The 60,948-nt window shown below is 39.9% G+C and overlaps 6 protein-coding genes across 6 annotated transcripts; 5 read left to right on the top strand and 1 right to left on the bottom strand.

The window, feature by feature from the left end:
- Nucleotides 1-3,868: 3,868 nt before the first annotated feature.
- LOC307110100 (olfactory receptor 52E8-like) lies at nucleotides 3,869-4,810 on the bottom strand (the record flags this gene model as incomplete). The annotated part of the gene is made up of 1 exon (XM_079789147.1): nucleotides 3,869-4,810. One exon carries the CDS (start codon nucleotides 4,808-4,810, stop codon nucleotides 3,869-3,871), a length of 942 nt encoding a protein of 313 aa, XP_079645273.1.
- Nucleotides 4,811-22,271: 17,461 nt separating this feature from the next.
- On the top strand, nucleotides 22,272-23,208 carry LOC307109613 (olfactory receptor 52E4-like; the record flags this gene model as incomplete). The annotated part of the gene is given in 2 exon segments (XM_079788430.1): nucleotides 22,272-23,027; nucleotides 23,029-23,208. Coding segments are annotated over 2 exon segments (936 nt in total).
- Nucleotides 23,209-29,390: 6,182 nt separating this feature from the next.
- Nucleotides 29,391-30,332, top strand: LOC307109596 (olfactory receptor 52E5; the record flags this gene model as incomplete). The annotated part of the gene is made up of 1 exon (XM_079788409.1): nucleotides 29,391-30,332. The coding sequence occupies one exon, from the start codon at nucleotides 29,391-29,393 to the stop codon at nucleotides 30,330-30,332; it is 942 nt and encodes a 313-aa protein (XP_079644535.1).
- A 6,822-nt stretch (nucleotides 30,333-37,154) lies between these two features.
- LOC307109598 (olfactory receptor 56A4-like) lies at nucleotides 37,155-38,096 on the top strand (the record flags this gene model as incomplete). The annotated part of the gene is made up of 1 exon (XM_079788411.1): nucleotides 37,155-38,096. The coding sequence occupies one exon, from the start codon at nucleotides 37,155-37,157 to the stop codon at nucleotides 38,094-38,096; it is 942 nt and encodes a 313-aa protein (XP_079644537.1).
- A 6,916-nt stretch (nucleotides 38,097-45,012) lies between these two features.
- Nucleotides 45,013-45,960, top strand: LOC307109633 (olfactory receptor 56A4-like; the record flags this gene model as incomplete). Its single annotated transcript, XM_079788452.1, has 1 exon — nucleotides 45,013-45,960. The coding sequence occupies exon 1, from the start codon at nucleotides 45,019-45,021 to the stop codon at nucleotides 45,958-45,960; it is 942 nt and encodes a 313-aa protein (XP_079644578.1). The 5' UTR covers nucleotides 45,013-45,018.
- Nucleotides 45,961-50,402: 4,442 nt separating this feature from the next.
- On the top strand, nucleotides 50,403-52,352 carry LOC307110099 (olfactory receptor 56A4-like; the record flags this gene model as incomplete). Its single annotated transcript, XM_079789146.1, has 2 exons — nucleotides 50,403-50,651; nucleotides 51,657-52,352. 2 exons carry the CDS (start codon nucleotides 50,403-50,405, stop codon nucleotides 52,350-52,352), a joined length of 945 nt encoding a protein of 314 aa, XP_079645272.1.
- Between the last annotated feature and the right edge of the window lie 8,596 nt (nucleotides 52,353-60,948).

The following is a 60,948-nucleotide window of genomic DNA, read 5'->3' as shown; positions in this document are numbered from 1 at the left end:
GGGAAAACCATTCAGTCTTTTATCTCATTGAATAGAATGTGATCTGTGGGTTTTTCATAAATGTCCTTTGTCGAGAAGTTCTTTCCAATTCCTAATTTTCTGAGAATTTTATTATAAAACAGTGGCCTTTGTTATTTAAAACAAAGTGGCCCGATGCACGGATTTGTGAACAATGAAAGGGAATCTGGTGAGGGTGAATCAGATTCGGGGCCGACATGGCCCCAGCATTAACCTAATCTACCAGTTGGAGCATCTTCCCCCTAGTGGTCATTGTGCATCATAGCTACTGGTTGAATGGTTGAACCGACGAATGGTCGCTTAGGCTTTAATATATACATATAGACTAGAAGCCCCTGAGGGGGTTCTCGGCCTGGCCTGCAGCCTCTCACAATCCGGGACCTCTCAGGGGATGTCAGATGACTGGTTTTGGCATGATCCCTGCAGGCCCGATCCAGACAGGAGGGAGCCCAATCTGGTGCACTGAGCGTCTGTCCCCTGGTGGTCAGTGCCCGTCATAGCAACCAGTCAACAGGTCTTTCAGTTTTTCGGTCACTTAGGCTTTTATATATATAGATTATTGACACTCTACTCATCAATAAATGTGAGTCTGATTCCTCTCTCTTTGAATTTGGAGTGGCATATGACCACTGGAATCAATAGAGTATGCTGAAGGCAGTGCTATATAACTTCACATAATTGATTTTAATAGACAATGTAGCTTCAATCTTATACTGATGGGAAGACCACTTCTTGGGACCTTTGTAAGAGGTTCATTCTAAGACCACCCTACTAGAAAAGTTACATGTAAGTTCCTTGCATAAGAATCCTAGGTGATTTCTGACCCGGGCCCGGGTGAGGCCGCATGCCCCCGGGTCAGGGTGAGGCTGCACACCCCTGGGTCCGGGTGAGGCCACGCGCCCCTGGGTCCGGATGAAGCTGGATCCCGGGTCCGGGTGAGGCCGTGCGCCCCTGGGTCTGGGTGAGGCTGGGTCCCGGGCCCGGGTGAGGCCGCGCGCCCCTGGGTCCGGGAGAGGCCACACGCCCCTGCGTCCGGGTGAGGCCGCACCCCTGGGTCTGGATGAGGCCGCGTGCCCCTGAGTCCGGGTGAGGCCGCGCCCCTGGGTCTAGGCGAGACCAAACCAGAGGGAGTCAGACCTGCATTACTACCATTTGTCCACCATCCAGAGCTGAAAAGTCAGTGCCGACATGTACACGTAAGGAACTGGTGGACATTGAAATTGGGTCTCAAAAGAACTGTTGGTCCAGAAAGAAACTCACTACAGACTGATTCATTTGCCTGTCAGCATAACTATTATTTCTTGTCTCACATTCGGTTCTTATATTTCTAGTAACACATGATCTCACTCATCTAGGGGAAATGATAAACAACATAGACTGATGAACAAGAACAGACCCAGAAACAAGGAGGCATCAATCGGACTATCGGGCCTCAGAGGGAGGGGAGGGGAGGGTGGGGGTAGAGGGGAGAGATCAACCAAAGGACTTGTGTGCATGCATACGAGCCTAACCAATGGTTAAGGACAACAGGGGGGTGGGGGCATCCGTGGGGAGGGGTATGGGATGGGAATGAGGGGATGAGGACAAATATGTGACACCTTAATCAATAAAGAAATTAAAAAAAAATTATATGTACACATATAATACCTTAATAAAAAAAATTGGAAAATAAATAAATAAATAAATAAAATAAAATAAAAAAATAAAAATTCAGGGCAAAAAAAAAAAAAGAATCCTAGGTGAGCCTGTATTTCTACTATTCTAGCCTAGAAGCAAGACATGACAGAAAGAAACCATCCTGGAAATGAATTGTACAATCCACTCCTAGCCACCAGTCATTTGGATCACTCTCAGCAATTTGAGTGATTATATCTGAGGTCCTAAACATTATGTAGCAGAGAAGAGCAATCCCTTTTTACCTTCTTTAAATTTCTAGTCAATAAAATCTATGAAATGAATTAACTGATTATCTTTTAAGACTCTAAACAGGAAATTTATTAAACAATGATAAATAACCAAACCACTTAAGTTTAATTGGAATCACATGAGGCAAGGAAAGTGAAATTCACATAGAAGCAATATTTGACAAGATATCAGCCATATTTTTATAAAAGTAATGAAATACATATAACTTTATTCTTAAAAAGCTACAGATTTCAATAATAATGATATTTTTAAAAAATAAATAGCACATTAAGTAAACTTGTTAAAAATCGAAGACAAAAGTAATTAAAAGCTTCAAGCTAGATAAGACACATTAGCTTTGGAAAATCTCATAACAAAACCATAAAGGATGACACAAAAATGTTGAAAATACACCATAAAGAAAAGAATACCATCTTCACCATGGTTCCCTAGAAAGGCTCTGAGATGGAAATGTTATATAGATTTATCCAAAAGTATTCTAGAGATGTAAACTTTTAAAGAAGTTATAATTGCACAGACAGAGAGCTGATGTTTGTTCCACCCTGTGATTTTAATATGCACATGTTTAGTGATGAATTATAAAGAGCATCTTTATGTACTTATTGACTAATTGTTTATATGTTTTTTAAAAGGCATATTTTGTCTATTTTGTATTTTCTTTATTGATTAAGGTATTACATATGTGTCCTTATCCCCCCATTGCCTCTCCATCCCCTCTCCCCCGCTCATGCCCTCACCCCCCCTAGTGTCTGTGTCCATTGGTTATTGGTTATGCTTATATGCATGCATACAAGTCCTTTGGTTGATCTCTTCCCCTTCCCTCCACCTCCCCTGCCTTCCCTCTGATCAATGTTTCTCTGTCTCTGGATCTGTTTTTGTTCATCAGTATATGTTGTTCATTATATTCCACAAATGAGTGAGATCATGTGATATTTATCTTTCTCCAACTGACTTATTGTCTATTTTTAATTGGGTAATTTGGCTGTTTATAATTAAATTATGAGTTCTTTATATATTTTAATACAAATCATTTATCATACACATAATATAAAAATATTTTCTCACAGACTGTGGCTTGCTTTTTTATTTTATTTTTAGTATCTTTGAAAGAAAATATACTTTAATTTTAGTGAAGTACAATTAATCATTTAATAATATTTTTGCCATTGTCTTATCTATATAATCTTGTACCAAGGCTCTTGTCTTTAGTTCTCTGATCTATTATAGGTTAATTTTCTCTATGGTGGAAAGTAAGGGTCTAAATTCATCTTTTTGCGTAAAGATACTAAATTGTTCCAAATCAATATTATCATTAATGTACATATTATTAACATAAAACATAAAACCTATAATTCAAAGATAATGTTATTGGTCTCAATATTTTTCTTTGTCTCCCTTTTTTCTACTTGGTTAGATATAAGAAAATCTAATTTTGCTGGTGGTCTTAATCCAGCATCTAGAAGGGTTCAGGAACCTGGAGAAGGTGCTGTGCGTAAATTAAATAAGAATCCAGAGACAAAACATAATTTTGAAAGGCATTTAGGGAGTCAGAGGAGCTTAGCTAAAGGAAGTACGTTCTCTTTGTCTCAGGATCCCTTGCTTTTTATTAACACAAATTGCCCTAAGGCGAGGTAGATATACACTTCAAAGGCCAGGGTTTAGTACACAAATCCTTTGTCAGATTGGGAAATTACCTCTGGCTGTTCAGGTGTTTGGCCACCAGGAGGCAATAATATGTAGATTAAGATGCCCTTAGCTGTCTGGCAGCAAGCAATCATTTTATGCATCCTTTCAGATTTGGGGAAATGCCCTCAGCCATTCCCAGATGATTTAGCCCTGCTGACATGCTGGAATTGGCTTCCTGCATAATTTCACAGTGCACGAAACATGAATTCTATTTAAATTTTTCAAGATCTCTGACTGTTTATTTATCTGTCTTGAATAAAATTCTCAGCACTCGCTCCCTAATCTGTTTGGTCCGGACCCCATAGATTACAGGATTGAGAGCTGGTGGAACAACTACGTACAGATTGGCTAAGAGAATATGGACATATTGGGGAATATTGTGGCCAAAGCGGTGTGCCAAGAAAGAGAAAAAGGCAGGTGTGAAAAAGGCTAAGATAACACCAATATGGGATCCACAAGTGTTGAGGGCTTTGAGTCGAGCCTCCCAGGAAGGCAGGCAAAAGACTGCATAGAGGATCCTGGCATAGGAGAGAATAATTAGGAGCACATCTAATAATAAAATAGAAATGTCACCAAGGCCAAACATTATATTCAGTTTGATGCTGGCACAGGCCAGACGGGCAATGCCCATGTGCTCACAGTAGGTATGAGGGATGATATGATGCCCACAGAAGGGCAGCCTCAGGAGGAGAAACACCAGCGGGGCCACCATGCACAGGCTCCGCAGAATGGAAATACCTGCAATAATGCTGATGACTTTGCTGGTGAGGATCATGGTATATCGAAGGGGTTTACAAATGGCAATGTAGCGGTCAAAGACCATGGCCACCAACACAATGCTCTCCATGGCAGTGAAGAAGTGGATGAAGAACATCTGGGAAAGGCAGCTTTCAAAAGATATGTTCCTGAGGTTGAACCAGAAAATTCCCAGCATTTTGGGGATGGTGGCTGTGGACAGGCCCAGGTCGATGGTGTCCAACATGGCCAGGAAGTAGTACATGGGCTCATGGAGACTATGCTCAGTCTGGATCACGATCAGGACAGCAGCATTCCCCATGAGGGCAACAAGATACACAAAGAGAAAGGGGAATCCAATCCAGACATGCATGTCCTCTAGCCCTGGGATGCCCATCAAAAGGAATGAGGAAGGATGGAACTGGGTTTCATTAGGCACAGACATCCTTCCTGCCACTGTTAGCTGCTGTGCATATCAGAGACAATTATGGACTTCCCATTAGTGATTCCTGCTCCTCATCCATATGCCCAGATTCCTGAAAACACACACACACAAAAGAACAGTTTAATCTCTTTTTGTTCCTATTCAAAAATTATGTTAAATAAAGATTTTCATCAATGACACTGTTATATACTTCAAAATTGATGAGGGTCGAACTCTTATATGTTCTGATCACACGAAAACGAAATGACAATTATGTGATGTGATAGAAATAATCACTAAAACTATGGTAGCAATCATATTATAATATAGTAATTTATCAAATCAATATGTTCTACAACTGGAACTTACATACTGTTATGTGTCAGTTATACCTCTATTCTTTTAAAAAGGGAAGGAGCCCTGGTTGGGTGGCTAAGTTTGTTGGAGTATTATTCATGCACCAGAAAGGTTGTAGGTTCAATTCCAGGTCAGGACACATACCTAGGTTGAAGATTCAATCCCTGGGGCATGTATAGGAGGCAATAGATCAATGTTTGTCTCTCACATCACATCTCTCTCTCTCTCTCTCTCTCCCCCTCTCCCTTCCTCCCTCCCTCTCTTCCTTCCTTCCTTTCTCTCTAAAATCAATAAACATATCCTCAGGTGAGGATTTTTAGAAGTTTTTTAAAAGGATTGGATTACATAGACTCCTCATGTTCTGCTAGCTTCTCCTGAGCATCATATGGTATCAGGAATAAAGCCAGCCTGCTCTGCTACCACTTTTCCTAATTTAAGAAGAAGTCTGCTATAAAGAAGACCGAAGAATATCCTCTACATAATGGAAATGTTAACTCTGAAGGATAGCCAGAAAAAAGAAAGGAAAGATTAATTTCACAGTCTATGTATCTGAGAGTATCCCACATATTTTTGCTTAATGTGCATGAAGATTAAGTAATGTGCATGAAGACTGGTATCAGTAATCTGAACTATTTCCCTATTAGAGAACCTAAAACCCCCAAAATGTGGAATGCATATTACTATGTGCATGTGTGTATGTTTTATGCATTTTATGTGTGTTGTAAATACTGGATGGTCTGGTTCTTAGATAGTAATAAACTACTTATCTTTGGTTATTCATATGCATGAGAAAAAGTTCTGCCACATAAAAGTTCTCAATTTTAAAAGTTCAAAAATAGATGAATTGATAAAGAAAAGATGTGACAGCAGCAATTTCAATGTCATATTTTATAAAATAAAGTACTTAGCTCATGTCATAATTTGTTTCTGAAAAACAAATCACCGATCAGATTTAGAAAATGGATAATAACAAGAGGAGATACTTGACAAAGAATATTTTGCAGTCATGATGAAACATGAATTGAGAGATTAATTTAATCTAGACGAGCCTATAATTTAGATGGAGTATAACTAATCACATCCTGTAAGTCAGCTGGGGGAGGGAAGACTCAATATTCTGGGCTAGGCAACATCCAAATATATCTCTACCTTTTCTTCATGGGAGAAGGCAAAAGCACTTAGGATATTCCAAAATTTAGTTCCCATGTCTGTATGGATGTCTTCCTCATGGTAACATAGAAGGAGGAATTATCAAGTGATTTTGTGTTATAGTACTCATCCATAATATGTGGACATTCTGAGTTTACTTATAGAAAATTGAACATTTGAAGCAAACAGGGAGAAGTTCATTGCTATATAATTTATTTGATAAAAGCTAGTCATAAAAGAAGATGTGGAAGTGATTGAATGTGATGTGTGCAATTGGGCAGAAAGCTTTGATTCAAATTTGATAATACTTGGATGTTGGGGGAAGTCAGAGTTCAGAGCCTCCCATCAGAGATAAATGCATCTGAAAGTAAGTGCATCCTACTTTAAACTCATGCCAAGGCAAATGCCTTTCTAACTGTGCCTATTGGAAACCTATGAAGAGTAGCAAAAATGAGAGATAATTTTACAGTTTTGGAAAATTCTCAGGAAATACATATTATGTATATGCCTGTGTGTGTGTGTGTGTGTGTGTGTGTGTGTGTGTGTGTGTGTGTGTGTGTAAGTTTGGACTGCTAGGGTTGGAGAGGAGACAGCTTAAGTTCTTAATTTTGTAATGTAAAAATGTCGAAGATAGTATCCTGCCTTTCAGTAGAGGAGAATATATAAGTTAAGTGGAGAGGTGATCCCTCTATATACCAGCATTGGTTTGGCAATTTGAATATAATTTTGAATAAACTTGTCACATATCCTCAAGGATATGACTGAGCAGTAAGAAAGATAAAATTCTAAAGATTAAATTTGAAAATTGTATTGCAAGTGCTATGTAGAGGTATGTGCAGAATGTTGTAGATGAGGAGGTGAGTTAAGAAAAATTCCAGGGAAGAGGTTAGGATAATGCTAAGACTCATAGAATAATTGTTTATCCAAAGAAGGAAGAAAATTTTATTCTAGATGGAGTGAAGAACAAGAACAAAGTGAAAATAAAAGCACAGTGACAAGTCAAGACATCAAAAGGGAATCTGTCATCCTCTTGATAACCTCATTCAGAAATTCAATAGATTGATGAGCAGGCTCTTGTCTGGTGTCTTGGTCACTCTTAGTGCTTCATACAGCAGAAACATTAAAAAAAAGAAAACACATATGGCTACATCCCAAGAAAAGCAACTCATTCCATTTATTTCTATGGATTTCCTAGGAGGGCTTGAAAATTGGTGCTTCCTTCCTCTCTGAGAGAAAATAATTTCCAGTCAGCAAACATTTATAAAACAACCATCACTAATCATTCTATAATGCATACTGATCTATTTTTCCAATATATATTCATGCATCGCCCATTCTCTGCTGAATTAAAAAATAAGATTGGATCCCAACACCTCATTTGACCTCCTAACTCTTAAGTGCTACATGGGATTATATCCAGCTATCCAGCAGTCATTTCCTCAATGTGGCATCTTCTTACTCTGCCCTATTCCACCAACCTCCACCAAATACCCATATTTCCATTTCTTGCAACTGATGATCATAAGGAGAAGACATAATATTCACTTTCTTTCTCACCAGGTTAGCCTGTAGTCTCCTGTCCATCTTGCCATCCCTTGCTCAGATGTTTCATCATTATAACCCTAAGTTTTATTTTTTGTTTGTTTTTTATTGTTGTTGATTTTAAAGACAAGAAGGGAGGGGGAAGAGAGAGAAACATTAACATAAGAGAGAAGCATTGATTGGCTCCCCACTCATCCATCCTCCCACCCCCACAGGCATCCCATCAGGTTTGAACCACAACTTTAGTATGTGTCCTGAACAGGAATCGAACCCACCACCTTTTGGTATATGGGATGATTCTCCAACCAACTGAGACAATCCACCAGGGCTAGGTCTTATTTTCAAAAAAGTCTATCCTTCAGAGTCATGCTTCATGATTCACTTATTCATGAATTGGTTACTCAAAGCATTTATTGATTCCCTTTACTATACCTAACACAGTTATGGAGAATAGAGAAAACCAGTCCTTGCCCTCTTGTTATTCACATCTGTGCACCTGCATACAGGGTCAGAAACAATCCCTACATTGATAAAGGATATATTGGTGCATCTCCTTCCATATCAGCTTTCACCCTTTCGTTTTGTGTGTGAGATTATATAAGCTCATAGATATAAGTACACGTAGGTAAAAGTGTAGCTTCAGAGCTTATGAGTGCGCATCCTCTCTTCACCTTGTTTTCCTTTTTTTCACTTTTTCTCCATACTATTTTGGTATAAGCATACACTCTTTTGCTATTTTTACAATCTCACCATAATGTTACTTACCTTGATCTTTAAATATCTAAGAAAACTTCCTTGCATTTTCTTGGGGCCTGTCATTTATTATGCTGAATAGAAAGTATTTATATATTTATATATATTTTACAACTCCATTCCCCCTGGGATGGGAATTAAAAGTATCTTAAAGATACAGTCCTAGATGACTGTCATTATTTAACCTTTCTGGAAGCTCTCAGGAAATTCCCTCTCACAGGATTGTTAACATAAAAACAGTCAAACTTGTAAAGAATTTTTGTGAGTTTATTTGAGCCAAACTATCGACAATTGCCAGGAAGCACAATCTCAACATATTGGGATAATGCTCTGGAGAATATCAGTTCTTCACCTTGTTTTATACATTACAATCAAAGAAGGAGACATAAGTGGGTTACATGAAATCCATTGGTGATAGATTAGGGAGGAAGGAGAAAGCAAAGCAGGGAAACCTCTGGGATTGGATAAAAAGTGAAATGATGGACACATGCTTCTTTTACTTAAGTGGGTGCAGGATTGTTAATAGTCAACAATTAACAAGATTATAATAACAATGAAGGAATTTATGGTCCCTGTCCTGGAGCCCAGGTGTATATGGCTGTGCCCTGAGGAGTCTGGAAAAAAATGAAGTTACAAGTTACCCAGACATTTCACAAGGATGTTATCTTAGATGCAAAAAGACAATAGGCTCACTTAAGGTAAACATTGACCTTTACCAGGAAATATACTGGTCTAGGACATAACTACCCACTATAAACTGCTTTTAGTTAAAGTTTTAACTTCAGACCATCCTTTGTGATTACTTTAGGTCTTTGAGTTTGCAAAACCACCATGCAGACCTTCCCTGAGCTAGTCAGGTTAGCATATGGCCTTTCTTTTGTCCACAGGGTGCATCTTTATTTGACCTGACTCAAACTCACTCACTGTGAAGGACCTTTTCCCTGGGCTATTAGTCAAAACAATCAATAGAAATTGTTTAACATTGTAGCTTCTTGAAGCTAACAAGAGACTGACCAAAAAACTTAAAAGGTGAAATTGAGGAATGAATTGACCACACAGAGTTTTCCAAGCTCTAAAATATTACTAAACTAGAAAGCTACACACATGAAAATGACTATGCATGGTCCCAGTGAAGATCTGAGAAATTCCTAATATGTCACCTCTGACTAACCTGAGGTAATAATATTAAAATACAGAATGTGGCTCATTCTGCCAGAAAATATATGGCCAATTCAAAAAGTAATTTCACATGTACAGTGGGGTTTGTTGATATGTTGCAGATAGTACATTTTTAAATTTATTTTTTATTGTTTGACAGCATTACAGATGCCCCTCATTTCCCTCCCTTTGCTCCCTCCACCCTGCCCCCACCCCACCCCAGGCTTTCACCACACTGTTGTCTGTGTCCATAGGATATGCATATCTACACTAATAAAAAAGAAAGATGCAAATCGATCATACCTTCGTGACGCCCACCAGCCAATCAGGAGTGAGTATACAAATTAACCCAACAAAGATGGCAGGTTAATTTGCATACACAGGTGCCAAGTGGCTACTCAGGGCCTCTGGGCAGTGTGGGAAGGTAGAAAGGTGGCTCTGGGCCAGAGCAATGGCGGTGCCAGCAGCCAGGGGAAGGAAGGCCCATTCTTGCATGAATCTTCATGCATCGGGCCTCTAGTATGCATATTAGTTCTTTTACCATATTTTAGTAAGAAAACTATAGGGAAAAAATCTCTATGAATATAAATAAAAAATTATCAACAAAATACCAGCAAACCAAATCCAACAATATATTACGAAAGATTATGCAACATGACCAACTGTGATTAAGCCCAGGAACACAAGGATTGTTCGAGATAAGAGAATCAATGGATGCATTATACAATGTTAATAAAACGAAGAAAAAAACACATGATCCTCTCAATAGGTGCAAAAAATTTTTGACAAAATCTTGAGCTAGCCGGTTCCTCAGTGGTTAGAGTACCTGCCCAAGGATTGAAGGGTCTCAGGTTCGATTCTGGTCAAAAGCACATACCTCAGTTGCAGCCTTAATCTGAGCCCCAGGTCAGGGCGCCTGCAGGAGGCAATAATCAATGTGTCTCTCTTGTTGTGGTGAATGACCCTGGAGAAGCAACAGCCAGCACTTAGAGGAATCAGGGAAGTAAAACCTATTATTACGCAGTGCTGCTAGTTCAGGGGACTTTGATCCAAAGCCTAAACTGACAATGTGGGGAGGTTTTGATATATATCTCTTCTTGTGGCAGGCCCCTCAGGGTGAGCTTTGCAGCTCTGCCCAAATCAGTTAGAATGGGGAAGTAAGATTACTGTTTAACTAGATACTGATCTAGGCTATAAGCCCCCAAAGCTACCCCCTATTTTCTTTCTCACTCTCACATCAATGTTTCTCTCCCTCCCTTCCACTCTCTCTAAAAATCAATGGGAAAAAAATATCCTCAGGTGAGGATTAAAAAACTTTGACAAAATGTAGCATCATTTTATGATAAAAATACTCAACGAATTAGGAATATTAACATTGTAAGGGGCATTTATGGGTAAAAATACAGCTCATATCAAATTTAATATGACTAAACACTTTCTTCCTAATATCACAGACAGGAAAAGAATGTCTGCTTTCACCTCTGCTATTTACCATTGTGCTGAAAGTGCTAGCCAGGCAAGAGAAAGTCATTCAAATTAGTAAGAAAGAAGTAAACTATCTCTATTTGTGGGTGCACAATCTTATATATAGAAAATTATAAAGAATACACAAAAAGCTATTAGAGCTAATAAACAAATTCAACAAAATTACACAATACAGGATCAACATACAGAAATTAGTTGTATTTCTATATACCAGCAATAATCAATCTGAAAAGGAAATTGAGAAAACAATTTTATTTACAACAGCATCAAAAATAATAAAATATTTGGGAATAAAGGTAACCAAGGAATTACAAGATTTGTACACTAAAAGCTAAAAAACAATGCTGAAGGAAATTTTAAAAGGCCTAAAGAAATAGAAAGTTATCCTCTTTTCATGGATTAGAAGATTCATTGCTGGTGACAACTCTTCCCAAAGTGATCTATATACTCAATGCAATCCTTATCAAAATTCCAATGTCCTTTTCTGCAGAAAAGTAAAAGCTGATTCTAAAATTCATATGGAATATCAAGGGGCTCTGGATAACCAAAACAACCTTGAAAATGAAAAATAAAGTTGGAGCACCAGCACTTCCTTATTTCAAAGCTTATTACAAAGCTACAGCATTCAAAAAAAGTATATTGACAAAGCAATAGGCTTTCAGTGAGTGGAATAAGATTGTGACTTGAGAAATAAATTCATATGCTTATGGTCAATTGATTTTTGACAAGGGTACTATGACCTCTCAATGGGGAAAGGAATAGTAACCTCAAAATGGTGCTAGGGCACCTGTATATCCACATAACAAAAATAATGTTGGCCCTAGCCAGTTTATCTCAGTGGATAGAGCATCGGCCTGCAGACCAAAGGGTCCCAGGTTTGATTCTGCTCAAGGGCATGTACCTTGGTTGCAGGCTCCTTTCCATCCCAGACTCTGATTGGTGGCATGTGCAGGAGGCAACTAATCGGTATGTCTCACATTGATGTTTCTCTCTGTCTTTCCCTCTCTCTTCCACTCTACCTAAAAATTAATGGGTGAGGATTAATAACAACAACAAAAAGAATAATGTTGGACCCTTAACTCATATCATTTACAAAAAGTAACTCAAAATGGATCAAAGACCTAAATATAATAACTAAAAAAATAAAACTCTTAGAATAAAACATAGGGGTAAGTCTTCATGAGCTCAAATTTGGAAATGATTTCTTATATTGGACAACAAAAGCAAAGCAATAAAAGAAACATACATAAATTGAACTTCATCAGAATTAAAGACTTTTGTGAATCAAATGACACTATCAAGAGAGTGTTAAGACAAAGATTGGGAGATAATTTGAAAACTGTCTATCTGATAATAGTCAACAGAATAAAGAAATCTTATAGTTTAACGAAGTAAAGACAAACAACTCAATCAACAAAAATGGGCAAAGAATTGAATAGACTGGTCTTTAAAGATGTTCAAAAAGTCATCGTGCCCATGAAAAAAATGCTTAACATCACTAGTTATTAGAGAAGTATAAATTAAAAACTCAATTAGAAACCATTTGGCACCTACTAAGATGGCCTTAAAAACCAGTGTTGGAGAAGATGTGGGAAAATGGGGGCCCTCATATATTGCTGATGGAAATGTAAATTGATACAGTCACTGTGGAAAACACTTCTTCAAAAATATTAAGCATAGAATTACCACATGATCCAAAAATTCCACTTCTTGGTATATATACCTAAAAGAATTGAAAATAGATGTTCAAACAAATCTTTTATAAGAATGTTCACAGCAGCACTATTGACAATAGCCAAAGTATGGAAACAACCCAAATGTCCACCAACTGACATAAAACAAAAATGATTTATCCTTACGATAGAATACTGATTGGCCATAAAAAGACAATGAAGTACTGACATATGCTACAACAAAGATACAACTTAAAAACATTCTGCTAAGTGAAAGAAGCTAAGCACAAAAGGCCACATGTATGTGATTCCATTTATACGAAATATCCAGAATAAAATCATTGGCTGAAATCATATTAGGGTCTCCGGGGCCTGGAGAGAGAAAAGAATGAGAAGTGACTGCTTATGGGTTTAGGATTTTCGTTTGGAGTGATGAAAATATTATGAAACTAGATAGTGGTGATAATTGCACAATATTGTGAATGTACTAAATGTCGCTGAATTGTAATTTTTTTTTATTGTAAATTTTAAAATGGTAAGTTCTATGTTATGTCTATTTTATCACAATAAAAAGAAGTTGCTGGTTGTATAAATGACCAACAGAACCCAAAGGGTTAGTCCAAGCAATTCATGGACTAAAAGAAAGATAAGGAAGAAGAAAGGCGAGAAAAAGATAAAATGTAACCTGTCATAACATTATGTGAAATGACTAGAAATTGACTAAGTAGCAGGCAGCAAGATTCACTGAGATTTCCCTAGAGCCCTTCAGCAGGTGCAATGACCAAAGGGAATTTCTATTCATTTCATTTTAATTTCAATGCTTGAGACTCTAGCACCTGGAGACTTCATTACAAATTCTCCCTCAATATATACACACAAAGACATTTTTTAAACACCTCCTAGGGTGTGTTAAGGTCTAAAACATATATATGTAAGATGTTCAAGAACTGAATTTACAGCTGCTAGATGACTCCCTAAGATAGAAACAAGAAACTTGGTAAGTACTTGTGATCAGTGAGTTTATGTGATGTGTGCTTAAGATTGGAATTTGGATTCACAGAAATTTGGTTAAGACCTAGCCTGTTTTGCTCAGTGGATAGAGTGTCGCACTGCAGACCAAAGGATCCCAGGTTCAATTCCGGTCAAGGGCACATACTTTGGTTATGGGCTCTTCCCCAGCCTGGGCCCTGGTCGGGGCTCATGCAGTAGGCAAACATCCAATGTGTTTCTCTCACATGTATGTTTCTCTCTCTCTCACTCTCCCTTTAAAAAAATCAATGGAAAAATATCTCTCGGTGAGGATTAACAAAAAAATTAAAATAAAAAAATTAACAAACAAAAAAGACCTAGAGTATCAAGTGGCACAGATCAGTAGTCTGGAGGGCAGCAGCAGGAAGACTAAGATGGGAAGTTGGAGAAAAAATTACCTGCTGGGCACCTACAGTATTTCACATGTATAATCTCATTTATCCCACCTATAATAATATGACATAAGACAGTACTATGCTTATTTCTAAATAAAACTGAAACACAGAACATGATGTAACTTACCTAAAATGTCACAAGAACAGTAAGAACAGAGTCAAGACTCCATTGCATGCTACAATGCCAGTAATATTAAATACTATATGCTTTTGATTCTTTTTCCTATACATGCTACTGCCTTGATAGTGAGTGAGACACAAATTTGGATTAAAAAGCCATAGTAGGCAAATAAGGATAGAATAATGAGTCTTTACTCCTTTATACTTAAACTGACTGCACATATAAGGGAGTAATAATGAATCTTTATTCCCTTGTACTTAGACTGACTGCACATATAAATGAGTCTGTATTCCCTTATACTTAGACTGACTGCACATACAATATAGTGATCAGATATTGGTTTCTCTCTATGATTCATATTTCAAAGGGATTAATCTGAATTCAAAAACTTTATTATTAGGAGACCTGGTCTGCAGTGCGACACTCTATCCACTGAGCAATCTTATTAACCCATGATCAGGTCCTGATCAGTGTCATAAAGCCTAGTTTCAAACTAATTTCAAATTTTGTGAGGGGGGTATTATTTTATTTTTTATTAAATGTATTGGGGTGACATGGATTAATAATTCTGCTGCTTTATTTGTTTTGTAAGCAATGGGGAATCAATTAACATCAAAATATTTCTTTTCCATATGCCAGATACCAAGAAGGTCCTGAATAAAGCGTCAAAGACTAAAAACTGAACGAGTTGGGGCAGGGGGGTACCTGTTCTTTCAAATGCACATACCAACTCAAAGCTACATGGATCATAAAGAATCAGACAAACATGACACCAACAAAGGTAACTAATAAAGTTCCAATGACTGATCCTAAACAAGGGGAAATCCATAAACTATTTGACACAGAATTCAAAATAATCATCTTAAAGAAACTTAATACACTACAAGAAAAAACAGACAATGAAATGCAATCAGAAAAATAGCATATGAACAAAATGAGAGGTCTAACAAAGGAATGGATATAAAAATAAGCCAAATAGAAATCCTGGAGCTTAAAAATATGATGACTAAACAGAAAAATGCAATAAATATAAAGAAAATGTGGTCTATATATGCAATGAAATATTATTCAGCCTTTAGAAAGAAAATCATGCTATTGCAACATGTGGACATAAGCCTTAGGACATTATGCTAAGTGAAATGTCAGTTACATAAAGACTAATACTGCGTAATCTCTCCCACAGAAACCAAACTGATGGTTGCCAGAGGAGAGGAGGCTTGGGGCTGAGTGAAAAAAGGTGAAGGGCTTAAGAAGCACAAATTAGCAGTCATGAAATAGTAATGGAGATGTAAAGTACAGCATAGGGCATATAGTCAATAAAATTATAATAACTTTGTAGGTGCTAGGTGAGTACTACACTTACTAGGGTATTACTTTATAAATTATATAAATGTCTAACCACTATGCTATACACTGAGTGGCCAGATTATTATGATCTCTGAATGCATAATAATCTGGCCACTCAAAAATATATATATATGAATTCATGCACTGGGTCTGTAATATATATATATATATATATATATATATATATATATATATATATATATATATTTATATGTATATATAAATATATATATAAATATATATATATATATATATATATATATATATATATATTACAGACCCAGTGCATGAATTCATGCATGGGTGGGGTCTGGCCAGCTTGGTCAGGGGAAGGGGAAATGGGTGGTTGGCGGGCCTGCCTGCTGGTCGAACTCCTGGTCAAGGGAACAATTTGCATATTAGCCTTTTATTATATAGGATATACACTGAGTGGCCAGATTATTATGCGTTCAGAGATCATAATAATCTGTCCACTCAGTGTATATTCAATACAAATATTACTAAACTGAAAAGTAGTTTTATAGTTGTTCATGTGGAAAATAATACAATAATCCTACCTAATAAAACAGTAATATGCAAATTGACTGCACCTTCACTACACCCAAGCCACGCCCACCATCCAATCAGAGCGAGTATGCAAATAAACCCGACCAAGATGGTGGTTAATTTGCATACATAGGCTCCCTGAGCTGACCCCCTTCGACGGATTTCAGGGAGCTGGGGTCCGCTCTGGCACCAGACTGAAAGCCTCCACCGGAGGCTTTTGGCCTGGAGCCAGAGTGGACACCCGGCTTTCGATGGATGGTGGGCATGGCAGACACCCAACTCCTTGCTCCCCCTGCCATCAAAAGCGGGGCCAGCTCCCCTGCCATCAAAAGCAGGGAGCTGGGTGTCCGCTCCGGCTCCAGGCCAAAAGCCTCCGCCGGGGGCTTTTGGCCGGGTGCACAAGCGGACACCCAGCTCCCCTGCCATCGATTGCAGGGAGCTGGGGGTTTCTTCGGCCTGGTACACCAGCGGACCCCCTGCGATTGATCACCTGGGCAGGGAGCTGGGGGTCTGCTTTCGGCCTGGGCAGGAGCAGACCTCCTGCGATTGATTGTAGGGAGCTGGGGGTCTGCTCCTGCCCAAGAGGCTTTCAGTCTGGGCAGGCCTAGGCAGGGGCTGAGCCGGTGATCAGAGGGAGCTGGAGAGGCCTGCCCAGGCCTAAAGCTTCAGCCAGAGGCTTTAGGCCTGGGCAGGGCCCAGCCCTCCATTGGTGTGAACTATAGAGGAAACACCTTTTCTGACTGCACATTGGCTAAGCTTCCTGTATGCCACTGGTAATATTCTTAGTAACATGGGTAATAAAAATCCAAAAAGGAGATCTAGGGTTTTTCCACCACACTTCTGGAGAAAAAAATGAAGATCCGCTGCTGGAAGGCTAAGAAATGTCATACCCTGCCCTAGCCGGTTTGACTCAGTGGATAATGCCTCAGCCTGCAGACAGCAGGGTCTGGGTTTGATTCTGATCAAAGGCATGTACCTAGGTTGCAGGCTCCTCCCTGGCCGGGGCCCAGATCAGGGCTCATGCAGGAGGCAACCAATCAAAGTGTTTCTCTCTGTCTTTCCCTTTCTCTTCCACATTCTCTAAAAGTCAATGGAAACATACCCTCAGGTGAGGATAAAATATAAATAAAGAAATCCATATCCTATGAAAGACACATCTTGAAAATGCCTGAAGAAAGTTGTCATTTTTTCTTGGTGAAGGGACTGGAGTCCGTGTTGATGAAAACACCTTGGTGGCTGTGGTGACTGACAGTGGCTGCAGCAGTGGGGTGATGGGGCTGGTGCCTTCCTCTGACCAGCCCGATTGCCTCCCACAAAGGGAGGCCAGACTGCGGCTTAGGTACACTCCCTGTGGGGCATGGGCCTAAGCAGTCAGTAGGACATCCCCTGAGGGCTCCCAGTATGTGAGAGGGGGCAGGCTGGGCTGAGGGACCCCTCACCCCCAGTGCATGAATTTCATGCACCGGGCCCCTAGTTAATAAAATAATAATACAAAAATAAATTTTTGTGTACTCACAACTGTAAACCTACTTTTGCCAACCCTGTATAACATCAAAAATCAAATTTAAATTTTTTTAATTTAAAAAGTCATATTGCATAATCAAGGTTTTATATGGAATCTTAAAAAAAAAAAAGGCTAAACACACAGTAACAGAGCGTAGAATGGTGGTTACCAAAGGCTATGGAATGGAGGGAAAGGAAGATAAATAAAAAATAAAAAGTAGAATGGCAGTTGCCTGGGACTATGGGGAGGAGGTCATGGGGAGTTTAATGGGTATAGAGTTTTAGTTTTTACAAAATAAAAAGTTCTTCCCTAACTGGTGTGCTCAGTGGATAGAGCATCAAACCTCAGACTGAAGGGTTGAGGTTTCAATTCCCAGTCAAAGGCACATACCTGGTTGCAGGTTTGATACCTGGCCCTGGTTGGGGTGAGTGCGGGAGGCAACGAATGAATGTGTCTTTCTCATATCGATGTTTATCTTTCTCCTTTTTCTCTCTTCCCCTCTCCCATTCACTCTATTTAAAAATCAATAGAAAAAATATCCTCAGGTGAAGATTAACAAAAAACAACAACAGCAAAAAAAAGTTCTGGAAATGGATGGTGGTTATGGTTGTACAACAATATGAATATACTTAATACTACTGAACTATACACTTAAAAATGATTAAGATAGTAAATTGTATGTTATGTGTACTCTACCAAAATAAAAACTTGGGAAAATGGGAAAGACAGAAACACTAAACTGAAGGGGGAAATGTGCATGTTATAATCTCAGTACACACTGATTTGAAAATACAAGAGACATAGAGATCAGATCTAGCTGATTCATACAAATTACCATCATGGAGGACATGGTAATTGAGGCAGAGTTGATGGAAAGTGGAAAAGAGCAGTGATTATTTCAGAAGTAGAATGTATGATCATCAAAGACAGGGTAATGTTTTAAAGAGTCATGAAGTAGAATTAAAATTTAAAAGGGTTTTTTATTGTTGACACTATTACAGAGGTCCCTCAATTCCCCCTTTACCCACCTCCAAGACTTTGACAACAATGGTATTTGTACTTTACTATATAAAGCCTATTGTATGCAACAGAGAAATGGAGATCATAGGAAGGGATTTTAACAGATTACATAGTGTCAGAATTGGTTTTCAAAGATAAATGTTGATACAGTGGGGATTATGTACTCCATGAGGGAGTGAACAGAAACTAGGGAGTAAGCTTCTCATTAATCAAAAAGAGAATAATGAAATGAGAAGATATCAGATAGAACCAGAATTTCTTTTGGGATAGACAGCATTATCTTCTCTCTAATAACAACTTGAAATTGTCTGAACTTAGAAGATAAAAAATAAAAACTGGAAAAGGAAATGAAGGGGATAAAGATTTACAAACTTCCAGTTATAAAATAAATTATAGGGATGTAATTTATAGCATAAGGAATATCATCAATACTGTTGAAATAATTATGTACAGTGACAGATGATTACTAGACTTGTCATGGTGATCACTTCATAAGGTATATAAATGTTGACTCTGTATGTTGTACACATGAAACTAATATTTTATGTCAATTATAATTAAAAATAATTTTTTTATAAAACTGACTGTCTAATGTATTCAATTATCCCTCAATGTTTTTCTATCTGTACTCAAGAAAGCCATGATCTATGGTATGTCCTGGTACTAACAGGTCTCCTCCATCATTACCCAGGAAGGGAGATGCAAAGAAAACTCTAGATCTTGAGCTCTACCTGGATTCTGTTTTCTCATGAGAATATGGAGTTTTCTTCATCTTCCTCCAAAAGATCTAAAACACAGGAAAGCCCTACTCCAAAGACTCTATCTATTTATCATTATTTACAGGTTGGGAAGGAGAATCTAGCTGGGTTGGAAGAAAGTTGTTACTGTTATCTACATGTATGAACACTGTCAAAAAACAGAGTTGCTACCACAGAGACTAATGTGTCTATTTCGGGGATCTTCTTCATCTTTTGATAGTTGTAACAATGCTCAACTGCATCAGGATTTACTTATTTACATTAAATAATGCAGAAGAGTTGCTAAGGACAGTTACCTAAGAAGTCACTTTTTGAAGTTTAATGGTATAAACTTAATATTTTCATGGCTTCTAAAGAGGGTAGAATAAGTATCATCCTCCATACAGATCCCTTTCCCTTCAAGATAGTGCTCTAACAGCTCATGAGACTTCCCTTCCCCTGAGCTACAAAGCTATATCTGGTATAGTGACGTTTTCTGCAGATGCAGCAGGGAGGAACAAATTGTTAGATGAACTTAATGACCCATGAGCCCATGTTTATGTCTGAAGGCTACAGGGATATCCCCACTTCTCTATAAAGATTTTCTCCATGTGACAGGACAAACTTGGGACCTGGAGGCTTGCAGGGGTTCCAGTCACCATGTTTAAGCACCTGGGCTTATGTTGAGATATAGCTCTAAGTGAGGACTGGAAGAGGAAATATTAGAAAGGTAAGGATGCATGGGCAGGGGTTTTGAAATTCTACAGAGAAGAGTCAGTGGGAGAAAGAGCTAGTAGATAAAGGAAAAATTACGACTTCAATGAATTCACTGTGGATGGGTACTAACTGGGAAAAATCTCTTTAACTATTATCAATTGAGCTTTTGAAATGAACCCTGGGACTGAGCTCTTTGACGATTTGCATATCGAGAAAAAGATAAACTATTACCTTGCCCTTCAGGAATGACCCTTGAGCTTATTGGCCACACTGTTTGGCATTGTTTGTGGCACACAGCTGCAGCAGCAAGAAAACAAGCATTCTAACCCAAACTGTGAGAGGGTGGATGTCCTGTTGAATTTGAACTCCACTGTCAGAGTAGAGTATCCTTGGCCACTGCCCTGGAAATTCTCCTTAGCTAATAAAATGGCATGTGTTGAGAAATAGCCACCTTAAAGATGAGGCTGACTCTGGACTGCATGTCTCTTGATGTTATCATCCTGTTTCCTCAGACTCTTCCAAGTAAATTTCTACAAGCCCTCTAATTTATCAGCCTGGTTCCTCCCCTAAATACTGGCAAGCACATTGACAATTTTCTCTCCAGCTTCTTTGGATACCAGAGATGCTCTTTTTCTTCCTCTATTGTGGAATAGAGGATTTTTAACTCCCTTGCCTGGGCATTTCTACTGTGAAATAACTACCTGGCAAAGGTATATGCAACCACATTCATAATAAAACCTCTCTCTCTCTCTCTCTCTCTCTCTCTCTCTCTCTCTCTCTCTCCCTCCCTCCCTCCCTCCCTCCCTCCCTTTCCTTCTCTTACTCCTCCCCCCTGATTTACACACACACTCACATGTGTATACATTCACATATACACACACTTATACAAATCCTGATTCTATTCAACAGCAAAATTCTTTAAAAAATGGACATCATATCTTCATATGGCAGTTTTGGGGATATTAAAATTAATATCTCCTGGTTCTTTGCCCCCAATAGCAACATTTCTGTTAGTAGACAATAGGTAAATACATAAATTAAGTCATGTCATGTTAGATGATGCAGAATTGTACAAAATCTTAGAGACACACAAAAATTAAAATAATTTTCTTTGTTACTTTGGGGAGTTGAGGAAGATTCACTAGATATTCTATCTATTCATACCCAAATATAGGCATAATTTCAGGACATAGGTATGATTTTTGTATGTTAATTATTAGTGTTATAGATTGTAATAAAGATGGACATGATTTAACTGATAAACCAAGGATAATTTACTGGAAGACCATCAGGGAATCACAGAATAAACAGAAGTCTGGAAATATGGGATTAAAAACCAAGCCATTCCATAAGATTAGGAAGCATCAAAAATAGCAACCTCCTTTATGTTGTATGAACATATCATATCCATGAGGTAAATTCCTACATTTATATTATATCAAAACATAGACAATGGTATAAGTCAATTATTCTCATTTAGACTTAGGATTCATTTTTTAAATATATATTTTACTGTTGAAAGTATTATAGCTATCTCCCATTCCCTCCTTCCCCCCTTTAGACTTAGGATTCTTTAACACCACACTGTCTTTGAGAACCACTGTGTATAGTAATTTCCCAAAAGTAACCAAGTGCACACTTTTAAAAAGAAATGAAAGGAAATGTAAGTATACCCTACTTTTTGAAATATTCACAATTCCTTCAATATCTCAGATATTGGAAAAAATAAAGCCATGGACATATTGTCTATAATGTGTATTGAGAAAATTGATCAACTATCCTCTGGAAAAAAAGAGAATCTCCAATGTTTGTAAATTAATTGCTTCTACCATTCTTTCCAGCATACTGGTTAGAGGTCTTTTCATCTTTCCAGGATCTTGACAAGAAAATATCTTAAAGAAAGTGAGATCCTACTCCATAACAGGAATTCAATGACACTTGCTAAGAGAATGTCTTCTTTCAATGATACCCAGTTCCATCCCCCCTTCTTTCTCCTGCTAGGAATATCAGGACTAGAAACTGTGCATATATGGATTGCTTTCCCATTCTGTATTATGTACCTGATCGCCCTAGTGGGGAACATCACCATTCTCTTTGTGATCAAGACTGAACATAGTCTCCACCAGCCCATGTTCTACTTCCTGGCCATGTTGTCTATGATTGACCTGGGTCTCTCCACATCTACCATCCCCAAAATGCTGGCCATCTTCTGGTTCAACCTCCAAGAAATCAGCTTTGGGAGTTGCCTAGCTCAGATGTTCTTTATACACATGTTTACAGGCATGGAGACAGTTCTACTGGTGGCCATGGCTTATGACCGCTTTGTTGCCATCTGCAACCCTCTCCAGTACACAATGATCCTCACCAATAAAACAATCAGCATCCTACTCTCTGTTGTTGTTGGAAGAAATTTACTCCTTGTGACTCCATTTGTGTTTCTCATCCTGAGGCTGCCCTTCTGTGGACATTATATCATCCCTCACACATACTGTGAGCACATGGGTCTTATCAGGTTGGCCTGTGCACCCATCAAGATCAACATTATCTATGGGCTAATGGTGGTTTCTAATATCATTGTAGATGTGATCCTAATTGCCTCTTCTTGTGTGCTTATCGTTCAAGCTGTTTTCCGCCTTCCTTCTCAGGAAGCCCAACTAAAGGCTCTCAATACCTGTGGTTCACATGTCTGTGTCATGCTGTGCTTAAAATACACCAGCATTTTTTTCTTTTACGACACACCGCTTTGGTCAAAACATTCCACATTATATCCACATTCTTTTGGCTAATGTATACATGGTTGTCCCACCCGCTCTTAATCCGGTCATTTATGGAATCAGGACCAAGCAAATCCGAGGGCGGGTTGTAAAGATATTTGTACAGAAATAATATTTGTAAAGATTGGAGAAATATATCCACATACTACCTATATTTAATCTGAACATTGTTTTAAATTTTCTATTATATTGGATAGTAGTGGCCAGATTTTTCATTTTTATTGAAAGTGGTTTGGGATTGACAGATAGAGCAAAGCTACTTTTGCTGCCCACTCTGCTCACCCACCCCCATGTAACTGCACAAATGGAAAAGGAAGATATTCAAGAGGCAAGAGAATGGCTGGTGGAAAAGGGTGTGAACTCTCCCCATTTCTCCATATAGCTTCTCTCTAGGTCAGTTTAGACCCTGAAGGAACACTGACCTAATGAATAAATAGAATTTGGGACTGCTAGAAGCAAGACGATTTATATTGTTCTGAAAAGCTATTGTAAGTAGTTACAGTGTTATTGTAGCAGAAGAATTGAAATGTCCAGAAATGGTCTATTTTGACAATAAAATAATATAAATAGATGGTTTATGAGACTAAACAGAAAAGGATAAATGCCTGAACACTAGAAAGAATCTTTACATAGAGTGATTGAACAACAATCAAATATATAATTACTTCTACACATTAGTCTAAGTTTTCATTCATAAATTATTATATATCACATAGGTCCATGAATTTTGTAATACATTTTTTTTAGTCAAATGGTCAGTGACCTCACAAAAATATTGTCCCAGGCATAATATACAGTGGTAGTGCAGTGGGAAAAGACATGTAATGAGAATAGAGCCACAGTTGTCTAATAATTATTCACCTTATTGTCTCTCTTTTTTTTCATAGAGTTCCCTTAGAAGATATTTAAATTTCTTTCTATGCTGTTAGACAGTTATCTAAAATAATACTTATTTTTTAAAAATCATGCAGACGAATACACTTTGAAATCAAAACTAGCATGTTTTCTTTGGGGATTAAAATATTTTAAAAGAAGGAATAAAATAATCATGTAATTGCCATCCATGTTCTATGTTTGTATTCCTAGACAGACTCACATAATTTTAGAGTATTCTCTCTCTAAGGCCCAAAGTAGGATAAAAAGGAAAAAAACTGGTATGCCAGGAGTATTTTTATATGTTTTATAAGATTTATGGGTATTGAGGAAAATATTGAGCTTTCTAAAGCTTTAACTGATAATGAAATTCAAAAACATTGATATAAAAATGTATAGCCAGATATATCAGATTTTGTAGAGAATCCTATATAATAAAAGGCTAATATGCAAATCAACCAAACTGCAAAACGACTGGTCACTATGACGCGCACTGACCACCAGGGGGGAGATGCTCAACACAGGAGCTGTCCCTTGGTGGTCAGTGCTCTCCCACAGGGGAAACGCCGCTCAACCAGAAGCCTGACTTACGGCAGGCAAATGCAGCAGCCTCTCCCGCCTCCGTGGCAGCGCTAAGGATGTCCGACTGCCAGATGTCCGACTGCCGGATGTCAGGGCCTAAGCCATCAGTCAGACATCCCCTGAAGGCTCCTGGACTGCGAGAGGGCCCCCCCCCCCCCCTGAGTGCACAAATTTTATGCACCAGGCCTCTAGTATTAGAAATAATTAAGAAGAGGCATTGACTTTTGTTTCTTTAAATTCATTTATTACAAAACAAATCAAGGCTCCCTGAAGAGAAGATAGTTATTAACTTTGGAGTTATACACGTAAAGATATATATGTAGAAAATACCTTGAAAACTTAAGTTAGCCATCCTGATAGCTCACATGAGATCTTTTGTTATTTGTTCAAGAATGTAGTTGATTTGACCATTACATAAAATGCTAAAATGACAAACACACTTGTATTGATTTGGCTTATATTCATTGAGCACCTAATTAGTGTGTTATCTAACTCATGGCAGAAGCTTAGTAAATGTAGGTTGGGTCAAGGAATATTTGCTTGTCATATGAGCATTACTGACATCTAGTGGTGAAATTAAATACATTTCTTAAACAAATAAATTGTTTATATGAGCAATCTAGTGAACTAAAAAATAGAGTTTTTCTATTCAAAATCAACACCAAAAAAGCACATCTGTTTCATATAAGTAATAAAGGTGATATCCATTTTAATAATAGCTTGGATCTGTTTTCAAATGTTGCTATTTTAGTTAAATGAATTATCTCACTTAATTTGGGGGGGGAAAACATGTGAAATGTGTATGGTCATTTTCATTAGCCTTTTGAATATATAGGGGTAACATAAGCCTCAGAAAAGTTAAGATATGTGTTCAACATCGCTCAGCTATTATCACAGGGAAGATATGTGTTTATTAATTAATTTATAATAAACAGTTGCTGGCTACTTTCTAGGCCTTATCCTATTATATCACTAAAACAATCCTGTAAGTCAATATAATTTTTCTCATTTTGCCTGTAAGAAAGTCAAGGCTATGAATGGCAAATTAAATTGGCCAAGGTCACAGAACAAATAAGTGGACAAAAAGGTCATGTTCTTAGTATGTATGATAAGCTGGTTTTCCTTTGTGCAATTATATTTATTTTCATGTCTGTTAATATTATACATAGTATTCAAAGCATTGTATTCTCACAACAAATTATCTAATGCAATTCTTAAAACAGGGATAGCTCAGGATTTGGAAAATTACATTAGAATTCTGGCTCTGCCATTTACTAAGTGTACATATATTTCTGAGGAGATGGTGGGGGTTTTCTATGGTGCTCTTGCCCTGTGTTCACTGCCTGCCTTTCATAAGTTACTATTCACCTGGTACCATAGTGAGGTTTAAAGTGTTGGCCATTATGCCTCTGACTGACTAGACTCCTGGGACTTATTTGGGGAGGATACTTGCTGCAGGATGCAAATTCCAAATCACCTATAACCAGAAGGTATCTCTGACCAGAATCATAGAGCTTGATCCTGAGGAATATGGAAATTTTCTGTCCCATTACCCTATGCCCAGGGACACATCCCACTGTGTGGAGACCCTTCCCAGGGGACTAGAGTTCAGTATAACTACTTGGCCCTAGCTATTGAGAATGCAGTCACGCTCAGGTTGCAGTCGGTGGCAACTAGTTCTTCCCAAACGATTTCTCAGATGCTGGGCAGAGGTAAGTGAGTCAGCTCCTGGTTATGCTGAAAGAGGGTTCACAGTGAAAGTAAATAAAGTGATTTGTGTGAGTGATGGAGCTCCTGTGACTCAGCCAGAGTATTTAGATAGAGCCATCTCCAAGCAATGTAGCAAACGAGAAAGGGGTTATGTTGACAATAACTGGATTTATTACCGCATGTCATTTGCTAACACAGAAGCACACAGTAAAACACTCACTGTGCTAAATAAACAGCTATCAACAAACCCAGGAACATCCATGTAGATGCAAATATATGAATAAAGAATGTTGTTTGAAAACACAAGAGGAAATACCAATGCTAACTCTTTTTTTTTTAATATATTTTATTGATTTTTTACAGAGAGGAAGGGAGAGGGATAGAGAGCTAGAAACATCGATGAGAGAGAATCATCGATCAGCTGCCTCCTGCACACACCCCACTGGGGATGTGCCCACAACCAACGCACATGCCCTTGACCGGAATCGAACCCGGGACCCCAGAGTCCGCAGGCCGACGCTCTATCCACTGAGCCAAACCGGTTTCGGCCAATGCTAACTCTTAATAGCTAGCACAAATGAGGTTTTTTCTTCCCTACTTACTTCTATTTTTGAGCAGTATTTGGCAGATAGTAAGTACTCTATAAATATTTGTCATATGAATTAAAGATTAATAACTGGAAACTTCTATAACAGATGAGGGCAGAGAGTGGTAGTGGTGGTAAGTTTATAGATTATCCTAAATATAGAGGGAATAAAATGTAAGTAATTGGGAGCAGTAACAATATAAGAAATCAAGACATGTTAATAACCTCCACACTCCTTGCCCACCCCAAGTGCCACCATAAGGAATTGTGGACGAAAGGAGCCACATGCTAACCTGACAAGCTCAGGGAAGGCCTGTGTGGCAGTCTTGCAAACTCAGAGACCTGGAATAACCACAAAGGATGGTTTGAAAATTAAATATTTAACTACAAACAGGTTATAGTGGGCAGTCATTCCTAAGCTGATACCTTCCCTGACAAAGATCAACTTAGATCTTCTTTCCTGAGCCCATTTGCCTTTTCGCCTCTAAGATAACATATCTGTGAGATGTCTGGGTAACTTGTAACTTCCTTCTTTTGCTGGAGCCCCTGGGGCACAACCAAATGTGGTAGGCGCCAGGACAGATGCCTCAAATTCCTTCATTATCCTGTTAATTGTTCCTGTACCCACCTAAGTATGTGTCCATCATTTTACTTTTTGTCCAATCCCAGGGGTTTCCCACCATTTGACTTTATCCAATGAATTTCATGTAGCCCACCTATGTCCCTCCTTTGATGGCAATTTAACAGAGGACTTCTCAAACTATGTGTAAGTCCTCAATCCCTCTCCGCAGTTCTGCACAGAATCCCCTGATAAAGGCAAACTTAGAAAATATACATGGAAGAATTGGTTGTTGCCCAGCCAGCATGATTCAGTGGTTGAGTATCAACATATAAACCAAGAGGTCACAGTTTGATTACCGGTCAGGGGAATGCCCTGATTGTGGGCTCGATCCCCAGTGTGGGGCATGCAGGAGGCAGCTGATCAATGATTCTTTCTTATCACTGATGTTTCTATCTCTCTCTTCCTCTCCCTTCCTCTCTGAAATCAGTTAAAAATATTTTTTAAAAAAGAAAATATACATGGACAAGCTTATTAAACATAAAAAACCTTAGTGTGTGAATCACTACTACTTATCCACGTTTTATTAGTGGGATTATACAGGGTGGGGAAAAGGTAAGTCTACAGTTATTCAAATGGAAAATAATACAATAATTAATAAATAATAATACAAGAATAAACTGTTCTGCGTACTCACAACTGTAAACCTACTGTTGCCCCACTTTGTATTGATCAGTCACATGTTTTCCAAAGGAAAAGCACTGCGAGGCCCATTGGTGAAGAGGAAATAATTATAGGAAAAAGTTAGATAAAAGATTGTAAACATCTTAATTAACACATTAGTTGTGAAGGGGAAGAAAAATAGGTTTGGTAGCTATTTCTGAAGACTAATACTATTAAACACTTAGAAAGTTGACCTGCTCCAAGCAGTCACTAAAAACATGGTACAAGATAACATTGTCTTCAACCTGGACACCTGTGATAATCTAACTGATCTGACTACAAATGCACTTGCTGCCTTTAATAATTTTTGACATTGCAACCAGAGTGATGTTTTTGAAATGCAAATTCGATCATGCTACACTGCAGCTTAAAATCCCAGTTTCTTCCCATTGTTTCTAGGATGAAGATAAAACTCCTTAAAATCAACTGCATGGACCTATATAATCCCATCACACAGTCTCTGCATCCTCTGTTCCTATGAACTAGCAATATTTTCTCTGCTCAATTCCCTCTTCCACTTCTTAGTGAATTCTCATCCATCAGCTATCAAGTTAGTTAGCACTTCCTCAGAAAGCATTCCCCAGGAACTAAGACTTTGCTAGGAAAAATTGCTGTTTTGCTGTAATTATATAATAGCCTCCTAATGTGTCTAAATGTCTTAATTCCATTCCTCAATTCAGATCCAAACACCAACTATCCAGTTCTTCACCTTTACTGGGTTCTCTCCCACATAGATTTTTTTAAATTTTTCATACTTTGCAAGAATATATAATTCCCTTGAACCACCAGACCAGCTGAGTCATTATCTCTACCTCAATTCCAGTCCAGTGATATTTTACACACACACACATGAACACACACATACACACACATGCACGCACACACACTCCATCTTATTTATGCTTAACTTCCTGATTAACATATATAATTAACAACAGATATTTGTGAATTTAATGCAGTACACAGATTTTTCCTTAGAGACTGAAGGGAAGAAAGACATGAGAAGTGCAGAGTTGTTGTATTTGAATATTTTCTGCGTGGTTTTTTAGGTAGATGAAGCAAATACTTTAAAGTGAGAGTGTCTTTTTTTAACTGTGGCCCCTATTCCCTCTCTAGGTCTCCTCTGCTGTATTATGGAATTAAAGAATGGCTTTTCTGTTTCTCCAGAAAATAGGCATCATGCTATAAAGGAGGTTAGGTTTTCTCACTGGAAGAAAGAAAACTCCTGCAAGAAATGTGTCTATAACCAATTCGCACTGATATGCTGCATACCAACAATACCCAGTTCCACCCTCCTTCCTTCCTTCTGATGGGCATTCCAGGGCTGGAAGATGTGCACATCTGGATCGGCTTCCCCTTCTTTGCAGTGTATCTAATAGCCCTCCTGGGGAACATCACTATCCTCTTTGTGATCCAGACTGAACGCAGCCTACACCAACCCATGTTTTACTTCTTGGCCATGTTGGCCTGCACTGATCTTGGCTTGTCCACAGCCACCATCCCCAAGATGCTGGGTATTTTCTGGTTCAACCTCAGGGACATTGTATTTGGTGCTTGCATCACGCAAATGTACACTATCCATATATGCACTGGTCTGGAGTCCGTGGTGCTGACGGTCATGGCCATAGATCGCTATATTGCCATCTGCAACCCCCTCAGATATAGCATAATCCTCACCAATAAGGTGATAGCCATCCTAGGCCTAGTCATCATAGTCAGGACTTTGGTGTTTGTGACTCCATTTATATTTCTCATCCTGAGATTGCCATTCTGTGGTGTGCGCATTATCCCTCACACCTATTGTGAACACATGGGCTTAGCAAAATTGGCTTGTGCCAGTATTAGGGTCAATGTTATCTATGGCTTGATTGCTTTCTCAGTGGGATACATTGACCTTTCTATAATTGGATTTTCCTATGTTCAAATCCTCCGAGCAGTTTTCCATCTCCCATCCTGGGATGCCCGGCGCAAGGCTCTCAGCACATGTGGCTCCCATGTCTGTGTCATGTTAGCATTCTACCTGCCAGCCCTTTTCTCCTTCATGACACATCGCTTTGGTCATAACATCCCTCATTACATCCACATACTTCTGGCCAATCTGTACGTGATTATTCCTCCTGCTCTGAACCCTATAATCTATGGGGTTAGAACAAAACAGATAAGAGAGCGTGTGCTAAGGATGTTTAACCCTAAACGTTATTGACACTGCCTGGTGTGTCTAAGTGGTTAGAGTGTTGGCCCAGGCCCGGAAGGGTCTCAGGTTTGATTCCTGGTCAAGGGCACGTACTTGGGTTTCAGCTTTGCTTCCTGCCCCTGGTTCAGGCGGGTGCCAGAGGCAAACAGTTGATGTGTCTCTCTCACCTCAATGTTTCTCCATTGACAATTTAGAAAATTAACATTATTCTGGTTAGAAAATAGGAAAATACAGAAGAAAAAATTCAGAAGAAAGAAAAATACAAGTTTTTCTTTCCACATATAGAAATTCAGATAAAAAAATTATAAATAAATTTGACAAGCTGATTTGACTATATATTTTTTAAATAATATAATGTATATAATTAGAAGAGTTCTTACTGAATGCCAAGTGCTTTATTTCTATTCATTTAATTTTCAAAATGATCCTAAAAGACAGATATCACTATTAATGTCCGTTTACATAAATGAAAATTGACTTCAAAATGATAAATTTTTTCACTAATATTATGTAACAACTAAGAGTCTCCCTAGTTTTACATTCTAGGTTCTAAACTTATATCAGACTCTTCTTACATCAAATAATTACAGAGAAAAATAATGTTTCAAAATTACAAAATACATAAATTATGTAAATCCACTATATCAATAAATTAATGTATAAATATTATACAGTAAGCTCCATGAATTTTGAGGCTAGTGAAAAATTTTTAAATGTAAATTAGTTTTTAAATTGTAGAACAAAATAAATATTCTGTTTTTTGTGTGGATATTTTTCCGTTGATTTTTAGAGAGAATGGAAGGGAGGGGGAGAGACAGAAAGAGAGAAACATCAATATGAGAGAAACACATTGATTGGTTGCCTCCTGCAAGCACCCTGACAAGGGAACAGGAATTGAGGAACAGGGATCGTGCCCTTGTACGTGCCCTTGACCGGAATCGAACCTGAGACCCTTTAGTCTGCAAGTTGACTTTCTATCCACTGAGCCAAACTGGTTAAGGCAAAATCCTGTTTATTCACATGGAACAATTCTTTTTTTAACTATATATTTGCTATTAAAATCAGAAATAAGTTAAGGTTTTTCCAATTAACTTTTCAAAATTATTTACTAAATATTTCTTATAATATCAACTTGATAATATAAAACTCAACTAATAAATGAAGAAAACATATCCTATTTAATAAAGAGGGAATATGCTAATTGACTGTCATGACCTCACAAAGATGGTGGCACCCACAGCCAATAAGGAGGGAATATGCTAATTGACTGCCCCCCTCAAAGATGGTGGCACCCAGTCCCCTCAGCCCTGCCAGGGAGCAGGCGCACAGCACAGCCCGGCCTGCCCCCAGGCAGGTCCGGCCATGCTTCACGCTTGCCTCCAGAATCCCCCAGTCCCCTCAGTCCCCCAGCCACCCAGGGCCAGCCCGAGGCACAGGCAAGCCTCCAATGGCAGCTGTCTAGCCTCAGATGGTGGCTGCCCAGCCACCCAGGGCCCCCCGAGGCTCAGGTAACCAGGGCCAGCTGAGGCTTGCACTGCCTGCAGTGGCAGCTGCAGAGGTGTGATGGGGGCATCACCTTCCCCTGATCACTGGGTCACCTCCCGCCCCTGAGGGCTCCCAGACTGTGAGAGGGGGCAGGCCAGGCTGAGGGACACCCCCTCCAGTGCACGAATTTTCATGCACCAGACCTCTAGTTTATAAAATAAAGATGTACTATTATTATTATTATTATTATTATTATTATTACTACTAGCGTAATTCTTTTTAAATATATTTTTATTGATTTCAGAGAGGAAGGGAGAGAGAGAGAGAGAGGTAGAAACATCAATGATGAAAGAGAATAATTGACTGGCTGCCTCTTGCATGCCCCCTACTGGGGATTGAGCTCACAGCCTGGGCATGTATCCTTGACTGGAATCAAACTTGGGACCCTTCAGTCCACAGGCCAATGCTCTATGCATTGAACCAAACTAGCAAAGGCACTAGTGTAATTCTTGGTGTGATTTAAGTTTTGCTCTCCTTCTCTAAAGTGGCAGAAACCATCCTTTGATGTACCGTTATGTCTAACCTGCAGTATAGTGTTTTGAACAAAATAGAGTCATAATGTTCACTCAATGAAAAAGTAAAAGCAATTTTATTCTTTAAACACCCCTCTGTGAAAAGGTTCAATATCCCCATATTTAAAATGAGAAAATTGTGCTTCTGAGATCTTGTGAAGTTGTCCAAGGAGAGCTAATCATGAAATGGTAGGACAAGGGTTCAAACTTAAGCCTCTAGTTGTCTCTTTGCTACATCCTATGATTTGAGAGTGGAGAGGCATTATTTGTTTTTAAAAAGCTTGAGTACCAGGATATTTTCCCCAATGTAAACTGCATGCTCTAGCAGCATACTTTTATTGAATGATGATTGACTCATAGAATAGTTTTCTTCATTGAAATGTCAATCAATTTTATTGGATGCTACCAAAGTCTTTGACGCTTCATTCAGGACCTCTAAGTAACAAGATAGAGGTAGGGCAAAAGAGAAATTAGTGCACCGAGGGAACAGGATTACATCTCTACCTTGAAGTTGTGAGTAGGAACGTGTAAGACCTAGAACCAGACTCCACTTGCTCTCCTGTCTCCAGAATTCCTGTGCCCAAAGCACAAAAGATCCTAACTTTAGCCTGAATATTCCTGTCCTAACAATCATCTGGAGACCTTAACAGGAGAGGCTATTTTCCAGGTCCTGTTATGCATCAGTTCAGAATGGTGGCTATACTCGTGGCAATTCCACTGTTTCCCAAGGAACCAATGCTAAGTGTTACTCTGTGGAAAGTGAGTACTGTTAAGTTGCATTTTCTACAGCTCTCCAGAGGAAACAGAGTTTAGACCCCCCCCCCCCCAAAAAAAAAAAAGCCATAAAGGTAAAATTTAAACATTAGACCATGTGTGTAGACAAGGTCACTCCCAGGGATTTACTTGGGTCCAGACTTATGTTCCCTTTGCAGGAGAAGGGCTCAGAGGGAAAGTGCTCCCTGCCTGCCTCAGTTGTCCTTTGAGCTGTATGCGCCTCTGATTGCTGGGGATATTCCTTTATAATCTCCCTCTACAGAGTTACAGGGCTGAGGATAGCTTATTCCAGTTCTTACCCACAGGTCTATCCATATAAACTTTTCCTGAAGAGAGCTTCATCACTCAACTTGCCCCATTCTTTTCCCAGAGTTTCTTTTTCTTTATTTAGATTCCCCCAAGAGCCTTTGATCCCCCCTCCCTCCCTCTAGTCACAATGCTGAATTAAGCTTTTTATAATATACTCTCTTGAGAAATAGACCAGAGATTCAGGGTACAGGTGCCTAACTAGGACACATGTCCTGTAAACAATGAGGAAGGAAGGAGTGTAGTGGAGCCAGGGCCCATAAAAACAGCCTCTAAAGCCTTTGGAAGGGCCAGTTTCGGTGCTTTCTCCAGGAGCCAGAAACAGCAGTTGTGCAAGCTTCTGAAAACGGTGAGTCTCAAGCTGGGATCAGGAAAATTATGATGAAGTTGATAATGATGAAGGTAGAAACTGGTATGTACAGAAAATTGAATTCTCAATAGGATGCGGTATAGATGACAAAACTGCCAAAATGCTTAAATACTGGTACGAGTATGATTGGCACAAAGTGACCTAAAGCTGTTATTTCATTCAGAGCTGAGGCTGAGTCATTCTGTGATAATAAAGGGTAGTGCACCCAGAACTTTTGTAGACTCAAAGACTCCCACCCACATCATGCCTAGGAGGTCAAGGCTCTGTGTCTGGTTGAGTCAGAATCTTCCTTTCTACACTAGTCCAAATTCATCTATGAGCCAAGGTGATCACTCTTTTTCTAGAGTTTGGATCTTCTGTTGTAAGTTTGGTTAATTCAGTACTTTTCTCATATTTCCAGACAGCCAGTATCTTATGGCAGAGACCATGCATTTTTCATTAGCGCTTAGAACAAGAAACCTCTACAACAGCACCTTTATGAATATTAGTCCATAGATAAAAATTGCTGGAATTTTAGCATTGAAATCAAAACAATGCTCAGATAGCCAGCAATCCTTCATTTCTCAGATCAGGAGACTTCGGTTTCACTGAGTAGAATACAGATAGAAAGAATAAAAATAGACACAGCTATTAAGAAATTTAAGAGAGACTCTAACACAAAGCAGAAATTATATTACTACCCAAAAGAATATATCTGTGCTATAGGAGATCTGAAAGGGATATTTCTTTCCTGTATCAGTTCAAAGACCATCAGTGATATTCTTAACTCCAGTCCTTCTCTGCTCCCTCAACTTTTCTTACACTAAATTCTGTAGTCCTCCCACCCTTCAAATACTTCCTTTCTTCTCCACTTGTATGGTCTTTGTTCAGACTGTAATCACTTCTCCTGTGGACTATTCATACCTTATGCATGATTAACCTTTGTCCTATAGCACATCAACTCTCTGTTTCAAATCTTCTGTGGTTCCTTATAGTGTACAAGACATCTACTGCTACCCGGTGGACCTCACATGGCTCAATGTTTGATCATTGTCTCCTGACACTCTGCTCTCCTACCTCCTTGCTCCAAAGAACTAGGATCTACCAGTGCCTACACCTCATCACTAATCATTACTAAACATTCATGTAGGTAGGCCTTTCTTCTCTTACCACTGTCCACAAGGATAGTTCTTTTCCCTCAGGTGAATGTTGCCTCTTTTTTCCTATTCTTCCCTGATGCTCCCAGCTTGCTATGTCTCTGGGTCTAACAGAACACAACAACATCTTAAACTCAAATGTCACTTATTTATTTCATAAATGAGAAAACTAGATACCATGAAGTTTAAATGGATATCAGGGTCATAGGAGAATTTTAAGAAGAAGATTTGAAATTATCTGAGGCCAACTTTTTAACCATAGCATATTGCTTTATTCATCTGTACTTCCATCCCTTTCTCACTGCTTTTTAGATTATCTTTATTAGAGCAACAACTATACTTCATTTTAAATGCTTTTTTTTTTCAATTTTCTTATATTAATTTCTCAGAAATGTTTTTCTAAATCCATGCTGTACGTGATTATGCTTAATATTAAGACCAGGTACAGAGAAGGCACTGACTATTTTCTGGTTGTTCAAGTAGATGGAGTCACTCTGAAGATTCAGAACTGAGGTTATTAGAAAGGAGAAGTCTTTTCAGAAAATGGGAGTATGCTGTCTATTCTTTCTGTATCTCTGATTCACACTGAGGGTCATTTTCCCAATCACATATGAAACTACAGGACAGATCTGATACATAATTGCCCCTACCACTGTTAGAACCCCAGAGCCCTACGTGTGTGTGTGTGTGTGTGTGTGTGTGTGTGTGTGTGTGTGTGTGTGTGTACTGTATTTGGAAAGTCTGGGATATTCAAAATTAAAATCCTTGGATCTTATGTTCTCTGACAGCTAGAGTCTGATATTTTTTCATTCACATTTCACTGTCCTAGAAGTGATTATCAGATGGGATGGGTGAGCAGTATCAGTAATCTCAACTATACTGATTATATGCCTCCTGGGCTCTCTTTTTTCTCCTGCCATGACTCCTGGTTTGTTTGTTTTTTCCTTTTCCTTTGCTGTTCAGCCCTTAATTATTACCCTTCTTAGCACTTGGCCACCCTGCTCTTTGTTTAGCAGTGAAGAAATAAGACAGTACCAACTGGATAAACAACTGGAATTAAAGCAGATACCAGGTAAGTAGATAGAACATAGATTCCATAGGCTAGGAATAGTGGATCCTTGTTCTAAGAAATCATATATAATTTTTAATATGTTTTATTGATTTCAGAGAGATAAATGGAGAGAAAGAGATAGAAATGTCACTGATGAGAAAGAATCATTGATCGGCTGCCTCCTGCACTGGTGACGAGCCCACAACCCAGGCATGTGCCCTGAAGTGTAATCAAACCATGACCTCCTGGTTCATGGGTCAGCACTCAACCACTGAGCAACACCAACCAGGCAATCAGACAATTTTTATTACCCGGTTAATGGATTCCTATGTAGGCTTATATGACTGTATCAACTCACAAGCTAGCTTCCATTCTGCCTTTGGTAAACATCTCAGTATACCCCTCAATACTAACTGTCACCAGAGTTGGGTCCTTCTGAAGGGCCTAAACCAAAGAAGACACTATTGCGCCTTTACAAAGAGACATAAAAGCGAATGTTCTAGCAAGAGAATGATAAATACTATGCCTTTAAACTAAAATCCTCTTCGGAACTGAAAAAAATTACTGTCTTTGGGTGGAGTCAAGGGCTGCTTTACCTCTAGCCCAATATTTCCTGATGAGTGAAAATATAGAATCCCGATATAGGGCTCTGTTCAGTTGTATGGAGTCAGATAACAGATCTCCCCATACAGAAATCTTTTCTACACTGAAGGAAGGAGGGCTTAGTTAAGTGATTGTTCTAGTTGAGTGTAAATCTTGTGTGGTGGCTGGAAGCATGAACACAAGAGTCAGATTTCCTGGTTCTTCACCACTTACTGGCTCTCTGATTTAGTTCAGACTACTCTGCTCGCTCTTTCATTATCTGTGAAATTAGTATAACAATATTAATTGCTCTTAAAATTTTTTAAAATGATAGTGAGATTGTGAATATAAACATTCTGCAAAATGCCTTTGAAAATTGAGTTAAATATCAGTGATGATGGATGAGGATGATGATTTAAAAACTATTGGGACAGGTTGAGAGCCTCAATGGCAATTGAGTTCTACTGCATCTTAGAGCATATACTTTCAATGGTAATATATTCTGTTCTCATTTTTAGGGACTCTGAATTTCTAGCTTGTACAGGATTTTTTTGCATGACATCACCCAGCAACTACTCCACTGTTCCAGTCTCTGAATTCCTCCTCATCTGCTTCCCTAACTACCAGAGCTGGCAGCACTGGCTGTCACTGCCCCTCAGTCTCCTCTTCCTTTTGGCCATGGGGGCCAACATCACCCTCCTGATCACCATTTGGCTGGAGGCTTCACTGCATGAACCCATGTACTACTTGCTCAGCCTCCTCTCTCTGCTGGACATGGTGCTTTGCCTCACCGTCATCCCCAAAGTCCTGGCCATCTTCTGGTTTGACCTCAGGTCCATCAGCTTCTCTGCCTGCTTCCTCCAGATGTTCATCATGAATTGCTTCCTTGCCATGGAGTCCTGCACATTCATGATCATGGCCTATGACCGCTATGTGGCCATCTGCCACCCACTACGGTACCCATCCATCATCACTGACCAATTTGTGGTTAGGGCTACCATGTTTGTTGTAGCCCGAAATGCCATGTTTTTTCTTCCTGTTCCAATCCTTTCTTCCCAACTCAGATACTGTGCAGAGAACATCATCAAGAACTGCATCTGCACTAACCTGTCTGTGTCCAAACTCTCCTGTGATGATATCACCTTCAACCAACTTTACCAGCTTGTGACAGCCTGGACCTTACTGGGCTCTGACCTCATCCTTATTGTTCTCTCCTACTCCTTCATCCTGAAAGCTGTGCTAAGGATCAAGGCTGAGGGTGCTGTGGCCAAGGCTTTGAGCACATGTGGTTCCCACTTCATCCTTATCCTGTTCTTCAGCACAGTCCTGCTGGTTCTGGTCATCACTAACCTGGCCAGGAAGAGAATCCCCCCAGATGTCCCCATCCTGCTCAACATCTTGCACCACCTGATTCCCCCAGCTCTGAACCCCATTGTTTATGGTGTGAGAACCAAGGAGATCAAGCAGGGAATCCTGAAGCTACTGAGGAGACTGTAAGAGGTAAAAGGGATCAGGTCCATCTTTGGAATTGTCAATGAAAGTCAGGAATTATTTTATTGTTAGAAAGGAAATGTCACTTATAGTCAGGGAATGAGTTCTGACTCTTCTTTTTCTTAATATCTCAGACAACAATAGAAACATTCCTCTGTGGATTTCTTTTTGCTTCAAAGGAAACCTCCCTTTCCTGGACTTTTTGATTACTTGGGGAATATCCTAGATCAAATTCTTAACCAAGGTCTTGCCAAGCCTTAGCAAAGTGGAGCTGGTTTAGAGTGATAGTGTTTGGCCATTCAAGAAACAAAGTTTATAGATTGACTTTTAAAAGATCTGTCTGTCCCCTGATTTGCAAAGAACATTGATTCCTGTCCTGTCTCCTGTTTCAATCTGACAGAGTCCTACATGGCTTGTGTTGTAAAGGGTTGACTGGTCAATGTGTAGATGCTTACCTCAGAACTTTGGCTTTTGGGGTTGAATGCTTTACCCTGAACATCCCTGACTCTCTTCTTTGGCAACTGTGGCGTGTCTTCTGCCTTCTCAGATCCTTTTAGACCCTGTAAAATTTTCCATCTGTACAACCTCTCTTTATTACTTATTGTTGTTTTGAAGAGTGAATAAACTAAGTACAAAAATTTTTGTTCAGTACCTTGAATGTATACACATTATATAATACATAGACATAAATGAGTTCTTCTGATTCTTCTTATTTTTCTCCTCCTCTTCTTCCATTACCTCCTTCTCGTCCTTATTTTTCTAATGACAGTGCTTTTCCTGTTGCCCTTGGAATAGGAGCAGATCATTATCTCACACCCTATTTACCTTACAGTGTAAGGTATCCATGATATTTAGTGTTTCTCCATCTCTAGAGTCATTTTTATTACTAGTTTATTTTCTTGAGAAATCTTTCAAACAATAGGGTGCTCCATATAACAGTCAATTTGATATATTCTACTCATATTCATTTCAGCTTAGGTGTGCCATAAGGCTTCCTACAAACATACCTTCTGGAGTTCCAAAAGACAGCCTCAAGTGATATGTGGCCATGATACCACATAGTACTCACATTCTTTGGGGCTATATGGCTTCCAGTGTCACTTGTCCCCCAAAATTTCTCCACATCCCATCCTGTGCTATGGAGGGAGCAAAACAGGCTCTGACACACTAGTCATGATAAAGCAATCTTCTTTCACCATGCTACACTTTCTGCATCTGTCTTAGTAAATTGTCTAATTGATTTATGGCCACATAGTGTATAGATGTTTGGTTGCTTTGCAACCCCTACCCAGAGCAGTTCAAAGGAATATTACTCTCAGTTTACCTCTAAAATAACCAAAAGAAATAAATGGATCCCACAATACTGCATTACATATTTTCTTCAGATCCCATGGAGTCTTTTCTTTAGTCCAATTTTTATTTTTAGGGTAGAAGAGCTTCTGACCTGGTGAAGGAAATATACATACAAGTCCAGGAAGTGCAGAGTCCTAAACAGGATGAACCCAAAGAGACCCACACCAAGACACATTATAATTAAGATGCCACAGATTAAAGACAAAGAGAGAATTTTAAAATCAGCAGAAAGCAGTTTTTTACCTGCAAAGGAGCTCCCATAAGACTGTCAGCTGATTTCTCAACAGAAATTTTGCAGATCAGAATGGATTGGAATGAATATTCAAGGTGATGAAAAGCAAGGACCTACAACTAAGATTACTGCACCCAGAAAAGCTATCATTTAGAATCTAAGACAGATAAAAAGTTTCCCAAACAAGAAAAAGCGAAAGGAATTCATTACCAACAAACCAGTGTTATAAGAAATGTTAAAGGGTTTTCTTTAGAATGGGAGTGAGATTAGTGCAATGGCTGAAAAAGGTGAGGGGATTAAGAAGTAAAAATTGGTAGTTACAGAATAGTCATGGGGATGTAAAGTTCAACATAGAGAATGTAGTCAATAATATTGTAATCCTATCCTATAAAATAAAGAGGTAATATGCAAATTGACCATGACTCCAACACACAAGATGGCTGCCCCCATATGGACACAAGATGGCCGCCACAAGATGGTCAGCAGGGGATGGCAGTTGGGAGGGACCAGGCCTGCAAGGGAGGGCAGTTGGGGGCCACCAGGCCAGCAAGGAAGAGCAGTTAGGGGCAACCAGGCCAGCAGGGGAGGGCAGTTAGGGGTGACCAGGCCTGCAGGAGAGGGCAGTTGGGGGCAACCAGGCCAGCAGGGGAAGGCAGTTGGGGGGACCAGGTGCAGGGGAGGGCAGTTGAGGGGGGGACCAAGCCAGCAGGGGAGGGCAGTTGGGGGGGACCAGTCCTGCAGGGGAGGGCAGTTGGGGGAGACCAGGCTGGCAGGGAAGAGCAGTTAAGGGTAACCAGGCCATCAGGGGAGGGCAGTTAGGGGTGACCAGGCTGGCAGGGGAGGGCAGTTGGGGGCGACCAGGCTGGCAAGGGAGGGCAGTTGGGGGCAACCAGGCCTGCAGTGGAGGACAGTTAGGGGTGACCAGGCTGGCAAGATAGGGCAGTTACGGGTGACCAGGCCAGCAGGGGAGGGCAGTTAGGGGCAATCGGGCTGGCAGGGTAGCAGTTAGGCATGGATCAGGCTGGCCAGGGAGTGGTTAGGGGTTGATCATGCTGGCAGGCAGAAGCGGTTAGGGGCAATCAGGCAGGCAGGCAAGCGAGCAGTTGGGAGCCAACAGTCCTGGATTGTGAGAGGGATGTCCCATATTGGAGAGGATGCAGGCTGGGCTGAGGGACACACACCCAACCCCACCCCCATGCACAAATTTCATGCACCAGGCCTCTAGAAACTATATATGGTGTCAGGTAGGTACTAGATTTATGAGGGTGATAACTTAGTAAGTTTTCTAATATCTAATCACTGGGTTGTACACCTGAAACTGATATAATAGTGTATGCCAACTCTAATTAAAAATATTATTTAAAGTCAAAACAAATAATAAATAAATAAATGTTTCACTTGTTCATTCCTGTTTCTAATTAAGCTACTGCACTGTAGATAATAAGGGAAAATAATCTATATTATAAAAACCCACTGGCCCTAATGCTGTAATGACCAAAGACTGGTGCAGGTGGGCGGGGCTGCTAGCACGGCGAGGCCACGCACTGGGCTTCTAGTGTTTCCATAACATGTTACACTTCATAGCCCATTCTTTGTACACTGGCCATAATGCAATAACCCCTGTTTAAGGATAATATTAGACCTTCATTTAAACATAAATTTTCTAAGAGTGTACTTAATATCTAAAATACATTTCTGTTTATCCTAAGTCTAGAAATAGATGTTTCATTGAAACATATACACTATTTTTGCAGCACCCCCCCTCCACCTCCCTGGCTTCTCTTAACTCTCTCCTGTTCTTCAATACTCTGATATTGAATTTTGTCTTCTGTGTTTTCTCTTTTCTTGCTGCTCTCTTCCCTCTTTTGCCCCATTATCCCCTGCCCCAAGGAGTGGCCTTATTCTCAAGGTTCAGATGCCTAAAATGCTCTTAGCTCTGTGGGCTACAGGTAGGGGAGGGACAGAGTTCAGCTTAGGGACTTGAAAATAGTCTCTGGAGTCTCTGAGGAACCAGATGGTGCAGTAAGCAGTCATAAGTAGCAGCAGTACAGTATAGCCTCCTCGAGCTAGTAGGTCTGCTGTGGAGCCAGGAAAGTCATAATGAGGCATGTAGCATTCCACATATACAATATAAGCTGGGAGTGGATAGGACTACTATACATCTGATGCTGCAGATTCATAAGCTACCAATTACCACAAATCTGGTGGGTCACTGCTTTCATATGGGAACACATTTTTCTAGTGTAAGCTGTACAGTACCCATTTTAAAAGCCAAGATTTTTGAGGTGAGTGTTCTTGAATTATATCTATACCTTTATTATTAACTAGAGGCCGGATGCATGAAATTCATGCAAGAGTATGCCTCCCTTCCCCCAGCTGCCAGCACCAGCTTCCCTCTGGCACCTGGGCTTCCCTCTGGCACCCAGGACCTGGGCTTCCCTCTGGCCATTGGCAGGCACCCGGGACCTAGGCTTCCCTCGCAGCCCTGGCTTCATCCAGAAGGTCATCTGGAAGGACAACTGGTCTAATTAGCATATTATCTTTTTATTATTATAGATTGTCTATGGCAACCGAAGACCAGGAGTCTATATTCTTTTTTTTTCCTATATGCTGCCATTTTTATTTCCCAAAACAGATTCTAAAATGTTGGGTATAGAGCAGATGATCAAAAATATTAGTGACTGATTTTTTTTCTTTATTGATTAAGGTATTTCATATGTGCCCTTATCTCCCCCACCACCCCCCCACACACACACACCACTGTGTCTATGTCCATTGGTTAGACTTATATGCATGCATACAAGTCCTTTGGTTGATCTCTCCCCCTTACTCCTACCCTCCCCTACCTTCCCTCTGAGGTTTGATGGTCTGTTCAATGCTTCTCTGTCTCTGGATCTGTTTTTGTTCATCAGTTTATGTTGTTCATGAGGAGTCTATATTCTTAACTGCAATTTGGCCACCCCTAGAGAAGATTACCCTAGAATTACCAGATGTGATAGGACAGTAATCCCAGCTGCATGATTACTCCCTCTTGGCTCTCTGGCTCATCCTGCCTTGTCTCCCAGTGTTCCTTCCTGCTTCTCTAGGTGGGATAGAATAGATTTTTCATTGCTCAAGCAACCATGCTCCCCAGAAGACTCCAAACTAGGTGTAGAATCAATTGTTTATTTGCGGTTTATTGATCCACTATAATCAACTGAAAACAAAGCAGATGAGTTCCTAGGAATAGATTTATTTCTTTAAGGTAACTGGAGTCTGACTACAGGTAAGTTTGTATGATCTTACTAACAGGATAGTTTTTATTTGGATTTATGTCTGAAAATATAGTTCTTTTCTAATTCTGATTCTACCTTTTGAACCTCATATCTTCGGCCACTCTTTGTTAACAAAATCTAGTTCCAATTCCCAAATATATCTTATGTAAAAGAATTATCTTCCTGTGAGCACATTTGGAAATATCTGGAAACTTTGGCATTCTTTACTGAATAGTGACATTGATTCTTTTTTAAAAAACTCCACTGGCTTAAGGTAGGAGTGGGAGAAGAGTAGTATCAAGTCTGAGTCAAGGAGGTCAGGGTTGCTGGAAAGTCCTAGGCTCTGGTACAGTCATCTGTGTCACCTAAACTGGGAGCACTTCATATGCCGATTATCTCTGTCCTTAAAAAGGTATTACCATCCTGAATTTGAAAGATCGCTTTGCTAAAAAATCTCTAAAGAAAACTTAATAGAGAGTATTGAACAAGAAAATTTAAAAAACTATAATTTTGAGCTGATTCAGATAGGACTAAATGAAAGGAATTACCTGAATAACCCAAGAGTCATAGATACCATGTGACTAACACCAAGAGCAAACTCATATAGTAAGCACAATCAAAAGAAAAATGTTTAGTTTTCCAAAAGTCCAGACCTGTACTGTCCATTAGACTAACCACTAGCCGCATGTGACTATTGAGCACTTCAACTGTGGATTGTCAGAACTGAGGTGTGTCAAATACACACCTAATTTTGAAGACGTAGTACAAAAATAAAAACAAAGAATATAAATTAGCTTTTTAACAGTTTTACATTGATTATATATTAAAGTGATAATATTTTGGATGTACTCAGTAAAACAACATATGTTATTAAAATTAATTTGCATGTTTCCATTTAATGTTTAAAATGTCTACTGGAAATTGAAAGTTTTGTATGTGGCTCGCATTGTATTTCTGTTGAAAGTGCTACTGCAGATTATATGGAAAGTGATAATATCTTAGGCAAAGCAGAAGAGCAAATTTGTTTTTTCCAACTTACAAATCTTCAAATATTCACAATTACTTATTGACTGTAAGGCTCTCACTTTCCCAGAAAATAAAGGGAAGCTGATTCTTTGGGAACACTGCCATTGTTGACAAAAAAAAACTTGTTAAGATTGGACTGCCTCAGAGCATTAAAAACAAATAGTGTCACTGGAGTATGGCAACCATATAAAGGTTATCTCATAAGTGTCTTGATTTTGTTCATAACCGCTTATGATATTCCAGGCCTTGAACCCATGAGATCCTATTTAGTCAAGTTAGGATTGTGACTGACTGAGAATCCATGATGGAATCAGATGAAGACAGCAGACGCTCTTATCCCTTACTCTTGGAATAGTCCTGTTGGACCAAAATCGATGACTTTTGAAATTTTTTGTTCTTATCTTGACTGCTTGCCCAGAACATTAGGAAACTTTTTAATGTCTTCTCTACAGTCCTGTACAAATGATAGTCCTAACTCTAATGAAGTCTTCAGATATTTTCCAGTGATGAACTAAGGCTTGATTTCTCCTTTGCCTATGATGTCCTGTCTTGGAGAAAGAACAGGGGCAGGCATATCTTTGGGGCAATGGCTTATCTGCTCTGCATAAGTGTTTTTGTTTATAGAGACAGGAAAGGTAATAAGAGTTGTATTTCAGACTTCATAGTCCCATGCATGACACGGCTTCACTACTGTGATTTTAGTAAAATGACTTTTATTGCCTTTGTTTCCTCATCTGCAAAATTGGAATAGCAATGGAATTATAAAAAGGATGATAATGTAATTTACCAATCAAGTTCAGAAACTATTAAGAGTGAAAAGAGGTATACATAGGGATTTCACCAGTCAAATAAGAAATATAGTCATCCTACTATCATTCTACTTACAGGATTTTTAATAATATTAATTGGTTTATATTTACCAAGGACTTAGATAGTACCAGACACTTAACTATGATTATTTTTCAATGGTTCTTTGGAATATTAATTCTTTTTCCATGGGTATTTATTATGTCTTACCTTTTCAAGGTTTTCTCACGTGTCAGTTGTGATCAGAATATTTTACATGGCATCACCCAGCAACTACTCCACTGCTCCAGTCTCTGAATTCCTCCTCATCTGCTTCCCTAACTACCAGAGTTGGCAGCACTGGCTGTCCCTGCCCCTCAGCCTCCTCTTCCTTTTGGCCATGGGGGCCAACACCACCCTCCTGATCACCATCCGGCTGGAGGCCTCTCTGCATGAGCCCATGTACTACTTGCTCAGCCTCCTCTCTCTGCTGGACATGGTGCTTTGCCTCACTGTCATCCCCAAAGTCCTGGCCATGTTCTGGTTTGACAACAAATCTATTAGTTTCTCTGGCTGCTTTCTCCAGATGTTCATCATGAATAGTTTCTTGACCATGGAGTCCTGCACATTCATGGTCATGGCCTATGACCGCTATGTGGCCATCTGCCACCCACTACGGTACCCATCCATCATCACTGACCAATTTGTGGCTAGGGCTGCCGTATTTGTTGTGGCCCGGAATGGCATTCTTACCATGCCTATCCCAATACTTTCTTCCCGACTCAGATACTGTGCAGAGAACATCATCAAGAACTGCATCTGCACTAACCTGTCTGTGTCCAAACTCTCCTGTGATGACATCACCTTCAACCGGCTCTACCAGTTTGTGACAGGCTGGACTTTACTAGGTTCTGACCTCATCCTTATTGTTCTCTCCTACGCCTTCATCCTGAAAGCTGTGCTAAGGATCAAGGCTGAGGGTGCTGCAACCAAGGCTTTGAGCACATGTGGTTCCCATTTTATCCTCATCCTGTTCTTCAGCACAGTCCTGCTGGTTCTGGTCATCACTAACCTGGCCAGGAAGAGAATCCCCCCAGATGTCCCCATCCTGCTCAACATCTTGCACCACCTGATTCCCCCAGCTCTGAACCCCATTGTTTATGGCGTGAGAACCAGGGAGATCAAGCAGGGAATCCAGAAATTGCTGAGGAGGCTGTAAGAACTAACATAAGTGAGATTTGACCTTGGAAGCAGAAACTGATAATGGGGAATAATTTCCATGATGCATAGAAAATGTAAATGATTACTGCAGAAATAAGTATGGATTTTTCTTTCTCTAATGTTTCATTTGATCATGGAGATATCTATATTTTGACTGCTGTTTTCTATTTCATTGACTGTTTTTGCATTCTGGAGTTACCTAGAAGTTTCTCCTGGCCTCACCTATGTGAAAGGGATTTGTCAAGCCATAATCACAGGAGCTTAATTAGAGTGCTATTGTTTTTAAATAAAGAATAAATGGTAGTCTAATCACTTTCAATGCCTCTCAATTTCCTCAATTACTTAATATTTAGATAGATATTAGATCCTTTGATTCTACCTGAGATCTAATATACAGATCAAATTGGTTTTGTACCATGAATGGCTCTCTTGTGAACATATAGAAAGTTCACTCCAGAACTTGAATTCTTATAGTTGAGTGAATGCCATGTGCCATCCATTGCCTCCTCTAGCCCTGCCAGATCCTGTTGATATATTTATCTAATGACACTTCTCTGTAGCATAAATTTCCTGTTCCTCTTTTCTTTTAAAAAAATTTTTAAATAAATTTTAGGATCACTCAGTTGTGTGTGAGAGGTTTTTTTGGTTTCAGATGTGCTTTACCAACTTCTGAATTCATATGATCCTACCTGAATTTTCCATCAGATTTTAGGCATGATCCATCCACACTCTATCCTACTTATCTTAGATATAATTAAATTGACTTCGCTTATTTTCATTCCTGTTGTGTCAATCATTATATTCTGTGCTTTTGCCAACATAGTTTTTATGGCATCCAGATCTTTGGATTAGTGGGTTATTTGAATAAGGATATGTCTGTTTTACTCTTTGCAGTTCCCTTCCTGACCATGCCCTGAAAATGTTGGAGGCTCAGATATTGATCCAATATTTCCTGAGATTAATTTACATTGGTAACTAGGCCCCTTTTTAGACACTGAGAATTTCATATATGAGAATCATTTGAAAATATCCTCTAATGTAGCTAATCTACAAAGAAGTTAGCCATTCCTGGGGGCTTATAACATCATTTTTATGGCATTCTCTTTTATAAAAGTAATAGCTTTGCTCTTCTCTGTTTTACAATTCTAAAGACTGATCCTAACCAAAATACAAAACACTCTTCTTAAACCCTCTTCTATTCACACATATCTCAGTTGGTCCTAGCTCATTATTTTTAGATTATGTACTCAACGATTTTTTCTTAAAGTCTATGCAGAAGTATCTTTTTCTACAAAAAAAACCAATGACAACAACTTTATTTGACAAACTATGTTCATTCTACAAGTCTCGATTTAAACTCTACCTATTCCAAAATCCCTTCCTTTATTCACTCCAATGGAATGAATCTATATGGAACTATGTATAAATTTCTTTCTGATACTAGTTTATAAATTCCTCTGAGTCTGCGGAGGAGTTTCATTCGTCTTCTTAACTTTACATACTTAAGAGTTGTGAATACAATAATTTATATATTGTAGTTTTTATTTAATAAAAGTGAATAATTCATATGTGTGTAACTTATTTCTTATTTCCCCTGAAAACTTCTTTAAGGAAAGGATCAAGTTGTTAATATATTGTATACCACAAAGCATCTTACAAGAAGTATTATGTAAGTCACACTTCAATGCAGTTTTATATATCATAGAACCTAAGATTGCTTATCTTGGAATGAGATAACAAAGACTTTTATTGAAATCCCAGGTATACCAATTTGGCCACTGGTTGGATGTGTAACTTTTGACTCACCAATCTAGCTCTAGTTTTCTCATTAAATAAGAATGATGCCCAATCATCATAAAGTACTTATTTTAAATACAATATTTCTAGGATGCAGCTAACATGCAAGTTGAGGTCATTCCATAAGTATAATGACATTTGTCTTCTGAAAGGATCTCTTAGATACATCCTCCAAGTCCCTGAGTGATATTCTTTGCTATGACACATAATATATCTGTTTACATAACTCTCAGACATCTGAAGAGAAACTATAAGCTGATCAACTCTCTTTCACTTCACCTTAGTTTAGATGCAGAAATCTCTCCTTGTATATTGGAAATGTGTATGTGCCTGCAGGGAGGCCAGAGCTCCTGGGAGCAGGATTCCCAAACCAATTCTTCATGTTTCCAGCCACAGGAGAGTGGCTTTCATAGAGTCAGCATCTTCATAAAGTTGTCCAGTTGCTAAAGCCACAATAGAAGGCCAGTGAGAAGTTAAGGAGTCACACATTCCTGGAAGCAGTTGAATGATCAAACTGCTACTTGGAGCACTTTCTCTGTAAGTCTTTTGAGAATAGTACAGTGGAAAGTGAATCGTAAGTGAGACTTTAACTTTGGTCTTCTACTTAATTCTTTGTTTATTTTAGAGAATGTTATTGCACCTTCATATATGAGTTTGTAAAAAGACCTTGAAAATCACTGATATAAAAAAAAAAAAGCATGAGCCCATTAGAGCACGGGTCAGCTGAGCTCACAGTAGGTAAGCTCTAGTCTGTCTCCAGCAGAACAGTTGACCAGCAAGTATTCTTACTTTGAGCAATAGAGATATATTGTGAGTGTCTGGACTTGTGACAACTGTCACAAAGAAAAATGAATGAAACCTTGTCCTTGACCGTAATGAGCTTTGGTCTTCCGAGGAGAGGTGGTTAAGAACTATGGATCTAGTCAGAGAGATAAAACTATAAAAAAGGAACCTACAAACTTCCCAGAGAGTCCATGTGAGGAAGATCACTTTTAAATTGGGACACTAGAGATTGGCCAGACTGTGCTTAAATAGCTACAGATCATGGGAGAAGAACCAATTGGATGTCTGAATCTGAGCAGAGCTGTGGCCAGACCTGCTAAAATGTGGCAGCAGCCTTGAATTAGGGTCAATTTAAATCAGTGGTTAGGTTAGTTGTCACGGTTGGGTGTAGCTCTGTCATTCTCAAAGTATTATTCCTGGAAAAGCAATATCACCATTACTGGGAATTTGTTAGAAGGGCAAAATTTTGGGCTTCCCCCTCAAATGTATGTACAAAATTGGAAACTGGGGGTTGTGTTCAGCAATCTGTGTTTCAACAAGAAATCTGGGTGATTTGATGCATACTCGCATTTGAGAACTAGTGGTCTAGATAAAAGAAAATCATGGTGAGAAGACCATACTATATATTTGAGAAAAAAATAAAGTAACTCTAAACCTTGATTAGGACATTTTTTGTGCGTCCAGGGGTGCCCTGATAAGATGTCCAAAACATCCATCTGTAAGAGATGACCTTTCCACTGCTTCAGAGGAGAGCACAGCAGAACCTGGCAACTTCTTCACCAGCAGGATCCTGGATGGTTAAGGAGATACTCAAAGAGAACTAAAGCTGCTGTCTGTGTAGCATCATATGCGGAGGCATGTTTAAGGATTCCTTCAGTTCTTCCCTTGTCCTCGATCCTTCACTTCCTGATTTTTCCTCCTTTTCCATAGAATTGCAGAGGAGGTTTTACTTTCTTTGGCAGTTACTTACCAAATGTATATACAAATACAAATCAGAGACTGCATAGGTATCTTTTGTATTTATTGTTCTATCACAAGGTTACATTTTTTTCATCACTAAATTATTTTTTATTTGATTCTGCTTTGTTCAGCTTTTTACTGAGTGTTAAGCAAAGGTGCTGAAAGTTTATAATAGAGTAAGATATGGAGATGCTAAATTAAATTATTCAAGGGTGTCGTGATACTTTCAAAAATCTGTCAGTCCGTGTATCCGAACTATACTTATTGAATGCCTATTATGTCTCCAGGCACATTGTGTTTTCCTCTGTGCTATAATATAAAGATAAGATTCTATTGCTGGCAGATGGAGCACAGACTTTTTGGAAAACCATTAGGAAACATCAATGAGTATAGGAAACTTTTATCAATATTTGATGGCCACATGATCAGAGAAACAATGCAGAGAGGAGGCATCTATGTATGTAAAAAAAGAATAATAATTAAAAAACATTTGTAAGAAGTCTAATTCTTGGTACAGGTAGAATATGACAAGCAGAAGTTAGTTATTTGAGGGCAAGAGAGTTGATTCTATAAGAAAGATAAGACATATACAAAAACACAAAGATGAGATCAGGAAAAGTATGTTCAATAGGTGCCTGAGTCTATGTGGGTGAAATAGGAACATACTTGAAGGGAGTTATTCTTTACTCATAAAAGTTATGAATACTAAGAAAAAATTTTAATATGGGGTGATTTGATACAATTTACATTGTAGAGAGATTTTATGCCAATAGAATTGTGAAGAATCTTTACAGCCTAGAATGGAGGCAAATAGATAAGATAAGAGATTTTTAATGAAACAGTCAAACCCTAAATTCATGTGTGTTTTCTTTCATCCAGTTCCAGGTCCACCTGCCAGTCATGGTAGTATCTCTCAACAGCACAGGAACCCAGGTGACTGAATTCCTGATGATCTGCCTTCCAGGAATGCAGGACACACAGCACTGGCTATCTGTAGCCTTGGCTCCCCTCCTGGTTTTGGCGCTAGGTGCCAATTTTGTGTTATTACTTGCCATTTGGCAGGAGGCATCTCTACATGAGCCCATGTACTACCTGCTTGCCATCCTCTCCCTGCTGGATGTCATCCTCTGCCTCACAGTCATCCCCAAGGTCAGTGCCTCCCTGAATTCACTCTCAGGCAGCCATTCTACTTTATTGGTTTGTTTGTTTTTTCCTGCTGCAAATCCACTTACACCTGAATAAAAATACTCAATGAATAGCCTGCACCGTTACATTTGGTCTATCTAAGCTAAGATATGCCACCTCTCATTCTCCAGGTCCCTATTTTTCTAAGGCTTTACTCTTCCCCAAATTACAGGCCCTTTCTCAATGTCTGAATCAGTGATTTTCCAACTTCTGCCTTTCTTTTTACTTCCAGGGTGATTCTCCTTGACTGTGAATGACCCCACCCTTACATCCAAAGCCTCTAGAATTTACTTTCTAAGATGAGACTGGTTGTATGCATATGTCATTTACTGATATAGGAAACATAGTTGGAAGAGTATTCTAATGAAAATGTAGAGGTTGGGGTGTTTAAATATAAATATTGGATTACTGGGCTTAATGTCTTGTGATACATTAGATGGGCAGATGTGTCAGCTGGAGTTTGGGTAAAAACTATAAAGATCAAAAGAAGACAGGCTATAAATAAACATTTTTATTTTTTTAAATATATTCCATTGATTTTTTTACAGGGAGGAAGAGAGAGGGATAGAGAGTTAGAAACATCGATGAGAGAGAAACATTGATCAGCTGCCTCGTGCACACCTCCCACTGGGGATGTGCCCGCAACCAAGGTACATGCCCCTGACTGGAATCGAACCTGGGACCTTTCTGTCCTCAGACTAATGCTCTATCCACTGAGCCAAACTGTTTAAGGCTAAATAAACATTTTAAATAAAAATTGTGCTCTATAGATGGAGGGAAATGGTTGTAAATCAGACTCTGGAGATTTGGATACACAAAGAGGGTACTTGAAAACAGGATTCTGTCCCAGAGGGATTATAGGGCTGTTGCTTGGGGATATGGAAGGTTGAAGCCATCTGAGTGTTTTCCATGTTAGGTACCTTAGAGTGGGAATGGATGCACAGTTTTTGAGAATGATGATTCTGGCAGGTCCTGCTCATCTTCTGGTTCAACATGAAGCCCATCAGCTTTGCTGGCTGCTTCCTGCAGATGTTCATCATGAATACATTTCTTCCCATGGAGTCCTCCACCTTTCTGGTCATGGCCTATGACCGCTATGTGGCCATCTGCCACCCACTTCGCTACCCATCCCTCATCACTGAACAGTTTGTCATTAATGCAGCAATTTTCATTGTCTTGCGAAATTTTCTGGCCACACTGCCCACACCTGTTCTGGCTGCCAGGCTCAACTACTGTGCCAGCAATGTGGTGGAGAACTGTATCTGTGCCAACATCTCTGTGGCAAAGCTTTCCTGTGGGGATATTTACCTAAATAAACTTTACCAGTTTGTGAGTGTCTGGTGCCTACTGGGTTCTGATCTGGTACTCATCTTACTATCCTACTGCTTCATCCTGAGGGCTGTGATGCGTCTGCAGTCAAGAGGTACAGCCACCAAAGCCTTGAGTACTTGTGGTTCCCACCTCATTCTTATACTATTCTTCTATACACTGCTGCTAGTATTCATCTTCACAAACAAGGCAGGAAAGAAGGTGCCCTCAGAGGTACCCATTCTTCTCAATGTCTTGCATCACCTTATCCCACCAGCCCTGAACCCCATTGTTTATGGAGTACGAACCCAGGAGATCAAGCAAGGAATTATCAAACTACTGAACTACCACTATTGAGAGGTGAGAGTCAAAGATCAGGGATTATGGAATTTGGGGCATATATTAGTAATTATTTCATCTGAATTCCATAAGAAACAATATGGAATCCATGCTGCTATCCTCATCTTGAACTGAAACCTTTCTCAACCACTATTACAATATTTACCCTCACTGCCTCAATGGGATATTCTTCAGCCATATAAAAGAAGAAAATCTTGCCACTTGCAACAATACTGATAGACCCTGTGGGCATTTTGTTAAGTAAATTAAGTCAGGGAAAGACAAATACTGTATGATCTCACTTACATGTAGAATCTAAAAAGCAAAACAAAAGAAAACAAAATGTGAGCTCACAGATACAGAGAACAGATTGCATTGATGGTTGCCAGAGGCAGGGGGTAGGAGGTGGGCAAAATGGGAAAGGGGGTCAAAAGATACTAACTTTGAATTTTTAAAAAATTAGACATGAGATTGTAATGCACAGCATGGTGACTATAGTTAATAGTACTGTATTACATATATCATAGTTGTTAATAACGTAGATCTTAAAAGTTTTCATCATAAGAAAAACAATTGTAACCATATGTGATGATGGATGTTAACTAGTCTTATTATGGTGAATATTTGACAACATATATAATTATCTAATCATTATGTTGTACACCTGAAACTAAAATAATTTTACATGTCAATTATAACTCAATAAAAACATAAGGATATGAATACATTATGGTGTTACCAAATATTTAGTCAATAGAAAGAAAACTTAAAATCCCTAAAGGACCAGGCTGAATTTGCCTCACCCCACCCTGCTCTATCCCAGATCTTTGAATCCCTGGTAAAGTATATCAAGAAAGGTAATTGTTTTAGCTCTCCTTTAGTTACAGCTACCCCAGCAATATTCACTGTCCATTTGGCTCAGATCTGCCTCCAGTGGCATCCAGCCTAGGAGTAATGCAAATGCAATTATGCAGTCAAGCAATATTTAAAGAGAATGCTTTAGTGTTGAGCATCATTCCAATGAAACCCAAAATATAACATCTCTGTGTTGTATCATTCCCTCTCTAGTAACATTATGATGATAGGGTCTGGTTTTAAACCCCAAACTCTTCTTTTGTCAGTCTCTAGTTTGTAGGATTGAGTCCCTGCTTTGGTTCTGACCTGAGTTCTCATTCTATTATTCTACATTAACCTCCATGTCTCTGCTAGTTCTAAGATGATAGTCATCTCTTTGCCATGGCCCTGGAACTCTGTCTTTGCCTCCCCATGACTGTTTCCCACCCACCACAGGAATATCCACTACTTCTTGGACTTCTGTTTGTTCTTGACTTGGGCCTCTGTACTTATTGCTCCATCTGGTTGGAAAGTGTTACCCTGTATGTTCAAATGATTAACTTCTCAGCATTAACATTTCAATTCAAAAATTACCTCTGTACAGAGTATGTTCCCAAAATTACACCCAAAATGACCTTCTTCTGCTATTTCAGATCTTTCAAACACATTATGCCATCTCTTCTTCTTTCTTTCTTTCTTTCTTTATTTATTTAATAATTACATTTCCCTTAAATCTAATTCACCTTAAAAGGTACCTGGATTGCAAGCAGCTTGTCTTTTTTGCTCATGATCTTATCCTCAGTTCCTAGATCCTGACATATCTGGCACATATCAGGTGTTGAATATATATTAGATGTATTGGTTCAAAAAAAAATTGGTTCCAAAATTTAGTGTGCCGGCCACTGCCACACCCTGTGATCATACTGAAATATATTCTTAGGTCAATCTCCAGTGTCGGTTGGAATGTCCTTTAAGATATCTGCTTGATGCACTTAACAGTGATAGGAGACAAGTCTTTGACATGCATAAAGCTAATCAATAAGAACTTTGAGCTTCTAATCTTTCACCCTCTTTTCCAATATTTTATATTCTGTATTCTCATTATTTTCATGCAAAGAAATCAGAATTCACCCTAATTCTCTGGTTTCCTTTTCTCTTTGTGGTTGAGCAGACACAAATCAGAGAGATTTCATTTATTATTGTGGTCATTTATTAAACATTTTAAACCAATTAACTTGCTTTTTCTTTTCTTTTTTAATCCTCACCTGAGAATATGTTTTTATTGATTTTAGAGAGAGAGAGAAGAACATCAATGTGAGAGAAACATCCATTGGTTGCCTTTCATATAAGCTCTGACTGGGAATCAAACCAGAAACCTTTTAGTGTATGGGACAATGCTGCAATCAATTGAGTCACTGGCCAGGGATAACTTGCTTTTCCTGTCCATATTCCTGAGTTTTACATCAATATCTGAGGAAAATATTAATTCATGTAATATGTTGTGAATGGAATACAGCCACTGTTGTTCTTTATTGTGTTTTTCACATAGAAAAAGGGCATAAAATGTATAAGTAAGCCAGAATTTCTGTTCCCACATTTTAAAAATTAGTATACAAACAATGCATATATTTTACTAATACAAAAAAAATTAAAAGTTCTCTCAGCTCTGACAAGTCATTTCATATAAGTTTCATTCTGCCATCTTATTTTTTAAAAAATCTGTGTTTGTTTTGAAATAAGTTGATGTGAATCACTATTAAACCTCATAATTTTTAGATTATTGATCAAAAGATGCTGATAAATACCATTTAGAAGTTGCAAACATTATATATTTTATAGTAGCAGTTAATTAAATTTGCTTTAGAAGTATATCATATGTTCATTTTGAGAATCCTCATTGATATTTAGTTAGAAATATGTTGAATTAAGAACTTCTGAAATAGTATGGTTTGCAAGAGTGAGGTTTTACTTGGCTATACTGGTCTGTATCATAGAGAATGTATTGTACAAATGGAATTTGAACATAATAGTACCTGAAATTACTGTTTATTGTTAGGATGATGTAAATGCATTTTCATTTTCAAACAGATAATAATAGGAGTCCAATGTTTATGTAAATGAAGACCATCAGAAGAAGTTCAAGATTGATTTATTTTCATTACTGGATGGAGGATTAAAGAAATTGACAAAGCATAGAACACTGTACCTTAAACATATCAGTGGTTTATCTAATATTTTAACTCAAGTTAAATGGCCTAGACTTTGGGAACTATACTGATAGTAGACTTTGACACATTTTCTTTTGGGGGTCAGAAGGCAGGAACCCATAATTTGGGGTGTAGCAAGACTTCCCATGAATGGAATTGATATTTCCCACATCAATAATCCTCAGAAACATTTAAATGTTTGAGTCTTCATCTTGTCAATCCTAAAGACAAGATGAAGACTCAAATAGTATGACTTAGTTTTTTCAGAGGGAAATGCTTTGTCTATTGGAGCCTTCTGGCTATTGGACCAAGGAGTAAACATACCTGGGCAGGTGAATACAGGCTGGGATCTATACATTATGTGAATGTATAAATGATCTTTCAGGTATGTTTGTGAACAAAATCATAAATTATAGTATTTGGAAATTAACCTTGATACAATGTTCAAATTTCCCATTTAGTTTCACCAGTTATGAGAGAATGTGGGAAGTATCTACACCTGTGTTTAAAGGGAAAAAGTATGGTTTAGATCGAAAGACAGACACATATCAAAAGTAAATGGATGGAAAAGATATTTCATGAAGATGGAAACAAAACAAACAAAGCTGTGGTAGCAATACTTATACCAGACAAAATAGACTTTAAAACAAAGGCTATACCAAGAGACAAAGAAGGACTCAGCCAGCAATTCCACTTCTAGAAATTAATCCAAAGAAACCCAAAACACTAATTTGAAAAGACATATGCATCCACATGCTCACTGCAGCATTATTTACAATAGCCAAGATGTGGAAGCAACATTAGTGTCCATCAATAGATGAATGGATAAAGAAGTGGTGCATATATACAAGGAATATGACTCAGCCATAGAAAAGAATGAAATGTTTCCATTGGCAGCAACATGAATAGACCTAGAGAGCATTATGCTATGTGAAATAAGTCAGACATAGAAAGACAAATACCATATGATTTCACTTATGTGTGGAATCTAAAAAAAACAGAAAAGAAAAGTTAGCATGCACTGGCCAGTGTTTCTCAGTTGATTGGAGTAATATCCCATTCACTGAAAGATCGTAGTTCGATTTCTGGTCAGGGCACAAATGGGAGACAACCAATAAATGTTTCTCTCTCACATTGACCTTTCTCTCTCTCTTTCCCTATCCTTTCCTATTTCTCTAAAATACATTTTAAAAAATAAACAAACGAAACAGAAACAAGCTCATAGATACAGAGAACATTTTGATGGTTGAGAGTTGGGAGGCAGGTGGGTTGAGGGATGGGTGAAAAAGGGAAAGGGATTCAGAAGTACAAGTTGGCAGTTACAAAATAGTGACAGGGATGTAAAGTACAGTCAATCATATTATAACTAGAGGCCCGGTGCACGAAATTCGTGCACAGAGGGGGGTTGTCCCTCAGCCCAGCCTGTACCCTCTCCAATATGGGACCCCACGAAGGATGTCCAACTGCCCATTTAGGCCCGATCCCGGTGGGCAGTCGGATCCCTAAACGGGTAGTCGGACATCCCTCTCACAATCCAGGACTGCTGGCTCCCAACTGCTTGTCTGCCTGCCTGCCTTCCTGATTGCCCCTAACCGCTTCTGCCTGCCAGCCTGATCACCCCCTAACCACTCTGCTGCCAGCCTGTTTGCCCCCAACTTCCCTCCTCTGCCGGCCTGGTCACCCCTAACTGCCCTCCCCTGCAGGGTTGATCACCTCCAACTGCCCTCCCTTGCAGGTTTGGTCCCTCTCAACTGCCCTCCCTTGCAGGCCTGGTGCCTCCCACCTGGCCTCTCCTGCTGGCCATCTTGTGGTGGCCATCTTGTGTCCACATGGGGGCAGGATCTTTGACCACATGGAGGCAGCTATATTGTGTGTTGCAGTGATGACCAATCTGCATATGACTCTTTTATTAGATAGGATAGGGGCCTGGTACAGGGGTGGGGGCCAGCTGGTTTGCCCTGAAGGGCGGCCCGGATCAGGTGGGGGTTCCCTTGGGGCATGGGGCGGCCTGATCGAGGGGCCTGTGGTGGTTTGCAGGCAGGCCACGCCCCTGGCAACGCAAGCGGAGGCACTGGTATCTGGAATTTATTTTCCTTCTACAATTGAAACTTTGTAGCCTGGAGCGGAGCCAAGCCTGGGGCTCCCTCCGAGGCCGGCAGCCATTTGTGTTGGGGTTATAATTGAAACTTTGTTGCCTTAAGCGGGTGGGCCCGGCCAGGGTGTGTGGAAAGCTTTGCTTCCCCTGTTGCCGGCGGCAACCCTGGCCTACTCTCTCAAGCTCCATTCTGCCGCCATTTGTTTGAATTTGTTTACCTTCCATAATTGAAACTTTGTAGCTTGAGTGGAGGCTTAGGCCTGGCAAGGGCAGGCGGAAAGCTTGGCTTCCTCTGTTACCTAGGAAACCTTGCTCTCTGTGGCTGTAGCCATCTTGGTTTGGGTTAATTTTCATACTCGCTCTGATTAGATGGTGGGCATGGCTTGTGGGCGTGGCTCGTGGGTGTGTCGGAGGTATGGTCAATTTGCATATTTGTCTATTATTAGATAGGAAAATTATGTCTGATGTCACATGGGTACTAGATTTACTGGTGTGATCATGTTGTCTTACCTTATAATAGAGAAACATCCAAATTGACCGCACCTCCGCTATGCCCACGATTGGCCGGCAGGAGGCTGGGGGCGGGACTCCGGGTGGCATATCCACCGTTGAGAAGATCAAGATGGTGGTGCCCAGTGGCCGGGCCCATGCCGCCGCTCCCTGGGGTGCCTGGGGCGATCGGCACCCGGGGGGGCGTGGCCAGGCACATGCCCCCGCTCCCCGGGGTGCCTGGGGCAATCGGCACCCCGGGGGGGCGTGGCCGGGCCCATCGGCACCCCTGGGGGGCGTGGCCGGACCCATGCCGTCGCTCCCGGGGGTGCCTGGGGCCATCGGCACCCCGGGGGGGCATGGCCGGGCCCATGCCGCCCGCTCCCCGGGGTACCTGGGGCGATCGGCACCCCGGGGGGCGTGGCCGGGCCCATGCCGTCGCTCCCGGGGGTGCCTGGGGCCATCGGCACCCCGGGGGGGCGTGGCCGGGCCCATGCCGTCGCTCCCGGGGGTGCCTGGGGCCATCGGCACCCCGGGGGGGCATGGCCGGGCCCATGCCGCCCGCTCCCCGGGGTGCCTCGGGCGATCGGCACCCCGGGGGGGCGTGGCCGGGCCCATCGGCACCCCGGGGGGGCGTGGCCGGACCCATTCCTTCGCTCCCGGGGGTGCCTGGGGCCATCGGCACCCCGGGGGGGTGTGGCCGGGCCCATCGGCACTCCGGGGATGCGTGGCTGGACCCATGCCGCTGCTTCCGGGGGTGCCTGAAGCGATCGGCACCCCAGGGGGGCGTGGCCGGGCCCATGCCGCCGCTCCCGGGGGTGCCTGGGGCGATCGGCCACCTAGGGGGGCTGTCAGGGCCCCTCCCGCCCCTCCCGCCCCTCCCTTGGGTCCCGGGGTTGATCGGCCACCTGGGGGGGCGTGGCCCTGCCCCTTCCGCCCCTCCCGGGGGTCCCGGGGGGCTATCGGCCACCCGGGGGGGCTTGGCTGGGCCCCTCCCGCCCCTCTCGGGGTTCCGGGGGTCGATCGGCCACCTGGGGGGGCATAGCCCGGCCCCTCCCGCCGCTCCTGGGGGTCCCAGGGGCCGAGGCTTTCTGGGCCTTGGGCACCAGCGGGGAGCCTGCACCGATCGCAGGAAACCACTGGAGGTCGGCTCCTGTGATTGGTAGCAGAGACGCTGGGTGCGGCGAGCCCAAGGCCAGGAAAGCCTGGGGCGGAGGCTTTCCCGGCCTTGGGCACCAGTGGGCAGCCTGCACGGATCGCAGGAAACCACTGGGGGTCGGCTCCTGCGATCCTTAGCAAGGATGTTGGGTGCCGCCTAGCCCAATGCCACCGCCTGGGGCCAAGCCCCGACCCTGAAAAAGGCAGAAGGCGGTGGCCACAACCAAGGCCTGGGTCCCTGGTGCCGGCAGAAAACTGGTGCAGGCAGCCAGGTGAATGAAGGTCTATTGCACGAATCTTTGTGCAAACGGGCTACTAGTAAGTTATATAAATGTCTAATCCCTATGTTGTACACCTGAAACTAATATAATATTGTATGTGAACTGTAACTGAAAAATAAAAATTATGTTTAAAAAAGGGAAGAAGTATGAAAAAAGAAACTCAGTATGAGTGATGGCTGTCTTGAGACAGGACATGGTAATACAGACCTTAGAACTAGAAATATGTTTTAAAATAACTAGTTCACTGTCTTCACGTAACAGATGAGGACTCTGAAACTCAGTGAGGCTGCTGATTTGCTCCCTGTCATGCATCTTATTTGTGGCTGTGCAAGGCCTAGACTGCAGAACTTCTAACTCACCAACCATGCCTTTTCTTTTTTTCAAGTCACTCCTTGTATTTATTTGTACCTCATTTCTTTATACTTTCTTCTATGTAGAAGAAAAAATTCCTTCATAGATTGCTTTATATGCTATCTAAACAGCATATGAATTCCTTAATAACTGAAATTTTGTTCTATGCATCTTCATACCCTGGTGCTCTAACAAAGTTCCTGTATTGGAGTAGTTGCTTGAAAGTCTTTCTTTAATTAATAACATGCCCTAGTATATTTCAGTGTCATTGCTGGAATATAATCTGATACTGTGCCATATTAGTACACCAAGGCAGATCTCTACATGCACATTATGAATCCTGAAGAGAAGATTTAAAACACAGACAATGGTGTGAAGACTTTGAAAAACAGACTTTATATGATCATTCCTTCTCCTACACCCAGTAAATCTCATTTCTCCACATGTGAGCAATTCTTTCAAGAGCTATACCCTTTTGAGAGTATAGACGCAGGCTTTGCTTGATTACAAATAGGAGAAAAAAGTTATTGGCCTTGTTGGAGATAAGTAAAAGAGTCCTATTTATGGACTTTAGCAACTTTTCATTATTTGGTACTGACATTTAAAATACTATTGTCTTCTGCAGAGTATTATGCTGAGCAAAATAAGCCAGTTGGAGAAAGATAAGTATCACATTATCTCACTCATATGTGGAATTTGATGAACCAAATAAACTGATGATCAAAAATAGAAGCATGAAGAGACTGTTGAACCTCAGAGGAAATGGAGTAGGTGGTGAGAAGAGAACAACCAATGAACTTGTATGCATATATGCATGACCCATGGATAGAGACAATGGGGTGGTGAGGGTCTGGGGTGGGAGGAGAGTAGAAGCAGGCTGGAAGAGGTTAATGGGGAGAAAAAGAGAACCTATGTAATACTTTCAACAATAAAGACTTAAAAATAAAAATAAAATACTGTGTTCTTTTCACAACAGTATTATGCAACTAGGTTAATAATAAGTTACAGGCATGAACATTTCCATCTATAGTTATTTTTTAATTACATGTACAGAAATAGTAAATACAATATTAAGTGGGGTTTATTTCTGCACTATAGGATTCATCCTCCTGAGTTCTCACATTTTAGACTAAACAGAATCATAAACATTGGAAGAAATTTTAAGTTACAGAAATAACAGGGGGACGCATTGGAGTTTA

This window comes from Cnephaeus nilssonii, assembly GCF_951640355.1.
Source record: "Cnephaeus nilssonii genome assembly, chromosome: 13".
Taxonomy (NCBI): domain Eukaryota; kingdom Metazoa; phylum Chordata; class Mammalia; order Chiroptera; family Vespertilionidae; genus Cnephaeus; species Cnephaeus nilssonii.
The sequence above is the reverse complement of the archived record's forward strand: the minus strand, read 5'-3'. Positions and strand labels throughout refer to the sequence as shown.